The sequence below is a fragment of the Nicotiana tabacum genome, chromosome 5 (genome assembly GCF_000715075.1).
Source record: "Nicotiana tabacum cultivar K326 chromosome 5, ASM71507v2, whole genome shotgun sequence".
Taxonomy (NCBI): Eukaryota; Viridiplantae; Streptophyta; class Magnoliopsida; order Solanales; family Solanaceae; genus Nicotiana; species Nicotiana tabacum.
In genome coordinates, this window is record NC_134084.1 from 67,811,554 (window position 1) to 67,883,642 (window position 72,089).

Sequence of the window (72,089 nt, forward strand, 5' to 3'; positions counted from 1 at the left end):
GTGCTGATCACGGACCTGGATGTGTAGAGGATCAACATACATTTTGTCAGGGTGGTGCAGCATTGATGCCAAGGTGGCCAAGGCATCCGCAACCTCATTGTGAACTCTCGGGATGTGTTTGAACTTTACCGATCGAAATTGCTTGCTCAGATCATGCAAGCATTGTCGGTATGGTATGAGCTTTAGATCTCGTGTTTCCCATTCACCCTGAATTTGATGTACCAAGAGGTCCGAGTCTCCCAAGACCAAGACGTCCCGGACATCCATGTCAGCGGCCAGGCGCAGACCCAGAATGCAAGCCTCATATTCGGCCATATTGTTGGTGCAATAGAAGCGTAGTTGAGCCGTAACAGGATAATGCCGTCCTGTTTCAGAAATGAGTATTGCTCCTATTCCAACCCCTTTTGCGTTCGCAGCTCCATCGAAGAAAAGCTTCCAACCCGGTTCCTCAGGTAATTCCAACTCATTCGTATGCATCACCTCTTCGTCAGGAAAATACGTTCTTAAGGGCTCGTATTTTTCATCAACGGGATTCTCTGCCAAATGGTCTGCCAGTGCCTGGGCTTTCATGGCCGTCCTTGTTACGTAGACGATATCAAATTCTGTGAGCAGAATTTGCCATTTTGCCAACCTTCCCGTGGGCATAGGTTTCTGAAAGATATACTTTAATGGGTCCAAACGGGATATGAGATAAGTAGTATATGAAGACAGGTAGTGCTTCAACTTCTGAGCTACCCAAGTTAGGGCGCAGCATGTTTTCTCGAGTTGAGTGTACTTGACCTCATGTACTGTGAATTTCTTGCTAAGATAGTAGATGGCCTGCTCCTTCCTTCCTATGTCATCATGTTGCCCCAGTACACAACCAAATGAATTTTCTAAAACCGTCAGGTAAAGGATTAGAGGTTTCCCGGGCTTAGGCGGGACCAATACGGGTGGATTAGACAGATACCCTTTGATTTAATCGGAAGCCTCCTGACACTCTGCCGTCCAACCTACCGCAGCATCCTTTTTCAGCAGCCGAAATATGGGTTCACAAGTTGCTGTGAGTTGAGCGATGAACCTGCTGATGTAATTGAGTCTACCCAGCAAACTCATTACCTCTGTTTTGTTCCTTGGCGGTGGCAAATCTCGGATGGATTCAATTTTGGATGGGTCTAACTCAATCCCCCGTCGACTGACGATGAATCCCAGCAACTTTCATGATGGGACCCCGAATGCGCATTTGGCCGGGTTAAGCTTGATATCATACCTCCGGAGTCTTTGGAAAAATCTCCTTAGGTCTGCTACATGGTCCTCCTGACGCCAAGATTTGATGATCACGTCGTCGACGTACACCTCAATCTCTTTGTGTATCATGTCATGAAACACAGCAGTCATTGCTCGCATGTACGTTGCCCCGGCGTTCTTTAACCCGAACGGCATTACCCGATAGCAGTAGGTTCCCCATGGCGTAATAAACGCTGTCTTCTCAGCATCCTCTTCGTCCATTAGGATTTGATGATAACCCGCATAGCAATCCACAAAGGATCCGATCTCGCGCCCAGCGCAATTATCGATCAGGATATGAATGTTGGGTAACGGGAAATTGTCCTTGGGACTTGCTTTGTTGAGGTTGCGGTAGTCGACGCACACCCTGATTTTTCCATCCTTCTTTGGGACTGGTACCACATTGGCCAGCCACTCGGGATATCGAGTGACCCGAATGACCTTCGATTGCAACTGCTTGATCACTTCTTCTTTGATTTTTACACTCATTTCTGTTTTAAATTTCCTTAGGTTTTGCTTGACCGGAGGGTATGCCGGGTCAGTGGGTAGTTTGTGAACCACTAAATTGGTGCTCAATCCAGGCATATCATCATATGACCATGCAAAAACATCTTTGAATTCCCTGAGAGTTTCGATCAATTCTGCTTTGACATTCGGCTCAATGTGGATGCTAATTTTGGTCTCTTGGATGTTATCAGCGTCTCCTAGGTTCACAGCCTCAGTGTCATTTAGGTTAGGCTTGGGTTTCTCTTCAAATTGGCACAGTTCTCGGTTTATTTCTTCGAAGGCTTCCCCTTCGTCACATTCGGATTCATTATCACAAACGACCTCTTGCATCATTGAGTCAGATTCAGATTGATTTATTAGACTAGGTCGAAGATCCGCTGTGCATGCCATGTCATTAGGACCAGTAAAAAGAGAACTGTTCAGAAAGAAAAAGAACAAAACAAGAAATTAAAACGGGACAAAAGAAAAGAACTTTATTAAATTTGCAGGATAAAAAGGGTTCACACTTTTACAAAACGAAAGTAAAATTGGGATTACACCCTTGAATAATCCGATCAAACAAACAAACAAACAAAACATTAATCAAAGCCTACTACCAAGACTCCCCTCGGACAGGAAGAGGAGTAACCGTCCAATTGTTGGTCTTGGCCTCAGGCCCCACAAATCGTATCTCTGCTCTGCTGGAACCTTCTCCAGCTTCCACCATACTGACATCCGCGAATAGCCTCTCAAAACTCTGATTCAGGTCTTCATTTATACCGATCAAAGGTCCTCGAATCTTTGGGATCGCTGACCCCTTGGCACTTGCTTTAACAATAGACCTTGAGAGGCGTGGCACTGGTTTAGGCAGAAACCAGACCCTCTTCTTCATTTTTCGCGCTTGCTTCCTGTCTGCTACGGTTGGTTTGAACCCCAACCCGAAAGTTTCCAGATTCTTAGGAAGGGAGACAGGTTGGACTATCCCTTGAAGTTCAATTCCCAGGCCTTTTCCCGGCACAAACCCATTACCCAGCATTTCTGATACCATCATGACTGTTGAGGCAGCCACCCTAGGGTACGGGATGATTTCTCCTTCAGAAATTTTGTTGGCCGACCCTGTATCGAGAATCTGGTAGACCCAGAGACCCTTGTCATCAGTGGTCTCTATGAAAGGCACAATGGTTCCGCCCATGGTGCATGTTGTATCCTCGTCGTGCAACACGACCTCTTGTCTTTCCCACTCGAACTTCACTGTCTGATGTAGGGTGGAAGGCACCGCTTTAGCTGCATGAATCCAAGGTCGTCCTAACAGCAAGTTGTAAGATACCGTGGCGTCCAACACCTGGAATTCCATGGTAAATAGGACCGGACCAATGGTTAATTCAAGTACAACATCCCCCACAGTGGCGGTTCCGTTTCCGTCAAACCCCCGGACACAGATGCTATTCTCCTGGATTCTTCCACGGTCAATCTTTAACTGGTCCAGGGTGGATAACGGACAAATATTGGCGCTTGAGCCGTTATCCACCAATACTCGAGTTACCACCGAGTCTTCACATTTGACAGCTAGGTATAGAGCTTTGTTATGCTCCGTACCTTCCACCGGCAGGTCATCATCTGAGAATGTTACCCTGTTCACCTCGAAAATCTTGTTGGCGATGGTTTCCAGGTGGTTTACAGAAATCTCACTGGGTACATGGGCCTCGTTCAATATCTTTAACAGGGCCCGACGATGTTCCTCGGAATGGAGGAGTAATGACAATAGTGAGATCTGGGCAGGTGTTTTTCTCAGCTGCTCAACCACAGAATAGTCTTGTACTTTCATCTTCCTCAGGAAGTCTTCAGCCTCTTCTTCTGACACTGGCTTCTTGGTTGCCACTGGGTTGGTTTTTCTTAACTCCACCGGAGCAAAACATCGACCTGATCGAGTCAGCCCTTGCGCTTCACAACTGACTTCTTCCACCTGTTTTCCTTGGTACGTCACCACTGCTTTTTCATATTTCCAGGGCACAGCCCTGTTGTCAAGCATTGGCAGTTGGACCACCGGCTTTATGGTCATCCGTTCTCCACATACCCCTTTCAACATGACTGCCGGTGTGGGCAGGATCCCTGGTATTACCAACTTGCTTGGCTCGGGTTTGCTTGCTATGACGGACGGGCTCTTCCCCCATATTACTACCGGTTTGACGCCTTCTCCCTGCGACTGTACATTTGTTCCTCCACTGGTTAAGACTTCTTTTGGGGCAGCTTGGATCATCATCATCACTGTTTGTGAGGGTTTTCTTAATTCTCCTCCCTCACACACCAACTCAATCATGTGAGTTTCGTGGTGCGCTGGCAGTGGGTTTTGGTTGATGTTAGGAGCCTCCGGTGTCTGGACCTCGATCTTATTGGTGTCAATAAGATCCTGTATGGCATGCCTTAACTTCCAGCACTTCTTGGTATCGTGCCCGAGCATCCCTGAACAGTATTCACAACTGATTGAACGATCCAAATTCTGAGGCGGGGGATTTGGTTCCGGAGTATGGACAGGACTAACCAAACCCAATTGCCGCAGCTTGTGGAACACAGCGGTGTAGGTTTCTCCCAGTTCGGTGAAGGTTCTTTGCTTCCGCAACCTGTCATTTCTGGCATCTGGATTTCCCCGGAAACCTGCCCCTGAAGGATTTCTATATGCCCTTGGTGGAGGGTAAGTGTTTTGTGGTGGTGCATATATGTTCTGGGGAGCCGGTGCGCGCCATTGTGGGCGAACCGGAGGCTGAGTGTATACCTGGGCTTGGTGTACGGAACAATGTGGTTCTCGAGGTGGATAGAAATTTTGTGGTGGGTTGTATGGGTAGTTTGACCTGTGAGTCCTGGGTTGGTTGTAGTGCGGCTTGCCCGCCCTGGACCAACTGCCTGTCTCGATCGTGGCAACCTCTTCTTTCTTTCTTCTTAGCACACCTCCCGTGCCGCTTTGAATAGCCTGGGTTGTGGCCTTAAGTGCCGAATAGTTTAAGATCTTGTCCGACCTCAAACCTTCTTCTATCATGACCCCTATTTTGACCACCTCGTTGAAAGATTTTCCAACCGTTGTCACCAAGTGACCAAAGTAGGTTGGATCCAATGTCTGCAAAAAATAGTCTACCATCTCTCCCTCTCTCATGGGAGGATCGACCCTAGCTACTTGTTCTCTCCAGCGGAACCCGAACTCGCGAAAACTTTCCCCGGGTTTCTTCCCAGTTCTCAATAACGTGAGACGGTCAGGGACTATCTCCAGATTGTATTGGAAATGACCTGCAAAAGCCTGCGCCAGGTCATCCCACGTGTACCACCTGCTGAAATCCTGCCTGGTATACCATTCCAGTGCAGATCCGCTCAGACTTTGGCCGAAATAAGCTATCAAAAGCTCATCCTTGCCTCCTGCCCCTCTTATTTTGCTACAGAATCCCCGCAAATGTGCCATGGGATCACCGTGCCCTTCATATAAATCAAACTTGGGCATCTTGAACCCAGCCGGGAGTTGGACATCTGGGAAAGGGCACAGATCTTTGTATGCCACGCTGACTTGATTGCCCAGCCCGTGTAAGTTCCTGAAGGATTGCTCCAGGCTTTTGAACTTTCTCAACACTTCATCCTGTTCAGGGGCCTTAACCGGCTTCTCAACCTCTGCCGGTACCTCCAGATGGGGATTGTAAGCCTGTGGTTCGGGTGCATGGAATGTAGGCTCAGGGGGATAGTATTGTGTATCGTGAGCCTGAAACAATGGCTCACTGGTCGTTCGATGCAAAGGGGCTGATGCAGGTCCCACAAAAATGGGAATATTGGGTGTTGGGAGAGGTTGATGGGGTGGTGGAGCTTGGGAATCATGAGGGCTTCTTTCTTGATGATAGAGGGGATTTGGGCGGCTTGTGGAAGGGCCAGAGTGAGGGTACTCCGGCATGTGTCCCAGTGTCTCAGGGCTCTTTTGTGTTTTGGCCAGGGCTAGCTGCATTGCATGCATCTCTAGTCCCATCCTTTCAATCTTTTCCATTGCCTCTTTTAGCAACTGGCTCATCGGCCTTTCTTCCTCATTACTATTCTCTGAAGTAGTCATGCTTGTTGCTACCGGTCCTTTGGATCTGGTTTGGTATGAATGTGTTGCCAGAATTCTTTAACAACTAATTGTCTGGTATCAGACAACAACAAACTTTGTTAGTGTTAGAGCTTAACAGATTTGATCGTAACACATAGAGGATGCAATGCACCTAGGCAGTTAACCGTTTCTACATGCTTTGCTTCAAACCACATGCGTCATCCCGGCTTGTTCATTCGTCTCTTTTAAAGTATTTTGCGAAACTCTGCGTTTTATTTTATTTACATTTTCTTTTCTTTATTTATTAAAAGCGGTCGAATCTTATGGGGATTGCCTACGTATCACGTCCCCGCGTGAATCAGACCAGGCGTAGTTCTGCCTCAAAGTAAAGAAACACACAATTCTTGTGAAATCATTAAATTCATTCTCAAAATTTTGCTAATACAAATTACATCAAGCGAGGAATAGCAATAGTACAGACTCCACAGTTCTTAACCCGTTTTGACTAAAAGAAAGGAAAACAGCATATGGAAAAGCGACAAAGCCAAATAAACAGGACTCAACCAAAGATTAATTTTCCAACTTAGGGACCCGCGAGGCATCATTCGGCCTTTCAGCGGCCCTTGGTGTGAGGTCCCTCTGCAGGTTTTTCAACTCATTCATGATTCGGTGGACGCAACCCATGATGGAAACGAGGAGGGTCTTTCGAGGCTTTTGCTCGCATGCCAGGCATCTCATGTAGATGTAATGCCCAATCTTGTCGATCTTTCCCCGGATGTTGTCCCTTTCTGCGAACAAATGCCTTATTTGTTGGTTCTTCAACCCCAGTGTTTACGCATTGTTGGCAAGCTGATCCTGGAACATCTCCATTTGCCTTTCCATTCTGGTCATTGCATCGTAGCATTGCCTTCTGTCGGCTTGGGCATCTCGTGTTTGCTTGAGGATCCTTTCTCGAAGAGAGGCGTTCGTTTCCCTTAATGTCCCGATGCTCAGTTCATACTCCCTTATGACTCGTTGCAGGCGCTGCCTCCGAGCCATCGCACCCTTTGCCCACTTGGTTCGCAATTTTGCTGTGCTGGCCCTGGCTTTTTCCAAATCTTCCTGGCATTCCGCAACCTGATCCTTTAACCCTGCTATCAATCTTTTATCCGCCCGGCTTCTCAGCTGGCTATTAGCCTCTTTTTTCATTCTCCGGATCTGAGCTTTGAGGATCTCGCCTTCTCTGATTAACTTGTTCTTTTCTCCCTTGTGGGCAGCAGACTGTAATTGGCACTCAAACCTCATATCCTGCATTTGTTGCTTCAGTTTGCCTGCTTTGACAAGATATTCCTACTCTTTGGCCAACCAGCCCACTGTTCTTGTGAAGATTTGGCAAATTCTTGCAGGTAAGGTCTTTTGGTCGGTCTTCCAGGTGATGTCTCCCCTTTGTACCAGGCCTGATACCCGGGCGAAACTTCCCCTTTTGCCCGATTCATTACACAAGTATTTGCTTCTAAGTATTGACATTGGCTCCAAATTTGACGAACCCTTGCTTCAGGAAACTGGCCGTCGGGACTGATCTCGATTACCTGGATGCTCAGATCCTCGTCTTTCGGCACTATCTGATACCTCCCAAGTTGCCTTAAAACCCGATGCGGCGCGTATGGTTGAATGCTCTTAAGTCCCATTAAGAGAAAATGGGGCCTGGCTGCTGGCATGTATATGACTTCGTCGATCGGTAACCATCCTAGCGCCCACTGTATTTGACTGGCGTTGAGGGTATGGAAATATGAGGTCCATGCTGTGACTCCTTCTGGTAGGTAGGTTTCATTAACTCTGGTATAGAACTCCTCTATGCAGGTCTTTCCAGCGGATCCATGGCTCAGAAACTGGGCTCGGTGACATAGGTGTTCGGTCATCCACATTTGCAACAACAAATTGCAACCCTCGAAAAAGCTTCCTCCGGCTTTGCAAGAAGTGAGTGCCCGGAATATATCAGATACTATCATGGGCGCCAACGTACTATCACTCTGTGTGAGCAACGTACTGACGACCCCTGCTATCTTTATGTCAATATTCCCGTCTTTTCTTGGGAATACTAGTAGTCCTAAGAAAGTTATCATGAAAGCAATCCGTCTATGTTCTTCCCACTTTTGGCGATTACCTTTGCTGCACAACTGGTTTTCTGGCTTGTCGAATCCTCCTATGTGACCATATCTTTGATATATGAAACTCATGCTGCAAAAACCTTTTGCCAAGTCAGGGTTATGGATTGTTCTGACTACCTTTAAGGAGTCCAGGAACCGGTGTATTGCTACAGCTCTTGGAGCAATCAGATATGTGTCTCAAAGGAGTCTCAGCGCTGCCGATATACCCTGCTATTTCTTCTAAAGTTGGGGTAAGTTCAAAATCTGAGAAACGGAAGACATTGTGCGCAGGATCCCAGTGGGGGACTAGTGCCCTTATGATATCTCCTCGTGGCCTGATATCCAACAAACTCGTGAGGCCTTTCAGATACTTCTTGGTTTCGTCATGCCCTTCTTTGCCCAAATCATTCCACCAGAGCCGCAATTGGAGGGGAACTTTACTCATGATTAAAAAGGGTTCATTCGGCATCGTGCTCATTCTGCACATTTATTAATAAGATTTTAACAAACGACACTTATCCTGATAAAAACAAAATATATGCGATTTTTTGTGAATTTTGAATTTTCGTATATATATATAAAAAAAACTTTCTAAAGAAGTTAATAACGGAAAATATTTTGGATTTTTGTTTCGAAAACTGGGAGCCTCAAAGGACTTTTCTAGACCTTTAGCAAGACAAATACTTTTGCCACAAATAAAGATATATATACATTTTGAAGTAAAGAAAAACTTTTGAATTTTTCACTTATATATATATACATATATTTGCAACAAATAATAAAAGTTAAGACAAAATAAGACTCTTTTATTATTTTCATTAAAAAAAACCATTTTAAGAATAGGGTTTTTTTTTTTTCAATTTTTTATAACAATAAACAATCAATTCCTAACCGTTATTTCCCTTTTTTTTTTCACAATATTCCAAATATTCAAACACCGGTCAGCATGCGGGCATGAGACAAATAAATGCACGGAAAACAATAGGATGCACCAGAATGGTCTTTTCATATCAGGTTGCTAGTCCTAGACGGACCCAACCCCTGTGTTGAGTCCCCTAAGTCATATGCAACGTGATGCAAATAAGCGTTCCTACTAGGGATCCGGCATGAAGTCACGTTATTCTATGTTCAAAACCTGGGTTGGTGTTCTAGACAGTGTACCCGAGCGGACAACTCGAGTTGAGGAAGGAGCTCCTTTCCGGGAACCAAAAGGCCAGCCGGCTTAGAAACTTTCCGAGCCTCTTTTATTTAGGGTATGACACTAACAGAATAAGGAGTCTCAACCAGTGAGCACATCCCCGGAGGTAAGAAGAGAAAGGTTTCGGCACAGTTTATATACAGTTCAAATAATATCAAAGCGGTAACAGCAGCATTTAGCACACTAGGATCAAAACATGTAATAATCAGATAATAAATAAAGCCGAATAATAACAATTATTCTAAGCTCGAATTCTTAACCCTGAACCAGTAGTTCTGGGTCTAATCCCCAGCGAAGTCGCCAGAGCTGTCACACCTCCTTTTAACGCGCCCGGGGCGCAGGGGAGTTTTTTTTCCAATTTAAAGGACAATCGAAACGGGATTTATTTTTTTATTTCAGAGTCGCCACTTGGGAGATTTAGGGTGTCCCAAGTCACCAATTTTAATCCCGAATCGAGGAAAAGAATGACTCTGTATTATAGTCTGCGTACCAGAAATCCGGATAAGGAATTCTGTTAACCCGGGAGAAGGTGTTAGGCATTCCCGAGTTCCGTGGTTCTAGCACGGTCGCTCAACTGTTATATTCGGCTTGATTATCTGATTTTATACAAGTGTGAACTTATGTGCAAAATTTAACTTTTAACCGCTTTTATCATTCACTGTTATTTTTGTAGGACTTGCAACGTTGTGAAAATGTATCTCGAACCGCGTTACAATCAATGTACACGTGGTCGTCGACACCCTTTGACTCCGTTGAGATTTGGATTTGGGTCACATCAATGTGCACCCGAGTTTAAGGAAATTAAGTTATTAAAGGCGTGCCTAAAGCGACTAGCGTATTTATTTTGGGTAAGACCATGGAATTTTACTAAACGGTCCATCCCGAAGTCCAAATAATTTTTAAAGCAAATATTTACTGAGGGCCCCGCAATTTGTATTTTTATTTGGCGAGGCTCATCTCATTCTATTTTTTTAAAATGAATTTGCAACGTCATGGACACGCATCTCGAACCACGTCACAATCAATGTACCCGTGATTAGAAACACATTTCGATTCCGTTGGGATTTGGATTTGGGTCACATCAATGTGCACCCGAGTTTACGATAGTAAGATTTATTAAGGCGCGTCCTAAAGAGTCTAGCGTATTGTTATTTTAGGAAGGTTGTGAGATTTGCTAATCAACCCGTCCTGGAAGCTAAATGCTTTACTAATATACATTTAACAAGGGCCCCGCATCTGCGTTTTGTTTATTTTTATCGAGGCTCATCTCGTTGTTATTTTTTTTAAGGATATCCTATAGCAACTACGTTTCTTGTCGTGTTTGTCTCTATCTATTGAAAGCAGTAAATAGCCTTAGTTGATTATAAAACCGGATTTAAAGTGCTTTTGCAGAATAATAAAACGTGACTGCACTTATGGACAACTAGCCGCAAATTATGGGCCCAAACCTAGCTCATGCGAGATGGCCAGACTCGGACCCTGTTTTTCCGATACAGGCCTAACTGATTTTTCGATTTGGGCTCGGCCTTTCTGAGGTTGAGGCCTAGAACTGATTCTTTGTTCTTTATCAATTTATATGTGACAAACTAGCAAAAGGGGAAAGAACTTTAATTCATGTGGGTAGTTTACCTATTTTGGCCTACATTATAGAATGTACTACACCATCAGACTAAGTCTAAAATACAATCTATTACCCTGGGAATGTTTTTCACCTAACAGCATACATACATGACTATCATTCATTAACCTACATTGATATACTGAGCATGTAGGCTACTTCTATCATACAAACGAAAATGTAACTATTTTATGACATTTAATGTAACAGTTCATGTATACATAAAAACAATCTGCAGGTCCTCTCTTTTGCATTCATGCTCAAACTCTCAGTTACATTGGTGGTATCAATTGTGTACCTGGTAAGGAAAGGAAAGGAAGAAGGAGAATGATCAGCTGAGTAGTGTGCAGTAATCACAGCATCAACAGATACACAGCAACAGCACAGCAACAAACCAACAACCAAGATTGTTTTCCACAGTCCACGAACAACCAACAATGATTCCCAGAATAAATGAAACCAGCAAATAGTCGAGTGCCAAACCAATAATTCCAGACGAAGAGTAATGAACACCAGAAGTAAAAGAAGTTCGATGCAGCAAATAACAACAGTTCAGCAACCAACAAACAGCTCAGTCAGTGCAGCTGACAGAACTTGGCCAAGGCAGCTTGACCAATATGAATTCTTATTCAACTTTCAGATGGTGTTTGGTTATAATCTATTTGGAAATTAACTTATGTTTTTCAGCTTTCTTTAAACTCAGTAAACCTTCTTTCAGACTAAAAGTTTCAGCTTTTAGACTAAAAATTCCAGCCTTTTGTTTTCTCTTTTTTTGAAGACTAAAAGTCCAGCCCCCTTTAAATTCTCAAATGGCCTATTTATAAGCCAAATGAACCAGTGCAGCTGAGCTGCCCTCGTGCTGCAACTTGCAGCCTGCCCATACTCTTTAAAGCCCATGCCTAAGCATCTTTTGGTGCCAGCCCCTTTATTCCCCACGCCTGGTTTTTGTTTAATCCAGAATTATGGGCCCATTTTATTTATTCATTTTAAACCCATACTCTTGTGTCTTGTCCCCCCATTGGCATTAGTTTAATCCTAATTTAGTACCCCATTTGTCATCTTATTTAAACTAATTATTTCTGCTCCTTTTAACACCCCAGAATACCCCTGTCAACCTTGATTATTACTGCCCCTGCCTATTGCAGCATCAGGGCATTTTTTGAACTGATGAAAGTTCGAACTCAAGACTGCCTGGGCTGAACCTTTTCAGTCAGTTTTACAGTGCAAACAAACCATTTCAAACAATGCTGGGGCATACAGTCAGTGACAAAGCTCAATTAGTCATGCGACATTATTAGCTCATTCGATTTATTAGTTATAGAAAGCTAATCGACGATATTTATCGAGTCGACTATACTAATTATAACAGGTAATAATCAATCGCTCACATAACAATATGTTTAGGGACCTAAAGGGCATCAGACAATTTTTGTTCAATTACTGGGGCCTATATGAGTTAACTTATCTGACGATTAAACTAATCGACGATCATGTTTATCACAGAGTACATTCAGAATACACACATAGAAAATCAACCGACCAAAGAAAAAGGTCTTTAAAGAGATGAAAGAAATCCGAATGAAAAATAACAAAAATAACAAACAAACCCAACGAAACATGCTGACCACTTAATTAAAACTAACACAAAAGAAAGGAAAACGTACCGAAAATGTTTAAATCAAACAGACCCAAATCTGATTCATCTTCGAACTTTTGAGGCCGAACAAACTTTAATCAGGGTGTTCTCACATGAGAACACCTTGATTAAGGTCTATTAGACCTCAAACCCATGTCCAAACCGGCCGGATTCCCCAGGTGCATGTGTTCTAAAGTCTGGATTTCCAGATCTGATTTTTAGGGAGTTGTGGGTAGATTCGGACCAAACCAAGCTTGGTTTAGTCACGAGGAAGGTCAGGGGAGTGTCTGGTATGAAGATGGGGTGGTTTGGCATAGATCCGGGTTCGACTCAAATCTTCAAATGAAGATTCGAGACGAACGAAAGTGATTTGAGGCTCGTGGTTAGTGGATTCGTGTTCAGGACAGTGAGGTGGTCCTAGGGTGTTCAGGAGGCGGTCATCGGCGTTCATGCCGCCGGCTTTAATGGCGAGGGATACTGGGGCGGCTGCTAGGGTTCGAGGATGAGAAGGGGTTGTGTTTGGGACGAGGGTGTACAGTGGGGAAGGTGGGGTTTGGTTTGGGGGGCGTGGGGTGTAATGGAGAGCTTATATATGTATTGAGGGTTTAGATCCTGGCCGTTGGATCAAGTGAGATCTATGGCCAGGATCCATCCACTCAGGAAAGACGGTGTCGTTTGGGCGTGATGGTGGGTGAGACCGGGTAAAGGGCATGGATCGGGTCATGTTGACGGGTTTAGAGGAGGGCCTGGATCCGTTGGATCAATGGGGTTGGACGGCTTAGATCATCTTGCCTGAAACGACGTCGTTGAGGCGAGTTGAACAGCCTGATCTGGACCGTTCGTTTGAATCAGATCAACGGCTTTGGTAGGGACGCCGATACGGCGTCGTTTGAGTCCGTGTTTGGGCAGGCTCGTCTTGGACTGGATCAGTACTTTGGTTTTGGGCCTTGTTTCGGGGCCCAAATCAGATTTTCCTTTTCCCTTCTCTTTTTTTTTTCAAATTAAACAAAAATTCCTAAAACAATGTAAAAATTAAAATAAACCTACACACATATTGAGTGATACCCACAACGATAAACACACATAAATGAAAAAATAAAATAAAAATAAAAATGGTTAGCTCACAGCTGAGAACGAACGATGCATACATACACATTTTTTGAATTTTCTTTTAACGACAGGTATTTTTGTATTTTTGTTTGATAATGCCTAGATGCAAAACGGACAGACCCATAAATGAGTAACAACACATGTCACGGAAAACTCGAAAAATTGTACCGCGAAATCATTTGTCACTATTTTTATTTTCTTTTGGAGCGATTGCTCGTAAAGCAAAAATCACGTGCTTACAGGGGAAACTCCCCTTAGGATTTGATATTGTTGATATATGAAATGTCTTGTACGTGAGGTGACGAGTGCATACTTGTGCTAATTGTTGAAAATCCTATTTTCATTAAGTAACTATAACTGTGTTTCCTTCCCTGTTTATACTACTTGCAATTTAAGCCTACTGTTAGCTTAGGAAAGCATGTCTAATTGACTGAATTACCTTACTTACTCAAACTGCTTTAATTGAATTATGTGCAGCATGCTAGGTTAGAAATACCTGTTTTACCTTGGTATGAAATTTATATTGAATTGAATATTCTTCGTGTTGCTGCTGTGTGTTTACTTTGGGACTATGGGACGGTATCCCGGGAGATCTCCCTGCATGTTTACTTTGGGACTATGGATTTGTATTCCATTAGATCCCCCTGCACATTTATATTGGAACTACGGGACTGAACCCGGTAGATTCCTCCAGTACTGAGTATTTATATTTGGGACTACGGATCGATATTCTGGTAGATCCCCCCGCACTATGAGTTGGACTATGGGATGACACCCGGGAGATCCACTAGATATTTACATTTGAGGACTACAGAACGGTATCCTTGGAGATCCCTGGTTGCTATTTCATTCTGGAGTTATATTCTCTCTGTATTTCATCTCTCTGTTGTAGTTGTTGTTATTTTTATTATCCTGTGTTACTTCATACTATTAGCACTTAATTATATTGTCGTATTCTATACTGTTTTACCTTGTTTTTCATCTAAAATCAGTTGGGCCCTGACCTTCCTCATCACTACCCGACCGAGGTTAGGCTTGGAACTTACTAAGTACCGATGTGGTGTACTCATGCCCTTCATGTGCATGTTTTTTTATGTGCAGATCTAGGTTCTACGGCTCAGCTCTATCATACTTGAGACGAGCCGATTCTTCGGAAACTTTGAGGCATATCTGTCACGTCCCAGACCAAGGAGTCCCTCTCCATTCTCTCTAGTAGTTATAACCCTTCTGTATTTACTTTGATCTAGACATCCTGGAGTTAGAGCACTATGTAGTATTCATAGCTTGTGATTTCATGAGATTCTGGGTTTTGGAAAGTTGTTCTGTTTTTGAGATCTTGTATTAGTATATGCCGAGCGGCATCTTAATGCTTCTATATTTGCTTATCTTCAATTTTTATTAGTTTTTCCGCATTTGTTTTCTCTTTCCGCAATTGTTAGGCTTACCTAGTCGTAGAGACTAGGCACCATCACGACAGTTCACAGAGGGCAAACTTGGGTCGTGACAAGTTGGTATCATAGCTCTAGGTTCTCTTGTATAGATTGAGGATAACAAGAGATCCTTGGGATATCAAGAGATTCCCGGCATATATATTGAGGATAATGAGAGATCCTTGGTTATCATCCTTGTTGTGAGTGGTATTTCCTTGTGTTTTGTCTTTATCTCTGTTTCAGTTATTGTATTCTTTATTATCCTGTATTAAATTCTTACTATATATTATCAATTGTACTACTTATCTTATTCTGTTATCTCTATATTTATTTAATCTCAGTAGGGCCCTAACCTTCCTCGTCACTACCCAACCGAGGTTAGGCTTGACACTTACTGAGTACCGTTGTGGTGTACTCATGCCCTTTCTGCGCATGTTTTTCATGTGCAGAACTAGGTACTTCGACTCAGAATTACCATCATTGAGGCGAGGTGACCCTTCGGAGACTTTGAGGTGTATTTGCCTCATCCGCAGACCGAGAAGTCTCTCTCCATTCTCTCTTGTAGTTACAACCCTTCTGTATTTACTTTGTTTTAGATTATTCTGGAGTTAGAGCACTATGTAGTATCCTTAGCTTGTGATTCATGGGTTTTCGGGTTTTGGGAATATGTATCAGTTTTGAGATTTAAATGTTGTGTATGCCGAGCGGCACTTTTAAACGTTGTTTTATTACTCTACTTCTGTTTTAAACTGTTTTCTTCCGCAAATTGGTTTGTTCCTTCGCATTATTAGGCTTACCTAGTTGTAGGGACTAGGTGCCGTCACAATGGTTCACAGAGGGCAAACCGGGGTCGTGATGAAGCCAGTTTATTAGAGTCTAGCGGATCGGTACGGAGACGTTTGTACTTATCTACGAGAGGCTATGTAACTGTTTGGAAAATTCTACTTCATTTGATTTCCTTGTCGTGCGAGATTTTTAATATCACAATTCTAAACTTCTGTCTTCTATTCTCTCATAGATGGTGAGGACACATCCTCCCATAGCTTGTTTTGAATGTGGTGACATACGCCATATGGTGAGGGATTGCCCCAGACTTAGGAAGGGTGCACCTCCATAGACTTCTCAGCCACAGCGCGCCCCGCAGAGTTCTCGAGCTATGATCACAGTACCAGTTGCTACCCCACCTACTCAGCCAGCTAGAAGTGGAGGTCGGGGAGGTAGAGGTCGCCCTAGAGGGGGAGGCTAGGCCAGATATTATGCCCTTCCTGCTCGTACCGAGGCTGTCACCTCTGATTCTATCATCACAAGTATTGTCCTAGTTTGTCATAGAGACGCATCGGTTTTATTCGATCCAGACTCCACCTATTCTTATGTGTCTTCTTATTTTTCCCCGCATTTAGGTGTATCTCGGGATTCTTTGAGTTCCCCTATTTATGTTTCTACTCTTGTGGGAGATTCTCTTATTGTGGACTGCGTTTATCGGTCATGTTTGGTTGCTCTTAGTGGTTTTGAGACCAGAGCCGATTTATTATTGCTCGTCATGGTAGATTTGATGTTATCATGGGCATGGATTGGTTGTCTCCCCATTATGCTATTCTTGATTGTCACGCCAAAACTGTGACGCTGGCTATGCCAGGTGTACCATGAGTAGAGTGGAGGGGTACCTTAGATCATTTTTCCAGTAGAGTTATTTCATTCCTTAAGGCTCAGCGTATGGTTAAGAAGGGGTGTGACGCGTATCTAGCTTATGTGAGAGATGTCAGTATTGATACCCCTATAGTTGACTCAGTCCCAGTAGTATGGGATTTCTCTGATATGCTTCCAGCTGATCTTCTGGGTATGCCACCCAACAGAGATATTGATTTTGGCATTGATCTGTTACCGGGCACTCGACCCATTTCTATTCCTCCGTATCATATGGCCCCTCCTGAATTGAATGAGTTGAAGGATCAGTTATAGGAATTGCTTGATAAGGGTTTTATTTGGCCCGGTGTATCACCTTGGAGTGCTCCTATCTTGTTTGTGAAGAAAAAGGATGGTTCTATACGTATGTGCATTGATTACCGCCAGTTGAACAAGGTTACAATAAAGAACCGCAATCCTTTGCCTTGTATTAATGACTTGTTTGACCAGCTTCAGGGTGCACGAGTGTTTTCTAAGATTGACTTTTGTTCAAGTTACCATCAGTTGAAGATTTGGGAGCCAGATATCCCGAAGACTGCTTTCAGGACTCGGTATGGTCATTACGAGTTCCTTGTTATGTCATTTGGGCTGACCAATGTCCCAGCAACCTTTATGCATTTGATGCATAGTGTGTTCCAGCGATATCTTGACTCATTCGTCATTGTCTTTATTGATGATATTCTGGTGTATTCCCAAAGTCGGGAAGATCATGAGCAGCACCTGAGGACAGTGCTTCAGACTTTGCGGGAAAAGAAGTTATATGCGAAGTTCTCGAAATGTGAGTTTTGATTAGATTCTGTGGCATTCTTGGGCCAAGTGGTGAGGGTATTGAGGTGGATTGGAAGAAAGTGAAAGCAGTGCAGAGTTGGCCCAGACCATCCTCAACTACAGAGATCTGCAGTTTCCTTGGCTTGGCGGGTTATTACTGTCGATTTATTGAGGGGTTTTCATCTATTGCAGCACTTATGACCAGGCTGACCCAGAAGGGTGCTCCGTTCCACTGGACGGAAGAGTGTGAGGAAAGCTTCCAGAAGATCACGAGAGCTTTGATTACAGCCCTAGTTTTGATATTGCCTACCGGTTCCGGGTCTTATAATGTCCACTGTGATGCCTCGAGGATTGGCTTTGGAGCGTATTAATACAAGATGGTAGGGTGATTGCCTACGCATCCAGACAGTTGAAGGTACATGAGAAGAATTATCCTGTCCATGATCTCGAGTTAGCTGCTATTGTTCACGCCTTGAAGATCTGGCGTCATTATTTGTATGGTGTGCCTTGTGAGATTTATACTGATCACCGGAGTTTGTAGCATTTGTTCAAGTAGAAAGACCTTAATTTGTGCCAGAGGAGGTGGTTAGAGCTACTGAAGGACTATGATATCACTATCTTGTATCACCCGGGCAAGGCCAATGTGGTGGCCGATGCTTTGAGTCGCCGGACAGAGAATTTGGGGAGTTTAGCTTATTTACTAGCAGCGAAAAGGCCCATGGCGATGGCTGTTCAGGCCCTAGCTAGCCAGTTTGTGAGATTGGATCTTTTGAAGCCCAGTCGGGTTCTAGCTTGTGTGGTCTCTCGGTATTCCTTATTTGATCGTATCAGGGAGCGTCAGTATGATGACCCTCATTTGCTCGTCCTCAAGGACAAGGTTCTGCACAGTAATGCCAGAGATGTGACTATTGGTGATGACGGGGTATTGAGGATGTAGGGTCGGGTATGTGTACCCAGTGTTGATGGGCTTGGGAGTTGATTCTAGAGGAGGTCCATAGTTCGCGGTATTCCATTCATCCAGGTGCCGCGAATATGTACCAAGATTTGAGACAGCACTATTGGTGGAGGCAGATGAAGAAGGATATAGTTGGGTTTGTAGCTTAGTGTCTCAACTGTCAGCAGGTAAAGTATGAGCACCAGAGACCGGGTGGGTTGCTTCAGCAGATAGAGATTCTGGAGTGGAAGTGGAAGAGGATCATCATGGACTTCGTAGTTGGACTTCCATGGACTTTGAGGATGTTCGATGCCATTTGGGTGATCGTGGATCGGCTGACCAAGTCCGCACACTTCATTCCTATGTGCACTACCTATTCTTTGGAGTGGTTGGCGGAGATTTATATTTGGGAGATTGTTCGTCTGCATGGTATTCCAGTTTCAATCATTTCAGATAGAGGTACTCAGTTCACATCATGGTTCTGGAGGGCCATACACCATGAGTTGGGTACTCGGGTGGAGTTGAGGACAGTATTTCACTCCTAGACGGACAGGCAGTCCGAGCGCATTATTCAAATTTATATGCTTCGTGCGTGTGCGAGGGAGTTTGGAGGTTCTTGGGATCAGTTTTTTCCATTGGCCGAGTTTTCCTACAATAACAGTTATGAGTCCAGCATTCAGATGGCACCGTACGAGGCTTTATATGGTAAGCGGTGTAGATCCCCGATGGGTTGGTTTGAGCCGGGTGAGGCTAGATTATTGGGCACAGACTTGGTTCAGGATGCTTTGGAGAAGTTAAGGTGATTCAGGATAGACTTCGTACAGCCCAGTCCAGACAGAAGAGTTATTCGTACCGGAAGGTTCATGATGTTTCCTATATGGTTGGAGAGCAGGCCTTGTTTCGGGTTTCGCCTATGAAGGGTGTTATGAGGTTTGGGAAGAAAGGGAAGTTGAGTTCGAGGTTTATTGGTCCTTTTGAGATATTGAGACGTGTGGGGGAGCTTGCTTATGAGCTTGCCTTACCTCCCATCTTGGCAGGAGTTCATCCGATATTTCATGTTTTGATGCTCCGAAAGTATCACAACGACCCGTCACGCGTATTGGATTTTAGCTCAGTCCAGTTGGGCAATGATCTATCTTATGTTGAGGAGTGAGTGGCAATATTGGATAGGCAGGTTCGGAAGCTGAGGTCAAAGAACATTGCATCAGTGAAGGTTCAGTGGCGGGGTTAGCCGGTCGAGGAGGCGACCTAGGAGACCAAGCAGGATATGCGTAGCAGTTACCCTTATCTTTTCACTACTTTAGATATGTATCTATGCTCGTTCGAGGACGAACGAATGTTTCAAGAGGGGGAGGACGTAATGACCTGGCGGTCGTTTTAAGAATTTACGCCTTGATCCCCTATTAATTGCTTTCCCCGTGTTTATTTCTGCTATTGTGAGTTACCGGGAGAATTCGTTTGGAGTTTCGGAGTGTTTTGGGACAATTAGTCCCTGAATGAGAGCTTAAGCTTTAGAATTTAGACCGTAGTCAAAGCAGTATGAAGACAACCTTGAAATGGAAATTTGTTGGTTCCGTTAGCTCCGTTGGGTGATTTCGGGTGTAAGGGCGTGTTCGGATTATGTTTTGGAGGTCTGTAGCTTATTTAGTCTTAAAATGCCGAAAGTTGAATTTTTAAAGTTTTCGGTTCGATAGTGAGATTTTAATCTAGGGGTTGGAATGGAATTTTGAGAGTTGGAGTAGCTCTGTAGTGTTGAATGTGACGTGTGTGCAAAATTTCAGGTCATTCGGACGAGGTTTGATAGACTTTTTGATCGAAAGCGGAATTTGGAAGTTTTGGGAATCTTTAGGCTTGGATTGGAGAGCGATTTGTTGTTTTAGCGTTGTTTGATATGTTTCAAGGTTGGAATAAGTTTGTATGATGTTTTAGGACTGTTTGGCATGTTTGGTTGAGGTCCCGGGGGCCTCGGGTGAGTTTCAGGTGCTTATCGGAAGTTGAATTGGACTTAGGAGAAATATGAAGTTGGCTGAACCTGTCATAATTGCACCTGCGTATATTGGACCGCATGTGCGATACTGTAGAAGCGGTAGGAGGACCTCATGTGCGGTCTGAGGCATATTTGGGCTTAGGTCGCAGATGCAGCCCATGCACCGCAAAAGCGCCATCGCATCTGCGTAAAGGGGGTTGCAGGTGCGAAACTCTTGGTTTAATGAAAAGTCGCAGGTGCGACATGGTCTCTACAGAAGCGGGACCGTAGGTGCGGTCCCAAAGCCGCAGATGCGGTTCCACTGGTCAAAAAAAGGGCAGAAACGAGAGTTTAGTTTCAAAACCATAGAAATTGATTTGGGAGCTCGGATTGGCGATTTTAGGAGAGATTATCACCTGGGTGTTTTGGGTAAGTAATTCTTACTTGGTTTTGATTAATTTCTACGAATCTATGCTTAAATTCATCCTTTAAATTTGAATTTGGGGTGAAAACTTGGAGAAAAATTGAAAAAGTTCTTATGCCTAATTTTGGAGTTCTGATCAAGATTTTGTTGTCGGATTGGAGTATTTTCTGTATATATGAACTCGTGAGAGTGTGAGGATTCCAAATTTGTAAATTTTACCCGATTCCGAGACGTTGGCTCGGGGTGCTTTTTGGGCGATTTTCCTAATTTCGCGTATTAGCTTCGAATTAATTAGTTGAATTAGTTACTTGAAGTTATATTTATATTATGCAATTATTTTAAATGGATTTGGGCCATTTGGAGTCGGATACTCATGGCAAGAACGTGGTATTAAGTTGATTGAGCGAGTTCGAGGTAAGTGGTTTGCCTAACCTTGGGGGGGGGACTCCCCTTAGGATTTGGTATTGTTGATATATGAAATGCTTTGTACGTGAGGTGACGAGTGCGTACTTGTGCTAATTGTTGAAAATATTATTTTCATTAAGTAACTATAACTGTGTTTCCTTCCCTGTTTATACTACTTACAATTTAAGCCTACTGTTAGCTTAGGGAAGCATGTCTAATTGACTTAATCGTCTTACTTGCTCAAACTGCTTTAATTGAATTCTGTGCAACATGCTAGGTTAGAAATACCTATTTTACCTTGCTATAAAGTTTAGATTGAATTGAATATTCTTCGTGTTGTTGCTGTGTGTTTACTTTGGGAATACGGGACGGTATCCCGGGAGATCCCCCTACATGTTTACTTTGGGACTACGGATTTGTATTCCGTTAGATCCCCCTGCACATTTATATTGGAACTACGGGACTGCACCCAGTAGATTCTCCCAGTACTGAGTATTTACATTTGAGACTACGGATCGGTATTCCGGTAGATCCCCGCGCACTATGAGTTGGACTAAGGGATGACACCAGGGAGATCCACTGGATATTTACATTTGGGGACTACAGGACGGTATCCTTGAAGATCCCCGGTTGCTATTTCTGTCACTACAAAAAAAAACTGGATTTAGCTACGAACGTCGTCGCTAATCTGTCGCTAAAATGCTCGTTGCTAGAAGAATCTTTTGATAATCCGTCGCTAATCCGTCGCTAAATGAGATTAGCGACGGATTTTTCTGTTTAGCTACAGATTTTGTCTGTCGCTAAACCCTGGTTTTTTTAGTAGTGTTGTAGAGTTATATTCTCTCTGTGTTTTCTCTCTCTATTGTAGTTGTTGTTATTCTTATTATCATGTGTTACTTCATACTGTTAGTACTTAATTATATTGTTGTATTCTATACTGTTTTACCTTGTTTTTCATCTAAAATCAGTAGGGCCCTAACCTTCCTCGTCACTACCCGACCGAGGTTAGGCTTGGCACTTACTGAGTACCGATGTGGTGTACTCATGCCCTTCCTGCGCATGTTTTTCATGTGCAGATCCAGGTTCTTCGGGTCAACCTATTATCCTTGAGGCGAGGCGATTCTTCAGAGACTTTGAGGTATATCTGCCGCGTCCGCAGACCAAGGAGTCCCTCTCCATTCTGTCTAGTAGTTATAACCCTTCTATATTTACTTTGATCTAGACATTCTGGAGTTAGAGCACTATGTAGTATTCATAGCTTGTGATTTCATGAGATTCCGGGTTTTGGAAAGTTGTTCAGTTTTTGAGATCTTATATTAGTATATGCCGAGCGGCATCTTAAACGCTTCTATATTTGTTTATCTTCAATTTTTATTAGTTTTTCCGAATTTGTTTTCTCTTTCCGCAATTGTTTGGCGTACCTAGTCGTAGAGACTAGGTGCCATCATGACAGTTCACGGAGGGCGAACTTGGGTCGTGACAGGTGACAAATGGATACAAGTTTAAGTGGCCCGGATGCCATTTTTCCTATAATTTATATACAACTATAATACAACTTTAATGCGTATTTTTCTTTTTCTTCGAGTTACAATCTGAAATCCATCAAAAATCAACTTTAAATCATCACAAAACATTGTTTGCAACAACACACCATCTAAACGAATAATACTTTTAAAAAATCCAAATTCAAATCTAAAGCTTCAAGTATTTTGATGGCTATCAATGACCGGCATAGCAGATGTTGGTGGACAATGACCGACCGATGAGTTTTTCTTTCAGTGATGTTTCTAGGCCGAATGTTCGGAAAACTGAAATTAAAGATTTGACTGTTAAGGTTGACTTCCGGACCAAATCGATTGAAACCAAAGAGTTTTGGATATTGGGATGTTAATAGGGCGGGGAAGGACAACTCTTGACCCGCTAAGATTTTAACCCGCCCATTCCTGCCACGTTTAGCATTTTTAATAAAATTTGTCCCGCCCCGCCCCATTTAGTTTTCTTTCATTTTTTCCTTTATTTCATTTTGCAGTATGTTAATTGTTTTTTACCTTTTCACTTTTATTGAAACATTTAAAATTGGCATGTATTAGTAACCATTCTGGCACATATCCAATATATATAATCAATTAACAGTAACTTTTGTTTTCATATTCATGGTTTTTGCGATAGTTATTTCTGAATGTCGTTTATCAACTACATTTACACAAAAAAATAACTTCATCTGCTTGTTCGTTTCTCATAAGAAATAACAAATTATTTTGGGAACTAGAAGTGTCTATATGCCTCTGCTTCAATGTGCTTTCAGAAATATGCATATCATTATTGTCAGCTCGTTTCGCTCTTTTCTTATAGTTTAACATTTGTATATAGCTAGCATAAGAAGACTGTTATCTCTTTCTAATGGTGGCAAGGCCTTTGCTTTAAAGCTCTTTTCTTAAAAAGGGCTTTTTGTATTGGGCCTCAGGCTACCCAATTGCTCTCTATTGGAACTAAGAGCTCACCTGCAACCTGCCTTGCCCCATTGAAATTTTAAAAAAAAATTAAGTTTTGTCCTATCCCACCCCGCCACGCCCTATTTATCTTATCCCCTGCCCTGCGCTATTAAGTGTTTACCCTGCCCTGCCTCGCCCCGCCCTGCCTCAATTGACATTCCTATTTAGATAGTGGCCTGTATAAGGAGACTGAGGCGTCGATCCAAATCAGCATTAACAAACAGAAGAGGAGATCTTCGACTTCTTTGATAGATTCCTGAAAATATGTGAGGTAGAGAGTGCGGCTTATGGTACGGTTTGGATCGATTTTTTCCTAAAAATAAATCAAATCAAGTAAGTTGATTTTTTAAATATTGAAACCAAACCAATTAAGTTGGGTTTTATTTTGTTAGTTTTTTTTGTTTTTTTCGTTTATTTGTTTTTTTATCTTAAATATGAGACATACTCAAACACATATTCTAGCGACTACATTTTCAACATAACACTATCAAACCAGTTGCTTTTTGAGAAATCTATCATTTACCAAGATATATTGATGATGATTGAATCAAACAATAATGAATATTTTAAGTATTCAATTAAAAATCAATTATTTTTAACATGAATTAAATTCTTGTACTTAACAAAAGAAAATTAACAATTAAACTAGAATGTAAAAGCAACGAATTAGATTATTATAATACCAAAGAACTAGACTAAAAATACAAACGACTAATATGTACCATATAATTTTAAAAACTTTATATAAAAATATACATACATATAGGTGTAATGATAAATTTAAATAGCTATTTCTATAGTCGGTTTGGTTCGATTTTTTTGGCTATTTTTTGATTAAAACCAAAACCAAACCAAACCAAACCAAATTTTATCGGTTTCTTAACTTCAAACCAAAATTAAGGGAGAATGACACAGTTACCCACAAAAATAGAACTATTTACCCTTGTCTACCCATTTATTTTTCTATCCATAAACTAATTACATTTACTACCCATAGTAATTTTTGTGGGAATTTTTTCTTTATTCTCCAATTTTTTTTTATTTCTATGCTTCTTTTCTTTCTTTCTTTTTTCTTTTCTCCTTTTCTTTTTTCTTGTTTTCTTCTTATTTTTTCCTTTTTCCTTTTCTAATTTCATTTAACTTTTTTTTTTATATATTTTTTTCTCTTCGTAATCTAATTTCATTTACTGTTTTCAATATTTTATATTTTTCTTTTTTTATACTATTACTAACGAAAAATCAAATTGTGTACTAATTAAATGTAGCTAATATAACCAAAAAAATATAAACTAACATATGTTATCAATATAATATATAGATATACCAATGGGGTATACAATTGTACGCAGAGAGTTAAAAAAATTTAATTCAATTATTAAACTGAAATAATATCAATTGTCAATAAAAATTTTAGAAGGGTCTAATTGTAAGAGTATACCGTTACATTATTAAGGGTCTAATTCAATTTATTTATTTTTTGCATTTTCAATTTACCCCTCATGCTGAGTAAAAGCTTAAAGCAAATTAAAAAGGAAAAAGCAAGTGAATTTACGGGTAATAAGTATACTATTATAGTATATTGTACACTATTACAACATATTGTTATAGTATATTGCATATTATTGCAGTATACTATAACAATATATTGTACACTATAATAGTATATTGTTACAGTATAACTATATACTCCTATAGTATATTGTATATTGTAGCGGTATACTGTTAGATAACTGTGTTCTTCTTCGATTATTACAATATACCATTGCAGTATATTGTAAACTATAATAGTATACTGTTGCAGTATAGCTATATACTCCTACAGCATATTGTATACCATAGCGGTATACTATTGGGTAACTGTGTTCTTCTTCGATTTTCAGCTGAAAATTTCGATCTTAATCACTTTAAATCAACTCCAAATGCAATCAAATTTCAGTATGAACTTCCAGGAGGTACTATAAGCAACATTTAACAGCACCCACTTTGAATCAAACAAGAAATCTTCAAAAATAAAATTGGGCTTCAAGCCCAACAGCGGTGGGTATTCAAATACACATAAAAATTTAGATCTGGGAAGCTTACTCGAAGATACTATAAGCAATATTTTATAGCACCACATCAAATCAAACAATAAATCTTCAAAATAAAATTTCAAATTCTGGAGCTTCAAACTCAACAATGGTGGGTCTTCATACTCACATAAAAATTATAAGAAGAGGATGTAGAGCAATAGCTTGGGTTGACCCTCTTAATGAAGATTTTTTTATAAATTTTAAGTCTGGATTTTGCTTCACAGTGTGGTTGTTATGAATAGAGGATTATGGTATTTTTTTTTTGCTTCATTGAGATTTGCGCACAGGACCTAAATATTCTCAAATTCTTCCTCTGAAGGTTTCTCCGTAGGTAACGTTAAATTTTGTCGGGTAAATAGTCTTGGTTGCATAGATAGGAAAAGTAAATAGTTTAGATTTGGGTATTTAAGGGTAAATAGTTTAGGTTTAATGAGTATAAAGTGAGATTTTCTCAAAAATTAAACCAAACCTAAAAAGTATCAATTTTTTTGATTGATTTGATTTGATTTTTCGGATTTTTATGAACGCCCCCAGTAGCGATTCTAAAATGCCTGGGAAGAAGCACTAATCACGATAGTAATTAGGGCATTATTCAGTTGTCAGGACTTTTAAAACGAAATATATAGAAATTGTAAAAAAAATAAAAAAAACTCAGTTGCCTTTGATAAACTAGTTACGATTAGCACGGGCAACAACCATAGTCAAAGTTAGGGGCGTACGTGAGGCGGTTTGGTTCGATTTTTTATTAAACCAAAATCAAATCATTTATATCGGTTTACTAAATTTAAAATCAAATCAAACCAACATATACTCGGTTTTTCGGTTTCGGTTTTTATCGGTTTCCTCGGTTTTTCGGTTTATTTTCGGTTTCTTCGATTTTTCAATTTTCCTTTTTAGTAATATTATGCTTGAAAAAGAGATCAAGCAATCACCAATTGTCCGCATAATTACTATTCATTAAAATAATTTACGAGGAATAGCAACTGCCCATATGAATCATAATTCCAAGACCTTCCATAATAGAAAATGACAACAAACATGTGATAAACCAAAAGCTACTAAGTCTACAACCCAACTTACGTCCCACAAAAAATATTAAGTTAATTAAAGTTGGCCAAGAAAAAAGTTAGAAAGAAGCAGCAAGCAGCCAAGCACCGTGAATGTTTTGAACTAATCAATACTCAAAGGGTCACCTGAACATTCTAGAAAAAAAAAACAATTACATGTTAAACAATATAAAGATAGAATCAAATTCATAATTAGTTTAATAATCTAAAGGGATAAAATAACATAATTAGTTTAATATAATACTTTAGCTTACCAAAGGAGCTTCCTGCTTTGCAATTCTTGTTAAGAAGCTCCAGTGAAGTAGATGGAAGAGTTTTCACTATTTGGGGTTCTTTGACTTTGGAGTTAGAAGATGGGAAAGATACGGAAGAATGAAGATAAAGAATGACCTAATTTATTGTCTTTTTGCCTTATTGGGTTTTAGTTTGGGCTTCAAATTTGGGTTGTGTAGATAGAATCTACTAAGTGGATAGTAAATTTACAATTCCACAAATAAATAATAGAGAAATTTTCATAAAGCACTATCTTTTGGTAGTAATTAGTCATCTATAGATATCATTTGCTATATTACGGATTATAGATACCTTTTGTGTGGTTATAAGATGTATTTGATGTATTTAAGCTATTGTATTCATGAATACAGTAGCAAAAATAGGCGTAAATCTGGGAAGTCCAGCTAATTAGTTGTTGTATTCGAGTGTATTCGACTATATTCATGGAGTGAAACATGGGATTACAGCTAGACAGATTATTGTATTCAACTGTATTCGACTGTATTCACGGCGTGAAATAAGGGATTACACTATTTTTAAAACGGAAAGTGAATCAATTAACATAATAGACTCCTAATATAACTCAAAAACTCAATTATAACACACAAACTTTGTATTTTTAGTTATAAAGAAGATTCTCAACCAAAAAATACCCAAAAACATAGCAATCTTCAGAGAAATTATATAATACATTTGAATACATAAATTATATTAATTAAAAAAAATATGAATACATTCATGGCATATAGCGAGATAGTGAATATAATGAAATACATATAATACAGCGGGATACATTGAAATACAATAAAAAAAAAGACAGTGAATACAATGAAATACATGAAATACAACGAGATACATTGAATTACAATGAAAAAAAAGACAATGAATACAGTGAAATATATGAAAATACATCGTGATACATCGAAAATACATTGAAATATATTAACAAAAAATCAAGTTGCTCAGCCCCAAACTCCGTCGTCTTTGTTCAAAAACAAACCTTAATTTCCGGCGAATCCGTCGTCGAGCAATGAAATAATCCACCTAGTATCCGGTCTATTAAATCGTCTTCCACTTCGATTGAGGCCTCGTCATCGATTACCATTGAGAAATCCGTGCTTATTGTTTTCTTGATCTAACGTCAAGCAAAGGGATATTCAATCGCTTGAATTATATGGTACCGTCCACTGAACTGACGAGTTCATAAGGAACTAATGCAACTGAGAATTGCATGTTTTCAAGGTCGTGTTCTTCTTCGTGCTCAACAGTTAGACCGGTCAAATTGGAATGTGAAAGATCTGAAACTATGTGCCCACCGTAGCTGCATAAAAGGCGGACCTTGGTAGTGGAAGTGGGAAAAGGTGGCAGGTCCAAGTAGGGAATCCGTGGTGGTAGACGGCGGAGGTGGGTCAATTTAGGCGTTAATGGTGGCGGGGGATCTGGTATGTTAGGGAACAAAGCGTGAGAGAGGAAGTATGGGATTTTATTTACACTGAGAAATTTTAATGGGACGGGGGAAGAGAATGAGATGTATCAAAGTAGAGAGAGAAAGAAAATAGTGTAACTGATTAGTATATTTAGTTGCTTAGGGCTAGGAGGTAACCAAAATTAAATATTTTGCTATAAACCTTAAAAGGTATCTATAGAATATATTTTTTTTAAATGGTATTTATTTAAAATTAATAAGGTATTAACGTTTTCTATAGGAGGTAAAAATTCCTATATTAAAAGCTCATAAAGGTCCATTTAAAACTATAAAATAGTTAAGAAAATACTTACAAATTAGATTTTAATTATTATTTTTATGTATAAATTTTTAAATATATATATGTACTATGTCGGTTTGGTTTAGATTCGGTTTGACTTTTTTTTGTTAATACCAAACCAAACCAAGAGTGATCGGTTTTTTATTTTCCAACACCAAACCAACCAAACCAAACCACAAGTCGATTTTTTTCTTCGGTTTGACTTGGTTCGTCGGTTCGGTTTGGCTTGACGGTTTGGCCTGTACACCCCTAGTCAAAGTTGTAAAGTTTTCTTTTCCTCCTCTACGTATTAATGAAGTATATATATATATATATATAATACATTTATTAGCTAAATATATAGTTCGGTGGGTGACTATTTAAATTAATTCTTTTGAATGGCTTAAATGCTCATTAAATTCAAGCAAAGTTTAAAGAATTTGCTTTTTTCATGTTCTAGACAAAAGCTGAACTTTCTTAAAATTTTAATTGACTCAAACTTCAAAATAATATTTATTTATATTTTCAAATGTTGTAGCTTTACGAATGAAAGCTCGTTATAATATAATCAAACCTTATCATAAACTTTATAATATAATCAAACCTTATCATAAACTTTGTCATTATATATAATATTTTGCTTTGGAGCTATTCTTATAAAGTTTTAGAGTTGAAAATTTTGATCTAAGATCAAACTATATATTTTTACCTTTTTTTTTCAACATAAAGTTGATAAATGGTTTTTTATATTTTGTTTAGGTAAGGTTGTCGGTTTGTAGTACTTTGACATTAGTTTTTTGTTTCTTTTTTATGCCTTTCTTTTATAACTAAACTTTCATGGATCCTTTTATTTTTTAAATAAAATAAATTTATGTTGTATTTTACCATCTCATTCTCTGTTAATCCCGTTTGTTTTTGTATTTGACAGCGCTAATCAGCAAAGCAAAGTTGTAACCAAATTTATGTTTTTGTTTTTTTTTTGTTGGACAGATTTTGGTCATTTGATGTGGTTTCATGACTTTGATTTTTTCTTTATATCATGAAAGCTTATGAGAATCAGGTTTTTTTTGGATAACTATTATCTTGCCATAATCTTTCTTTAGTGTTCTTCAATTTCTATGGCTTTATATATCTTTTGTTTTGGCGTTTTATTTGTTTGCATGATTTTGGTTATTTTTCATGCCTTGAAATATTATTTTAGTTGTGAAACCTTTTAAAATCGATATTTTCCTTGAAGAACTGGTATCATGTCGGGAATTTCAGTATTTCAGTTGTTTAGTTAGCCTTATTTTGGTTATTTGATTTTGTTCATGCGTAATATGTTTGTCTCTGCCATGAATCTTAGTGGTAGACTGGCTTTCCGAATCTGTTTATGATGAAGAATTCACCTTGTTGATATTGATGATACAGTCATCTCACTGTTGCTTCTAATACATGAGAAAATAACAAAATATAACATACATATAAAAAAGCGCCTTTGTAGAAACTGGCCCACCAATCGAGGAAAAGCGGCTCAAATTCCAACAAATAGCTTCTCGGACAAGTCCGTCATTGACTTTACTGTACCTTTTATCCCTTGTGGTCTGCTCTCTGCTGCTGTTACTACGCATAAAAAAAAAAATCCGTCGTACTAAGCTCCCGTTATATTTTTGTATCTCATATATCTAACACTAATTGTACGACTAACTTTTTTGTTTCACAATTTTATGAGCCCAAATTTTTATGGATCCATAACTATAAGATTGGGTCGGCAAATTTGTAATACAAAAATAAACCCTCCTGTAACTAGCGTCTATTGTACCCATTCTTACCTACAAGTTTGTGTATCTATAGGTTGGTGTACCTAACCTCTAATCTACCAAACCCAGAATCCCATTATAAGGGAAACCAGAGAAAAAGACAAAGGCAAGAATAAGTTAAACATGGCTGCTTCATTGGAAGATGTTCCTTCAGAAAGCCTTCTGTCTGAAGTTCTCCGCCGTTTGAGATGTTCTTCCAAGCCTGACAAACGCCTCATTCTCATTGGTATTTTTTTTTAAATTTGATGTGTTTTGCCTTTAAAATTCTTATGAACACATTATGGGTTCAAAACTTAATAAGAGAATTTAGTGTCTCTTTTTCACATACCTGTTATCATATCATATATATTCGTAAGTTTGTCTCTGTTACCCTTGTCTGGTTCTTCCTGTGGTTGACGGCTTTTATGGACAAGTCTTGATTTTTATGGGATCTGCTCTTTTTGTCTCCTGTTACTTCTTCTCAATGTTTAATGCAGAGTATGTGATGTAGTATCCTATATGTAGTCTCTCTTGTTTGGTTCTTGCTGTGTTTTTATTTTTATAGGATCTGGGGTAAAACATTTACATTAGCAATTTAGCATCAGAATTCTGAATCCCTAGTTACTCCCTGTTCATGACAATATTTGGCTGGATACCAAGTTGTGATTTTTAATTTGAGTTATACATCATGTCAGTATTTGCTGGTACTTGAAAAAAATTTATTTAAGTATTAACGTTAAAAGTTAATTTGATAGAGAAAATCAGAGGCGCAGATGAAGCAGCTGCTTTGTTCTTTTTTTTTTGGTGGGTGGGGGTGGGGGTGGGGGGGGGGTGCAAAATTTCCCAACAGTTGTAGTTACATATAGGGCCGCAATCCAAATCGAAATTTGAATTGTTTAGATTTTTTATTTGGATTTTCGGATTATGGATTGGATTTTAGATTTAATTTTTAAAATTTTTGGTTTTTGGATTGGATATTGAATTTGGTACTTAAGATTTTTGGATAATCGAAAATCCGAAATTTTTATATTTTATATTTAGTCCATTATCCATATACCAATAGAATCAAGTCCAATATCCTAACCATGAGACATAATCTCATATATTCAATACTAATTATTAAGTTACTATGAGAATACTTTCTATCTAGACATGATTTTACTATTGCTACTTCTTATCAACCTTAGTAATGTCTTTGTTGTATTTTTTTGATGATGATTTTATTACTTGAATACTTATTTGAATGACTTCGGTGAAAATGAAGAACTTTTTAGGCAATTTAACATGAATATCTCATTTGGATGTTCATTATCGTAGAAAGAAGAAACGTTAAGCTCAAAATCGAAAATCCAAAATATCCATACCGATTAATCCGAATTCAAACTTAAAATATCCAATCCAATCCAAACTTTAAAAATCCATAATATTCATTTTTACTATCCTACACTCGTTTGGCCTTCTCTAGAATTCTCGTGTTAATGTGTGAGTAACTATTTTATAAACTATTCATAAAATAAAAGTGCAGAAATACAATTGTGACCTCTTTTGTTTGTTCTCAATTTTTTTCCATTGCATCAAGAATATTGAAGCAACAAAAATATATGTAGTTATATCTATTTGTTGAATCATGTTTGGTTGTACTATATTTTTATTATTATGCATTTGAAATATTTAATAAATAAATTATTAATAATTTTACATCTCCAAAAGCCAGAAAAATAAACTTCAAATATATATATATATATATATATATATATATAAAATTTGTTCTATAACAAAAAGCTTAGGGCCCCTTATTGAAGTTTGGCTTTGGGCCACATATATCAGTGAAAATAGCATGGGCTAGCCAGTTACTGGTAGTTAAAAAATAGCCATCGTTTGCAAAGTCATTGAAAAATATCCATCATTTTGCTTCAACACGGAAAGTTCTAGCATAATATACTAGGGATTGGTGCACCTATGTATGAACTTCCAGCATATTATGCTGGAACTCCACCACATGGAAAGTTCCAGCATAATATACTGGAGATTGGAGCACATGTGTATGAACTTCCAGCATATTATGTTCGAACTCCAGTATATTATACTGAAACTCTAGTATATTATGCTGGAAGTTCACATGTAAAAAAATTCTAACTCCAGTATATTATGCTGGAATATTTTCTGGATTTTGAATAGTATTTTTGTTCAGATTTATCTTTACATGAAAATTGGCTAAATTTCGATTACTTTTGAAACCGTAGCTATTTTTCAATTAACACTTGTAAATCTGGCTATTTTTTAATTTCACCCTATATATCATTGAGCTGCCCCCGGAGAAAATATCACATTAAAGTTTAGATTTTAAATAGTTTAATGAATTCAAGGACGCAACCTAATTTGGGAATGAGGGGTACTTGCTTGATGGAAGCTTTAAACTGTATTTACTGCGTGTGCCAGAGTATTCAAGTTGAATGGTTTTGGTATCATGCTAATTCTCAAGCAATCGACGGGGTGGTGAGGCTCGACTCACAAGTCATCCCCAAGAGAGAGAGTTTCAAGTACCTAGGGTCTATTATCCAGGGTGATGGGGAGATCGACGGGGATGTCACGCACTGCATTGTGGTGGGGTGGATGAAATGGCGGTTAGCATCTGGAGTCCTGTGTGACAAGAGGATACCATTGAAACTCAAAGGTAAGTTCTACAGAGCGGTGGTTAGGCCGGCTATGTTATATGGGGCTGAGTGTTGGCCAGTTAAGAATTCACATATCCAGAAGATGAATGTAGCCGAGATGGGGATGTTGAGATGGATGTGCGGGCATACTAAACTGGATAAGATAAGGAATGAAGTTATTAGGGAGAAGGTGGGCGTTGCTCCTGTGGACGACAAGATGCGGGAAGCGAGGCTTAGGTGGTTTGGACACGTGCGGAGTAGAACCATAGATTCCCCGGTTAGGAGGTGCGAACGGTTGGCTTTGGCAGGTACGAGAAGAGGTAGAGGGCGTCCTAAGAAGAATTGGGGAGAGGTGATCAGGCAAGACATGACGCGACTCGAGATTTCCGAGGACATGGCTCTTGATATGAAAGCGTGGAGGTCGAGCATTAGGGTTGTAGGCTAGGTGTAGTTCATAGTTTTTCCCTCTTTGTACTGGGTAGTCTGATAGAGTTATGCCTAGGTCTGCTAGCGGTATATGTTATGTTCACATATTTTGTTATTTTGCATATGATTTTATTATTGCACTCCCTTTCACCTATTTGGTCTATTTTAAGATATTATTATCACTTCTCTTGCTTTTTTGTTGTTACCTATCTCTCCTTTCGTGTCTTTTTGAAATTAATATATCTCCTGTTGAGCCGAGGGTCTCCCGGAAACAGCCTCTCTACCCTTCCGGGGTAGGGGTAAAGTCTGCGTACATCCTATCCTCCCCAGACCCCACTAGTGGGATTTTACTGGGTATGTTGTTGTTGTTGCTAATTCTCAAGCAAGCTTGTAGGAGAATGGACAATGAATGAAGCTGCAACTTTTTAACTTGACTAAAAGCCTGTAGAGGTAAGAGGATAATAAAAGCTGTCATTTTTTCCTTTCTTGTTTTGGTATCTTGTTTTCTGCAGCGAACACCACTAGTTACCTAGCATAGGATAGAACGGATATTCACAGCTTGCATTGATATCCAATGGCAGGAAATTTCTGTAGTTAAAAAGTTAACTTCAATCTTCTAGAGCAATTGCTTTTTCTTCTTCTTTTGGCTTTTATTGACACAAATGTGAATTTATATTAGATGCTGCTAATGTCATGAAATGCAAGTTAAAAAAAATGTTGTCTTTTCCACTTGTATGGAATTCAACAATCTTGTGCCGTATGTTTGATAATGTGTATCTCACGTAGTATAGCATTCACCTGGCTTCTTTTTCACTGCTACGTAATCGTCATAACATGTACTACTTTTGCGAAACAGTATGCTAAAATTAAATGATGTTATAGATTATAGTGGTTAGTGACGTTCAAATTTGGTGTTAACAATGAGAAACTAATGGCAGGTCCACCTGGATCCGGAAAGGGTACACAATCTCCTATCATTAAGGATGAATTTTGTTTGTGCCATTTGGCCACGGGTGATATGCTCAGAGCTGCTGTTGTTGCTAAAACTCCACTTGGAATTAAGGCCAAAGAAGCTATGGACAACGTAAGTAACAGTTGGTTTTTTGCAAAACAACTTTCTAATGTTATTTTGAGTGCTTGCCTTTTTGTTTGTGAATAATGTTATTTTTAAGATTTTTACAGGGTCAACTTGTGTCGGATGACTTAGTTGTTGGCATAATTGATGAAGCAATGAAGAAAGCTTCATGTCAAAAGGGCTTCATTCTTGATGGTTTCCCAAGGACAGTGGCTCAAGCAGAAAAGGTTGGCGAAAACTATGTAAATTTTGCATGTTGACTTCATCTTATTTGTGTTCTTATTTTTAAATTTGATGGGATACAGCTAGATGAGATGCTTCAGAAGCAGGGGACCAAGATTGATAAGGTGCTCAATTTTGCAATTGATGATGCAATCTTGGAAGAGCGGATCACGGGCCGATGGATCCATCCTTCAAGTGGTAGATCTTACCACACCAAATTCCAACCTCCAAAAGTTCCTGGTGTCGATGATGTAAGTTTGCTAAATTGCAAATTTTTCTACAGTATTTTCTATGTGAATGGAAAAATATGGTTGCTATGTGTTTAGTGGCTGCATTTACTCGGGTGGATTTAGGCCATTTTTACCGTGCACGTGAACCCATAGTCTTTCCGTCAAACTAGGTAGTTTGTGTATATATTTTGTAAAATTGATCTAATATTATCTATTGGCTCCCATGCTCCAAAAATGTTGAATGGTGCACCTGGTTGAATGCTGAGTTATTTATCCACGGGAACATGGGCCTATTCCCACTTGGTACTTCTTTTTTCTCGTTTTTTCAGTGGTGCACCTATGTTCTAGAAATCCTAGATCAGCCTTTGCATTTTCCTTCTCGCTTTATATGCCATTGCTGAAAACGAATTATACTGGTTGGTAGGTGTTACCTGGCCCCTCTGTCTTTGCTAAACTATGAAACAAATTTCTGGGAGATCAGCTTGCTAAACCAGCAACAGTGACGATTAAAACCATACTACCATAGCTGTATTGTTTCCTTCTCTAGCTTCCAAATCCAAAGATAATATTTAGGGAGCTCAGCTACGTTCTTATGGCTTTTTCTGAGTTCGTTTACTTGTTAAAAATTTCTTACTTAAGGAACCTTAAACTTGTTCAGTAATTAGCTGAAGGGAGTGTAGTCTCTGACCCTTAAATTTTTCGAACGACGTACCTGGCAAGATGATTTAGTTTTGGCTTTTATAAAAATATTCTTGGTCTTATGTCTTCATGTCTAACATTAACCATTTCCCTGTTAAATGCTGGAGAGAGAACTCAAATCCTTCAGTTATGTTGCATTGGTTCAGATAAGTTATATAGACAAATTATATACAGCTGATTTCCTTTCTCAATGTATGTGGATATTCTAACAATGGGACTTTTTCTTAAATTGGATAATAACCATTAAAATTAATCTTAAATTGTAAAATTTGAACCAGCATCCCTTTTTCTTCAGTATTTCCTCAGAAGAAACTGTATGCATTCAAGTTCATGCTGTAGTTAAAGATGATCAATGATATTAGTTCTTCCAAAATATCATTAAGCGATTTAATGATGTATCTTCTGCGTACAGATCACTGGAGAGCCTTTAATTCAACGGAAAGATGATACTGCTGAGGTTCTCAAATCAAGGCTAGGTGCATTTCACCGTCAAACTGAACCGGTACGTTCTTACAGTTCATTTGGTCCTCTCATAATAAATTATCCCAGGTTGAATGGTGCCGTAACAATGTCATTTTTATCTTTTTTTTTATAACCGAGAAATCTGCTATTTCCAACCTTACAAGTGTCATTCTAACTCTATGAGACAATTAGAATCTTCAAACGAGGGGCTGATTAATAGCGTCCAGTGCCAATATTCTCTCTCCGCTTTTCATGCATAATTTGTATTCTAAAAGTCAAGATTTCTTACAGAGATTTGAATTGTTGTTTTTGATGTATTAATTAATTTCAAAAGAAGGATTCACTTTAGGGGTTGCTATATTGTTGACACACTACTATCCCGTGATGAGCCTTCCATTTGACAAAATTTAGTTCATATCATGTGAGTCAATCATCACATATTAGATAGTAAACTAATAAGATCAAAGAGTACAATTGATCTTAGCGGGAGGTTACGGGTTCGAGCCATGGAAACAGTTTCTTGCAGAAATGCAGGGTAAGACTGCGTACAATAGACCATTGTGGTCTGGCCCTTCTCCGGATCCCGCGCATAGCGGGAACTTAGTGCATCGGGTTGCCTTAAGTACAATTGATCTTAGCCAAAAAGGCTGAGAAAGAGATATGTTTGACACACTATTCCAAAACTTGTACCTTTTATCATTTGAAATTGCTAGAGTTGCAGTAGTCTCTTTCTGGTGTGAAGTAGTAGAGATGATTATTAAAAGAGGTATACTATCAGTCATTTGAATTTTGATTCACGAGTAACTATTAGGATAATTAGGAAACTGCGTTTCTATAACTTCAAGTCACTAGAGCAGTTATTTTGGTACTTTTCTCTAGACAAAAAAACAACTATAGTATCTAGGTAATTTTCTCTAGACAAACAATTAATTCGGATTTCCTCAACCTCGACTATATGATGGCTATCCTGAAAAAGATGTCTGTTTGGATTTTAGTATCTCAGAGTCCGCTTAAAGCCTCCAGAAGCAAAGATATTAGTAGGTACTACATGACAGTGAAATAGTGGACTAAGGGGTCGTTTTGTTTGAAGACAAGTATATGCTGGAATTAGTTATCCTGGTATTATTTCTTATCGACTGTTTGGTATGTTGTATTAATCATGGAATTATCAATTTTACTGCTTTATCCAGGGATAACTTATTCTGGAATTGTTATTCCACCCTCTGACAGGTATAAGTTATTTCGGTACTATTTTTAATCCTGGGATAACCAATCAAAGAATAATACGGTGTTAAATTTTTATCTGAGGATTATTTTTGCTTATCCATTATTGCCAAACAACCCCTAACAATATAGCGTTTACCAAATAGCAATAGATGCACAACAATATCTGTATAGTGCTAGTACATGCTCTTGCTAACTTCAGCTTTTGTTATATGAGCATTTACCGATCACCATTTTGCGAGTCAATCAAGAAAAGTTGTTAAATATATCTGCTTTATGCATACGAAAGAAGATGAAAAGTTTATTTTCTTTTTTTAATTGTTAAATTGTTTGATATGCAGGTAATCAATTATTATTCCAAGAAGGGTGTTGTTGCAAGTCTTCATGCTGAAAAAACACCAAAAGAAGTTACTTCTGAGGTTAAAAATGTCCTATCTTCTTGAAAAGAAGAGTCTTTCAGAACAAAATTGGGACATTTACACATTACACATGTTTTCCTTTTAATCTGACGTATTAAAAAAAAAAAAAAAAAAAAGACACTTCTGATTTTGTTTTCTTATCCGGCTTCTTGCTCAAGTTCCCTGAGGAATCATTGTTTTGTATTCAGGATACAGATTTTGCTAATAAAATTTGGAATAATTCATTGATTATTCTGCCTTTGCGATGTAACTGAGATCTATATCCGAGAATTGTTGCATAAGTTTAGTATTAACTTGTAATTTATTTTAAGATCATAAGTTTAACTTAAACAAAGATTTTAGAGTAAAAGGACAACATGGATCATATGAGATCCGGATTTCCTTCTTCAGTGAAACTTCAAATAATTTATTTTCATCGTGCTTTCTTGAAGCTATTTTGAGGAAATCCTTTTGTTAATATTTTGCCATTTTAGAACATGTTTTAGAGTTGTTAAAGGAACAACCCAGTGGCGTGAATCCCAATTTATTCTTTTTTTTGAACTACCATGCCAAGATAATCTTTCCTTACACTGTCACACATATCTGAAAGATGAGTTCAGCGTAATCAACATCAGTAACCTATATTTTATTTATCAAACCTACTATTTAATCGATAACCGATGACAATGCACCGATAACCCCTTATATTTAAATTCCTGATAACCCCCTACATTTTTAATTCTTTCTCCGATATATTTGAGACATTTATTCATTTTGTATATCATTGATACTGAGAAGTAAGGGTATTCAAGCCGAACTGGAAAATTGCACCAAACCAATTAAAAATATGATTAAGTTGGTTTCATTTAGTTTGATATTGAGTAAAAAATCTCGAACCAAACGGACATATAAATATATAATTTTTATATATACTCTTAAGACTTTATACAATAAATTTTTAGAAAATATCTAGAAATATTTGTTATCCTATCATGAAATGTAATATTTAATAGAATTATAAAGTGTATCTATTGTTATTTACCTTAAATAATGGTTTGTATTAGGGGTGTTCAAACCGAACCGGAAAACCGCACCAAACCGAAAAATCAAACCAAACCGATTAAAAAACCCAACTAGGTTTGGTTTGACTTGGTTTGGTATTGAGTAAAAAAACTCGAACCAAACCGACATATAAATATATAAATTTTATTTATATTTTTAAGACTTATAGTGATTTTTCTTTAGAAAATATAGAAATATTTGGGATCCTCTCATGTATTAACTAGGGGTGTACAAACCGAATCGGAAAATCGCACCAAACTGAAAAGTCAAACCAAACCGATTATTTAACCCGACTAGGTTTGGTTTGATTTGGTTTGGTATTGAGTAAAAAAATCCGAACCAAACCGACATATAAATATATAATTTTTATATACACTTTTAAAATTTTACATAGAATTTTCTTTAAAAAATATCTAGAAATATTTGGGATTATCATGCGGGATATAATATTTAATAGTATAAGAAGAGCTCCATATTTATTAACCTTAAATAATGGTTGTATGATCACTTTCTCATCAAGTGTTATTGAAATGCGTCAATCTCTTTGTTCTTCCATATTCATAGCATATGTTAAGATCTACTAAATTGTTATATCTTTTTCGAATGTGAAGTGATAATCATTATTTAGGTATCATATTAATTTTTATGTTTAATTATTAAATTCGGTTAACCTTGAAAGTGTACATCAATGAAACATTATTGTCAGACGACTATAAAAATAACTATTATGTGTTACTAAGAAAATTCTCTCATTAGAATATATTAATAGATAATATGTTTGTTAATTTTTTATATTTTTACTAAACATATATTACTTATAAAAAAATTAACAAAGTAAGATTGAAATAATATTTAAGTAATAAAAAATCCGAAAAACCCAAAAATCCGACAAAATCGAACCAATCCAAACCGATATAATTGGTTTGGTTTGATTTTGATAAAAATCGAACCAACCCGGTCCATGTACACCCCTAGTTTGTATCATTACCATCTTATCAAGTGTTACTGAAATGCGTCAATCTCTTTATTTTTCATATTCATAAGCCAAGATCTATTAAAATTTTATATCTTTTTTGAATTTGAAACGATATTTTATCGATAATTTTAAAATTAATTAGAATATATCATTATTTAGGTTTCATATTGATTTTTGTGTTTAATTATTAAATTCAATTAACCTTAAAAGTGTACATCAATAATAAATTATTATTAGATGACGAAGAAAATAATTATTATGTGTTACTAAAAAAATTGTCCTATAAAAATATTTTAATAGATTATAAGTTTGTCAGTTTTTTTAATTTTTACTAAATATATATTCATTTATCAAGATTTTATTTATAACTTTAACAAGGTGAGATTGAAATAATATTAATGTAATAAAAGAATCCGAAAAACTCAAAAAAACCAACAAAATCGAATCAATCTAAACCGATATAATTAGTTTGGTCTGATTTTGTTGAAACTCGAAGTAATTCAGGTTATGAACACCCTAACTGAACATATGATTTTCACAAGGTAGGGGTAAGGTCTACGTACACAATACCCTCACCAGACCCTCATGTGAAATTACAGTGAGTATGTTGTAATTAAGTTTTTTATCCCTTTTGTTAACCTATCTATATTATATTAAAAGGAGAGTAGTATGCATTGTGGTTAAGCCAAGTGGCAAGCTAAAATGAAGCGACTTAGCAATTATAAGACAATATTAATTATTAGAAATGATAAATGGAAAGTAATTAAGAAAAGTAGTTTAATGAATCTTACATAATCTAAATATATCTTAGACAAATATAATCTCTCTCTCTTTATATATATATTGATTCACTCACAGATTTTCTTCTAAATTAGCTAGAAATATAGAGGTAAAAAATTAATTAAAAAACTATAATTGGAAAAATAAAAAATATAGAAAACGTAAATTGAGATAACCTATGACTATTTATACTTTGAAGTAAGTTAAAATATAAAATAAAACTAAAATTTACTTATGATATTAAAGATTTATTGGCTTCAAAAATTAAAATATTCAAGCAGTAAAATAAGATCTTACATAAAGTATACAATTATTTATAAGATAAGAAAAAACTTAAATATTTATATCTTCTATATATATTATATTAAAAGGAAGGTAGTGAGGCATGACATTAATCCAAGGGGCATATTTAGAAAATGTCACTTAACATTTTTAAAACATACTCTAAATAGATTTTTAGACAAATTTAATAAGGATTAAAACAACTTAGATTTGATCAAATTTAATTTATGGTAGAAATCTTCTATATTATATTAAAAAGAGAGTAGTATGCATTATGGTTAATCCAAGTGGCAAGCTAAAATGAAGCCACTTGGAAATTATAAGACAATATTAATTATTAAAAATTATAAATGGAAAGTAATTAAGAGAAGTAGTTTAATGAATCTTATACATAATCTAAATATATCTTAGACAAATATAATCTCTCTCTCTCTCTCTCTCTCTCTCTATATATATATATATATATATATATATATATATATATATATATATTGATTCACTCATAGATTTTCTTCTAAATTAGCTAGAAATATGGAGGTAAAAAATTAATTAAAAAACTATAATTAGAAAAAAAATAGAAAAACGTAAATTGAGATAACCTATAACTATTTATACTTTGAAGTAAGTTGAAATATAAAATAAAACTAAAATTTACTTATGATATTAAAGATTTATTGACTTCAAAAATTAAAATATTCAAGCAGTATAATAAGATCTTACATAAAGTATACAATTATTTATAAGATAAGAAAAAAACTTAAATATTTATATCTTCTATATATATATATTATATTAAAAGGAAAGTAGCGATGCATGCCATTAAGCCAAGGGGCATATTCAAAAAATATCACTTAACATTTTTAAGACATAATCTAAATAGATTTTTAGACAAATTTAATAAGGATTAAAACAACTTAGATTTGATCAAATTTAATTTATGCTAGAAATCAATTAAAATTGACTCACATTCTTATAGTAAATAAATTTTGATAGCTTTCCAAATATAATTATTCACTAACCACTTGATTAGAAATTGACTCAAAGTGGCAAGCTAAAATGAAGCCATTTGGCAATTTTAGGACAATATTAATAATTAGAAATTATAAATGGAAGCATACTTAATGGAAGTAGTATATATATATATATATATATATATATATATATATATATATATATATATATATATATATATATATATATATATATATATATATATATATATATATATATATATATATATATATATATATATATATATATATATATATATATTGTATCTATATATTGATCTACTCATAGATTTTCTTCTATATTAGCTAGAAATATGGAGATAAAAAATTAATTAAAAAAACTATAATAGGAAAATATAAAAAAATATAGAGATACGTAAATTGAGATAACCTATGACTATTTATATTTTGAAGTAAGTTAAAATATAAAATAAAAATAAAATTTACTTAAGATATTAACGATTTATTGAGTTTAAAAATTTAATAAATTCAAACAACAAAATAAGTTCTAATAAAAAGTATACAAATTATTTATAAGGTAAGAAAAAAAATTAAAGAATCAGTAAAAAATATTTTAATAACAAGAATAATAAAGTCATATTAATATTGATAAATCAGGCAAATAAATATTTTATACGTAAATATAGCTACAACATTTAGATATACTGTGTTCAAACAATTAAGAAAATATATTTTTATGATTAATATTTGAATTGAGTGCAGTTGTTTAAGTTTGAAAGCATAACATAATTTTTTGAAAATGCGATCCAATTTAGAAAATAGAATGATAAAAATATTTAAATTTGAGATGAGAAAGTTGTAAGCACGTGATTTTTGCCCTATATGAGAATTACTCCCAGAAAATTCAAAATAAAATGATTTTCTTTGGTGTGCAATTTTGAGAAATTTTGTGACATTTTTTGATAATTATTTGTATTTGTCTGTGCATGTTTATTTGTTAAATTATTAAAAATACACAAATATGTCGCATTTTGCATGTAGGATTTAATTATACAATTGTTAGTAATTAAATTTGTTTTACAAAAAATAAAAATTACAAAAAATAGGCATCGTTTGCATTTTTAGCATTTAATGTCCAAATATACAATTTTATGCTTAATTATTACTTAATTATGCGTTAATTGTTATTGGAAGTTAATTTGCGCTTTTATAACTTAATTTAGTCTTAATAATAAGTTAAGTATTTTTTATAATTTAGTTTTAGAAAAAATAAAAGAAGAAAAGAGAGCAAAAAATATAAAGAAAGTCGGAATTGAGCCTCTTCTTCGATTTCAAGCCACAGGCCCAAAAAATGGCCCAACCTTCCCTATGACCCAGTCCATAACCCAACACCCCTATTATCTTACAAGCAACACAAAACAAAACAAAAAGAAGAACAAGAAAACCCTAAAAAATACTTAAACCATCCGCCCCCCCCCCCCTTATTCTCCTTCTTCTTCCTCAAGCTCCCCTCCCTAGCATCAATGGCTGCCCCTCCATCCTCAACACCCAAACCACCACCTTACGACCAGCAGTCCACCATCGTCATCCTCCTGCTCCAACGACCACCCACTTCACCTTCTTGTAAAGATGCTAACTTTGTGTTGAGATCTTCCAAGAACCCATCGTCTTCTTCATCCTCGTCGTCGTGCATAACGCAGCGTTGTAGCTGCTGCTTCACCTTCTTCTTCGTCTTCGTCACCTCCCCACCTCAAAGCTCCTCATCAACACACACATACACAGCCGCGTCAACCCACTCACATGAGCACACCCTCCCCCGCCATGCTGCTGTTGCTCGTAACCCATGGCTGCCTAGTCGTGGCAGCTGTTTCTGTTTCCTCCATCGTGCTGCTGCTACCGTTGCTGGTTCGCCGGAGCTGGGTCGCCGTTGCTGCTGCCGGCGCTGCTGCTTCACGTTCCTGCTTCGGCTCTTGCATCGTCTTCTTCGTTATGTCAAAGTTTCGTTGGTTTCATTTAGAGTTCGTTCGATGTTCGTCGTTGGTCATTTACGGTTAGTTGTTCTAAGTTTTATTTTTGTCCATATTTTTGTTTGATATTTTTCGGATCCAAAATCGTTAAATGATTCGATTCTTGTTTTGTTTGTTCGTCGTTGAAATAATTTTCTAGTTTGTTCATGTGTTTTGTTAATTTAATTTTCAGATTTAAATGAGAAATTAATTAGTTATTTTTCATGTTAATTTTATTCATTTTTGTAAAAAAGGAATTGTTAGTTTAATGTTTGTTAGATTCAAATTGAAGTTTAAATTAATTGTTTCTTCAATTTGTTTCATGTGTTTTATGTATTTTCAGAAATTGTTAACATTGTTTAAATCGTGAATCCGTCATGTTTTGTTGTTTAAAAATAGATTTAATTCATGTTCATCTTTGTTTGAAGTTCGTTTTTAATTTAGTAATTTAATGTGAAGTTAATGTTTTGCTTCTTAATTTTGGATCATATATCTTTGTTATAATTTTGGTTGGATTTAATTGACTATTTGAAGATTAGTAATTTGAATATGTTTATTTGTTTTGTTTAAGTTTAATTCGAAGTTTGAACAAAGTTTGTTTGTTATTGTTATTGAATATTTTCATTCATGTTCATACTTTGTTTGGTTGATCTTGAATCCGAAATTTGTATAGTTTGATTTCTTGTTTATCATTTATGATTATTTCTTGAATTTGTCTCATAATCTTGTTTAAGTTTAATATAGGAATTGTTTGTTGTAATGTTGTTAAAGTTGATTTTAAGTTCAATATTATTGAATTTAGAAATCTGAATATACTTGTTTGTTGTTGTTGTTGTTAAATCTGAAAATAGGTTTGTTTGTTGCTAAAATATTGTTCAATCAAATTTTAGTTGTTCTTTGTTGTTCAATTTGTGTTCATATGATTTGTTGTTGAAATCATGTTCATGTGATTTATTGTTGAAATGTTGAAGAATTCATGTTCATGAGATTTGTTGTTTGAATTCGTGTAGAAATTGGTCATATTGGCTATATTTTGGTTGAGTTTGATTAATTGATTTGTTATAGCTGATGGGGTAGTGTAGTAATTGCAATAAGGTCGGAGGGGTAGTTTAGGAATTGTATATTTTTGTAATTTTTTATGTGAAGCATGGGGGACAAATTGTAATGGGATGGGTTGTGATATAGTTGTTTAATATAAAGGGGGGACAAGACAAAAGTTATTGGGGAGGAATCTTGTATTTGTTTAGTGAATCATGAGGGACAAAAGATAATGGGGTGGTGATGATATATTTATTTAATGTAATGGGGATGAGTGAGAAGATAATGAGTTTGGTAGAGAAAATGGGTTGATTTTAATTGATTAAAAGATTTATGGGATGGGATATATATAGAAGTCTTGAATCAGATTTTAAGAGGACGAGATAGAGAGAAAAAAGAATAGAGGAGAAAAATTTGAAGAGAGAGGAAATTCCGAAAAAATACTAAGACTTTAGAAAAATAAAAAGAAAAACATTCTGGAAATTCAAAAGAAGAAGAATATACACCTGATATACAATCCAAATATTCCGATATACGGATTGAGAAATTAAGGGTTAAACACTAATTAGTCTTTCAAAAATCTGAAAAGATTCCATTTGCTTCTGTCCGTTGATTATTGTTTGTTTTTGGATTTTTGTCTTGATTTTAAAATCTGTCACTAAGTTTCTCGTTGCTGGTTGTTGCTGGTTGCTGGGGTTGCTGTTGTTGTATGCTACTGAATTTCTGCTGATCTCTCTTTTCTTTTGCTTCCAATATCAGGTACACAACTGACACGCTGATTATTGTAAATTGAAACAGGAAGTATGAATACGAAAAAATGAAGAGTTGAAGTTCTAAATTTATTTTAATTATATTCTGAATTTTATTTGTATGTATAAATTATTTAGTTTACAAAATCAGAATCATGTAGCTATTTAATATATATAGTGGAACATCTGACGATAACTTAACGGATGAACTATCTATATATATTGCCTAAAAATAAATAAATGGTATAGTAACTCCGTCTAAGTTAAAAATCAAACGAATAGACCATTTCGGAACTTGTAAGAATATTGTTTAGTTAAATAATATTGGTTAATTCCAGCATGTAATTGGTTTAGGATTAAAATTAGATTGCTAAGTTTTTTTTTTTTTAATTTGACAAATTGAGAACATGCCTAGTATAATGTAACTAGGTAGTAATACGTGAATAAGACGGCTTAGGTTTAGTTTTATGCCATACACGTTGGGTCTGGGGCCGCATTGGCAACGGACTGCCCTGCTTACATCATTTTCAGAATTTATGAATCATATCCGAAACTCAACTATAACAACTCAAGCATGTAAATAAATTAAGACTTTTTCTCTTTCATTTTTGTAGAGACAATTTTAATAGAAAAATGTAGGCACTTTAGGATTATTCTGTTAAAATAAATGAGCCTCGCCAAATAAAACAATGCAAACTGCGGGGCCCTCAATAACTGATCACAATAAAATACTTAGAATTTGGGATGGACTGTTTAGTGAATTTCATTGCCTTCCCCGAAGACAATAAACGCGTTAGACGCTTTAGGCGCGATTTAATTAAATTACATTCTAAACTCGGGTGCGCATTTATGTGACCCAAATTCAAATCTCAACGGAGTCGGAATATATTAACAACCATGGGTGCATTGACTGTGACGTGGTTCGAGATGCATTTTCACGACGTTGCAATTCTATAAAAATAATAATAATAATAATAAAAGCGGTTTTTAAACTTAATGAAAGCACATAAGTAATAACATGTATTAAATCAGATATCTAGTCATTATAACAATTTAAGCGACCGTGCTAGAACCACGGGATTCGAGGGTGCCTAACACCTTCCCTCGGGTCAACAGAATTCCTTACTTAGAATTTCTGGTTCGCAGACTTCATTTGGAAAAGTCTAAAATTTCCTCGATTTGGGATTCAAGATAAACCGGTGACTTGGGACACCAAAAACCAAACCTTTCCCAAGTGGCGACTCTGAATTAAATAAATAATCCCATTTCGAATATTGTCACTTAAATTGGAAAAACTCCCTCGCGCATTTACCCTTCGGGGCGGGGGCGCAAAAAGGAGGTGTGACAGCTCTGGCGACTCTGCTGGGGATAGAACCCAGAACCACTGGTTCAGGGTTCAAGAATTCGAGCTTAGAATAATTGTTATATTTGGCTTTATTATCTGATATTTATTACATGTTTTGGCATAACGTGCTAAATGTTGTCTTTTACCGCTTTGATATTATCTGAACTGTATATAAACTGTGCCGAAACCCTTCTCTTCTTACCTCCGGGGAGAAGCTCGCTGGTCGAGACTCCCCATTCTGTTAGTGTCAATACCTGAAATAAGAAAGAGGCCGGACAAGTTACAAAGCCGAACAATCTCGCGGGTCCCCGGTACGTAGCCCCCTCCTCAACTCAAGTTGTCCGCTCGGGTACACAGTCTAGAACATATACCGAGGTTATAAACCTAGTATAACGAAACCTCATGCCGGATCCCTAGTAGGAACGCTTATTTGCATCATGTTGCATTTGACGTAGGGGACTCAACACAGGGATTGGGTCCGTCTAGGACAGGCAACCTGAAATGAAAAGACCATCCTGCTGCATCCCGTTTGTTGGCGCATTTATTTGTTTCAGATCTGCGTGCTGACCGGTTTCTAAAAAAAAATTCAAAAAAAAGAAAGAGAAAAATAGCAGCGTAGGGAAATAATTACTTATTTTGAAAGGATAAAACCAATGTCCAAGTAGTGTCAAAACCTCACTAGAATTTTCTAAAAAAAAAAAAAATGAAAACAAAATTTGTCTTTTAGTTTGATTTATATATATATATATATATAAAAAAACATAAAAAAAAAATTTCCGTAATTACTTTCAAAATTCGAAAACGGGTATTTATTTAAAAGTAAAAAAAGGGGGAAAATTCAAAACTCAAAACAATATTTTGTTCCATTTTAACAGATTTTCGAAATTTCAAAAAAAGAAGGTGAAAAGAAGTTTAAAATTCATAAATATTTCCTTAAAAAATAAAACAAAATATAAAAACAAAATATAAAAAAAATCCAGAAAAATACCTTTTCTCCTTTCCTTTAAAAGATTTTAGTCAGAAGGGGTTTAGTTTATTTTTTCTCTACGCCTGATCGAACCGAACTATGCGGGTCTGATTCTCACCGTATGTGAGATAAGTAGGCAAACCTCATCGGTTCCGACCCCAATTTTAAAAAAAAAAATCCAAAAATATTTTCCTTTAGTTCCTTCTTTATAAATCTTTCCTTAGAAAATGCAAAAAAAAAAGAAATAAAAAATAATATAGAAGTTTTCTTTAAACTCAAATAAAAAAAATATAGTTTCCTTATTTCTGAAGTCTTTCGTACGAAAAAATGAAATAAGAATTAAAAATCGGCAACAAAAATCCAAAAATACTCTTTTCTTTTTTAGTCTTTCTTTTGTAAATGTCCATAAAAAAAAATTTGAAAAATTGAATTCCAAAAATATTTTCGCTTTTCTTTAGAAGTGCTTTTGTAAATAAATAAAAACTCAGAAATTCCAAATCATTTTCTTAAAAGTCCCTCTTTCAAAAATTTAAGAGGCAACATCATAAATCAAAAAAAAAATATTCTTTCTTCCGTAGAAAAAGGTGAAACAAATGAAAAAATCAACCAAACACATTTTCTTTTTTTTTTCTTTTTAAAAAAAAAATAAAATAAAATCCCAAAGTTCAAGTCAAAAGCAAATAAATTTTTAGAAGTCTTTCTTTAAAAAATAAAACAAAAATAAAAAAAATATTTTCTTTCTTCTTTTAAAGCATTTCTTTCAAAAATTCCAAAAAAAAGGGGTTAGTGTAGTTACTCCATTTTCTATTCCCGAACTACGCAAGATCTGATTCACGCGGCATCGTGATACGTAGGCAATCCTCATCGGATACGGTCACATTTTTAACTGCAAATAAAAATAAAAAAAACAAAGAAAGAAAAATGGTGATAAATAAAAGAAAAGCCTAAGGAGAAGCCGGAATGACACATGTCTTTGTTGCAAGCATGTAGAAACTCCCCTGACTGTATAGGTGCATCACACCCCAATGTGAGATTACCTGTCTGTTATTTGTTTTAAACTAACCGTCATGTTTGCTGATAAGTTCAGGTTCCTAGAAAAGTGGTTTGGTTTTGTGGTAATCTGGCCTCTCATACGTACTTCACGAGATCAAAAGGAAACGTTCAGCCACCCGTCGCTAAATCAAGAGGAATTGCTCATACATATTTCACAAGGTCGAAGGGAAGTGTCGAAATGTCTTCAGAAATTCCTCTGCCAACGATTCCTATTTTGGAGGAAAGTTCAATCTCAACCATCCCAACTTATGAGTCAGCAACTGTCGAGGAAAATAGGATTCTGCGTCTCCGCATGATGGAAATGTGGGACACCTGGGCCAATGGAAAAGAGCCACCAAGTGCGATCCCTGGATTCCCTGAGCTTTTTCCTAGGGCAAGTGGGACCTCCAACATCCCCACAAGTTATCCAAATACCCCACTGGGATTTCCTACCATCTCAACCTACTTTACTGGAACACCTTCTGAGTCTCGCCCCCAGGTGTTAGCTGCCGGAGCGGTTTCAAAGATATTCACTGCTCCACCTTGTTCATCCACGGCACAACCTGTTTTACCCAGGCCTAACTTCGATTCATCATCCTTCACATTTCAAGCACCACCTCTTCCATTGGAAGCTAGTCAGTTCACTACCAACGCTTACCCTCAGCCATCTCGGTACGAGTTTATCACAGGACAGGAGAAAGCCGAGAAAACGCCTGAACAAGAGGAAATGACCAGAAAGATGAGGAGTATGGAACAAAGTCTCAAAAGCATACAAGACTTGAGCGGACAGAAAAGTGTATCCTATGCCGATTTATGCATGTTCCCTCATGTGCACCTGCCATTGGGATTCAAAACCCCAAAATTCGAGAAGTACGATGGGCATGGTGATCCTATTGCTCATCTCAAAAGATATTGCAATCAGCTGCGGGGAGCCGGTGGAAAGGAATAACTACTCATGGCCTATTTCGGAGAAAGTCTGGTTGGCATCGCATCTGAGTGGTACATGGACCAAGATATGTCTCGCTGGTACATCTGGGATGATCTTGCTAGAGATTTCGTCAGGCAATTCCAGTACAACGTCGATATTGCTCCAGATAGGAACTCTCTGACAAATCTAAAGAAGAAACCCTTAGAAAATTCCAGAGAATATGCAGTTAAGTGGCGCGAACAAGCTTCAAGAGTGAAACCTCCAATGGACGAGATAGAAATGGTCACTGTCTTCCTGTAAGCCCAAGAGCCCGATTACTTTCAGAACATGATGTCGGCCATGGGAAAACCTTTTGCAGAGGCCATCAAAATTGGTGACATGGTAGAACACGGTTTGAAAACAGGTAGGATTTTAAGTCAGGCATCCATTAGAGCAACCTCCCAAGCCATCCAAGGTGGATCCGGAGGAATGGCAAAGAATAGGACAAAAGAAGAAACAACCATGGCAGCATCATGGGGAAGAAGATACCGAGCCCCTAGACCTGTGTTCTCTGAAATAACCCCTCAACACTACTATCCTCATTCTGATATGGTCTATGCTCCACCACTTTATGCGGTTATGAATGCTCAACCTTTCAGCCAACCGCAACCACAGGCTAACAGAAATCAAGCTCCACCTCCTAGAAGTCAGCCTCCTTACCGAAACCGCTACAATCCTCGGCCTTCCCAAAATAACTTCCGTCTTCGGGAACCACCCAGGAGACCCAACTATACACCAATCGGTGAACCCTACTCCACCCTATTCCCTAAGCTTGTCCACATGAATTTGTTGCAGCCCATACCACCAAACGGGCAAAACCCGGAATCACCATCATATCAGCAGGGTGTCAGGTGTGCATACCATTCAGGGGTAGAAGGGCACGATACAAACAACTGTTGGACATTGAAACAAGCGGTAGAGAATTTGTTAGAGCAAGGGAAAATTGTGTTGAAAGACGAGGATGTCCCCAATGTGACCAATAATCCGCTGCCCGCCCACAACAACGGGCCGATAATTGGGATGATTTGTGAAGACAAGGAATTTGATCTGGCGTTTAAGGCCATAATTGCTATTGCTAAAACAGAAAGGAAGCCCAAGGAAACCTTGAAGCAAGAGAAAGGGGAAAAGAAGAGTAAAATCACCAAGACTGAACCGGAAAAGAAAATTAATGTATCCAAGCAGGCCTATGTGGTATGGGGGACAATCAAACCACCTCGGCTGAATGAGCCAGTGGTTATTGGACGCATACCACAGAAGCCAAAGTACAGTAAAGAGGAAGATGATAAGGTGTTCACGCTCGAAGAGAGTGAGGGAACATGTGAGGCGATGAGGAATAAGTTATGTGAAACACACATGCTCCAGCCATGAGAGGGCACTAGCACCGCTGAGGTATCGTACATGAGACCAAGCGCCAAGCTTCAAAACTGGAAGGCTACGCCATTCCTGATCAAACGGAAGTCCTAATGGACCTGTCCTGCCACTTTCTCTACATCACGAGCTACCCCAGAGTGTGACTCAGATGTTTTCTTTAGATTCCTGTTTTTAATTTCCTGAATGTCAACTTTTTTTTTCTTTTCCCCAAAATTCCAAGAAATGAAATCATGTTTCATCGCTCGCTCTCTTTTTCAAGAGATCTGCTATATTTTCTTTTTTGTTCTCTTAAATTCTGATGATGCAGCTTTAAATAACATGACATGCTTGCGGACTTCATGCCCAGATCCCGAGAACTCCGTCAGACTTCAAATAATGAGTCAAAATTTGAAATATAAATAATTTGAGAAAATAGGGACAACTAAAGAAAATTGGTTCATGGTTTGGAAAATGTCTGTCACTAAAGCAGAGTTTGAGGACAATAAATGGGTTTAGACCCGTACGGAATGTTAACCTTAATGACTGTGGTTTGTCACGAGCAATTGTACCGATAAAGAAGGGTCCATACGTCATTGGAAAATATTGCCAAGAGGAGCATTTGTATCTAGGCGACGTCGAAAGAAATGACGCCGACCCCGCTTTGAAAGCAGATGCAGTACTATGCCTAAATCGCTCCGGCGATGTCTTCGCACAGTTTGAAAAGACGAAGGCTTTCATTCTCTCTACCCAAACACTATCAACCCTTTGCAAACCTATTTGAGCCGGTTACTCTTCTTTGATTACCCTCTTTGGAACCTGAAAGTATTATTAAAAATAAAATGAAAGAAAAAGAGAAATTGAAATGAAAAAGACAAATAAAAAAGGGGAGAAGAAAGAATTAAAAAAATAATAATAAGAAAATATATATAAAAAAAAGAAAAGAAAAAAGAAAAGAAAAGAAAAGAAAAGATACAATGAAAATGAGAAAAGGAAAAGGAAGTGAAAAACAAAATAAAGCAGAAAAACAAAAAGAAATTCCAAAAAAAACAAAAGTGGCCTGAACTACGTCTGACTTGATTCCGAAAGGATACGTAGGCAACCTCTCCCTGGGGTTCAGTCACACAAAAATAAAAAACCAAGAAGTCCCCCAAAAGTGAAACTGGGGCAGAAGTTATAATGGTTCGGCAATGATCCCGCCCAAAAGGTTCCAAAGTTGTAGTTCAATCCCGATTCTTTTCACCCCAAACCTTGTACAACTCCTTCTGATCAATCGGCAAAGACAGGAAAGTGGAAAACATCATTGTTAGAATCTGATAGAAATCAAATCGAGAAGAATAAAGTGAGAAAGTCTTATCGGTGAAAACCTTCGGGCACCATGAGGCGATGAGAGTAGAGAAATAAAAAATGAGAGAAGTCGATTAGCGAAAACCCGCAAAGGGCGTGGTCGACCGGAAAAAGGATACTTCATCACTGAAAGTCCTGGAAAGGTTCTCCGGTTTAGAAACCCAGATCAATAGGTTCATGAGAAGCTGGAGTTTGATACGGATCGGACATCCAGTCCAAAAGGCATGTCATGTCAGTTTGAAGCCAGCATGCACTCTAGATAAGTCCTTTTCCCCCGAAAGGGACGCTTCTCTTTAAACTCATATGTTTTCCTTTTGCATAGTTTTCTTTGAATCCCTTTCGATCTAACTCTGATTCCATAACAATTACAAAGAAAAGGTGGCAGGACCGGTTTCACAGGGCCCCGCCTGGCAAGAGTCAAAGAAAATGCGCGGCCTCAGTGGTGCGTCAGTCCCATCCCGACTGACCATGGTAGTTGATTTGCTTCCAAAGTAAAGACTTCGAAAGAAAAGAAAAGCCTACAAAGGCAAAATAAAGTTGGAAAGGTTAAGTCCCACGCGGTTAGCCACTGCATTTTAGGTTTGAGGATCAAAATCCCTGACACAAAATCGACAAATCCCCACAGAATCTCCCTTTGTAAAAATCCCAGTCTCCCTTGTAAAAATCCCCCAAAGAGTCTGCCCAGCAAATCCCCAACAAGTCTGCCATGTACAAATCCCCACAGAGTCTCCCCAATAAAAAATCCCCACTGAGTTGGCCTCGTAAAGAATCCCCAAGCAGAATGGGATGAAAGAACCAAAGCCTTACACGAACAAATCATCACAAATCCGGAAATGCGAGTCTGATCAGTTTAAAACGGGTCGCCTGTGAATCCAATCAATGGCAAAGTTTCTCAACAGGAATTAGTCCAAGACCAAGCAATTGGAACGATCAAGGCCACCGAATCAACCACCGTTTTCAAACTGACAATTTTTCTTTGCTTAGGAAAATTGAGACAGGTGCAATCCAAAGCAACCATGCAAGAAGCAGGTTAGCCCAAAAGAAATGAAGCGCGCGAGCGTCGAAACAGCTTTGCAGCAGGAAAACGACCAAAAGTAAGTTTCCCCGGAATTCTTTCATGCATTTTTTAAATAAAAAAATAAAATATAAAAAAATATAAAAAAATATAAAAATAAAAATAAAAATAAAAAAATAAAGACAAGAAAGGAAAATGAAAATCCCCAGAAGAAAAACAAATCATGGTAACATAGAACATCATTCCTCAACTATCCCGGTATAAACCACGGATCTCCCTGGCATCACCCAAGGAGCTTTTTCTATCCAAATTCCCGGCATAACCCGAGGACTCTTACCTTTTCGCGGCATAACCCGATGAATCTTCCCGGCATAACCCGTGGACCTTTTCCGACATAACCCGATGAATCTTTTCGGCATAACCCGATGAATTTTTCTGGCATAACCCGATGAATCTCTTGGCATAACCCGATAAATCTTCCCGGCATAACCCGATGAATCTTCTCGGCATGATCCGATGAATCTTCCCGGCATGACCCGATGAATCTTCCCGTCATAACCCGTGGACCTTTTCCGGCATAACCCGATGAATTTTTTCGGCATAACCCGATGAATTTTTTCCGGCATAATCCGATGAATCTACCGGCATAACCCGATAAATCTTCCCAGCATAACCCGATGAATCTTCCCGGCATGATCCGATGAATCTTCCCGGCATAACCCGATGAATCTTTCCGGCATGACCCGATGAATCTTCCCGGCATGATCCGATGACTTCCCCGGCATAACCCGAGGACTCTTACCTTTTCCCGGCATAACCTGATAAATCTTCCCGGCATAACCCGTGGACCTTTTTCGGCATAACCCGATGACTTCCCCGGCATAACCCAATGAATCTTCCCGGCATAACCCGATGAATCTTCCCGGCATGATTCGATGACTTCCCCGGCATAACCCGATGACTCTTACCTTTTCCCGGCATAACCCGATGAATCTTCTCGGCATAACCCGTGGACCTTTTTCGGCATAACCCGATGACTTCCCCGGCATAACCCAATGAATCTTCCCGGCATGACCCGATGACTCTTCCCAGCATAACCCGTGGACCTTTTCTGGCATAACCCGATAAATCTTCCCGGCATAACTCGATGAATCTTCCCGGCATGATCCGATGAATCTTTCCGGTATAACCCGATGAATCTTTCCGGCATAACCCGATGACTTCCCCGGCATAACCCGACGAATCTTCCGGCATAACCCGATGAATATTCCCGGCATGACCCGATGAATCTTTCCGACATAACCCAATGACCTACCGGCATAACCCGAGAACTCTTTCCCTTTTTCCGGCATAACCCGAATCTTTCCGACATAACCCGAACAGTGTCCAGCATAACCTGGCAATCCTCCCAATTTAGGGCTCTGATCCTTAGGTTGAGCAAGTTTCTATTTAGTCAGCATTAGGGCTCCAATCCCTGAACTGAGTGTTTTTATTTAGCCAGCATTAGGGCTCCAATCCCTGAACTGAGCGTTTTTTCTGTTAGCCGACATTAGGGCTCCAATCCCTGAGTTGAGCAACCTTCCTTTAGCCAACATTAGGGCTCCAATCCTTGAGTTGTGCACTTTTACCTTTTGCGACACTAGGGCTCCAATCCCTGAGTTGCGCTTTGTAGACTAGGGTTTTTTCCAATCTTCTCATCAGTGCTGTAAATTTTCATGACAATTAACTCACGAAATTTTCCTAGAGAAACTGGCGCAGAAAATTTCGTTCGTTTGTTTTGTTGTCTCAGCAGGTCTGACCCTGAGGTGCATGGATCGAGACGACCTACGGGATGAGTCTCAATCCAGAATAAAGAAAAGAAGAAAAGAACAAAAGAAAAAAAGATGTTCCCACATATTGGAACAAACAAAGGGCAGGTCGCTCAAAAAATTGGATCAAATTCCCGAGCTCCGCCAATCCCGTTTCATTCAATACTGCAGAAATAAACAAGCGCCTACAACTCGCAAGCATCAAGATTTGGATCGAAGTCTACAAGTAGAATCAGCTAAGACCCAAGATCAAGTTGCAAAAGAATTATAGATAGGAATATTGTAACTAGCGGTTGACAGGCATAAGTAGTTAGTTCAGTTTCAATTTCCTTTGGTTGTAATAAGGAGGTCATTAAAGTAGCAACAACAACAGCAGTAACAACAAGCATTGTAATCCCATGGTAGTCCCCGCTACCAAAATTTCCCGAACTACATTGACCTGATTCCTGTTTAGCCCAGGATATGTAGGAAACCTCTGAAGCAAAGGTTCAGTCAAATACTTTTCAAAAATGCTTCACACGGAGTACTCGGATGGGCAAAAATCGCTCACTTTATCTTTGCACAAAAACCCTTCATGTCTTCGGGCAAAGAGGGCAGCTGTAAGCACGTGATTTTTGCCCTATATGAGAATTACTCCCAAAAAATTCAAAATAAAATGATTTTCTTTGGTGTGCAATTTTGAGAATTTTTGTGACATTTTTTGATAATTATTTGTATTTGTCTGTGCATGTTTATTTGTTAAATTATTAAAAATACAAAAATATGTCGCATTTTGCATGTAGGATTTAATTATACAATTGTTAGTAATTAAATTTGTTTTACAAAAAATAAAAATTACAAAAAATAGGCATCGTTTGCATTTTTAGCATTTAATGTCCAAATATACAATTTTATGCTTAATTATTACTTAATTATGCGTTATATGTTATTGAAAGTTAATTTGCGCTTTTATAACTTAATTTAGTCTTAATAATAAGTTAAGTATTTTTTATAATTTAGTTTTAGAAAAAATAAAAGAAGAAAAGAGAGCAAAAAATATAAAGAAAGTCGGAATTGGGCCTCTTCTTCGATTTCAAGCCACAGGCCCAAAAAATGGCCCAACCTTCCCTATGACCCAGTCCATTTCGAACTGGGTTGACCCAGTCCATAACCCAACACCCCTATTATCTTACAAGCAACACAAAACAAAAAAATAAGAAGAAGAAAACCCTAAAACAATACCTAACCATCCGCCCCCCCCCCTTTATTCTCCTTCTTCTTCCTCAAGCTCCCATCCCTAGCATCAATGGCTGCCCCTCCATCCTCAACACCCAAACCACCACCTTACGACCAGCAGTCCACCATCGTCATCCTCCTGCTCCAACGACCACCCACTTCACCTTCTTGTAAAGATGCTAACTTTGTGTTGAGATCTTCCAAGAACCCATCGTCTTCTTCATCCTCGTCGTCGTGCATAACGCAGCGTTGTAGCTGCTGCTTCACCTTATTCTTCGTCCTCGTCACCTCCCCACCTCCAAGCTCCTCATCAACACACACATACACAGCCGCGTCAACACGCTCACACGAGCACACCCTCCCCCGCCATGATGCTGCTGCTCGTAACCCATGGCTCCCTAGTCGTGGCAGCTATTTCTGTTTCCTCCATCGTGCTGCTGCTACCGCTGCTGGTTCGCCGGAGCTGGGTCACCGTTGCTGCTGCCGACGCTGCTGCTTCACGTTCCTGCTTCGGCTCTTGCTTCGTCTTCTTCGTTATGTCAAAGTTTCGTTGGTTTCATTTAGAGTTCGTTCGATGTTCGTCGTTGGTCATTTACGGTTAGTTGTTCTAAGTTTTATTTTTTTTCCATATTTTTGTTTGATATTTTTCGGATCCAAAATCGTTAAATGATTCGATTCTTGTTTTGTTTGTTCGTCGTTGAAATAATTTTCTAGTTTGTTCATGTGTTTTGTTAATTTTATTTGCAGATTTAAATGAGAAATTAATTAGTTATTTTTCATGTTTATTTCATGTTAATTTTATTCATTTTTAAAAAAAGAATTGTTAGTTTAATGTTTGTTAGATTCAAATTGAAGTTTAAATTAATTGTTTCTTCAATTTGTTTCATGTGTTTTATGTATTTTCAGAAATTGTTAACATTGTTTAAATCATGTGAATCCGTCATGTTTTGTTGTTTAAAAATAGATTTAATTCATGTTCATCTTTGTTTGAAGTTCATTTTTAATTTAGTAATTTAATGTGAAGTTAATGTTTTGCTTCTTAATTTTGGATCATATATCTTTGTTATAATTTTGGTTGGATTTAATTGACTATTTGAAGATTAGTAATTTGAATATGTTTATTTGTTTTGTTTAAGTTTAATTCGAAGTTTGAACAAAGTTTGTTTGTTATTGTTATTGAATATTTTCATTCATGTTCATACTTTGTTTGGTTGATCTTGAATCCGAATTTGTATAGTTTGATTTCTTGTTTATCATTTATGATTATTTCTTGAATTTGTCTCATAATCTTGTTTAAGTTTAATATAGGAATTGTTTGTTGTAATGTTGTTAAAGTTGATTTTAAGTTCAATATTATTGAATTTAGAAATCTGAATATACTTGTTTGTTGTTGTTGTTGTTAAATCTGAAAATAGGTTTGTTTGTTGCTAAAATATTGTTCAATCAAATTTTAGTTGTTCTTTGTTGTTCAATTTGTGTTCATATGATTTGTTGTTGAAATCATGTTCATGTGATTTATTGTTGAAATGTTGAAGAATTCATGTTCATGAGATTTGTTGTTTGAATTCGTGTAGAAATTGGTCATATTGGCTATATTTTGGTTGAGTTTGATTAATTGATTTGTTATAGCTGATGGGGTAGTTTAGTAATTGCAATAAGGTTGGAGGGGTAGTTTAGGAATTGTACATTTTTGTAATTTTTTATGTGAAGCATGGGGGACAAATTGTAATGGGATGGGTTGTGATATAGTTGTTTAATATAAAGGGGGGACAAGACAAAAGTTATTGGGGAGGAATCTTGTATTTGTTTAGTGAATCATGAGGGACAAAAGATAATGGGGTGGTGATGATATATTTATTTAATGTAATGGGGATGAGTGAGAAGATAATGAGTTTGGTAGAGAAAATGGGTTAATTTTAATTGATTAAAAGATTTATGGGATGGGATATATATAGAAGTCTTGAATCAAATTTTAAGAGGACAGACAGAGATAGAGAGAAAAAAGAATAGAGGAGAAAAATTTGAAGAGAGAGGAAATTCCGAAAAAATACTAAGACTTTAGAAAAATAAAAAGAAAAACATTCTAGAAATTCAAAAGAAGAAGAATATACACCTGATATACAATCCAAAAATTCCGATATACGGATTGAGAAATTAAGGGTTAAACACTAATTAGTCTTTCAAAAATCTGAAAAGATTCCATTTGCTTCTGTCCGTTGATTGTTGTTTGATTTTGGATTTTTGTCTTGATTTTAAAATCTGTCACTAAGTTTCTCGTTGCTGGTTGTTACTGGTTGTTGGGGTTGCTGTTGTTGTATGCTACTGAATTTCTGTTGATCTCCCTTTTCTTTTGCTTCCAATATCAGGTACACAACTGACACGCTGATTATTGTAAACTGAAACAGGAAGTATGAATACGAAAAAATGAAGAGTTGAAGTTCTAAATTTATTTTAATTATATTCTGAATTTTATTTGTATGTATAAATTATTTAGTTTATAAAATCAGAATCATGTAGCTATTTAATATATATAGTGGAACATCTGACGATAACTTAACGGATGAACTATCTATATATATTGCCTAAAAATAAATAAATGTTATAGTAACTCCGTCTAAGTTAAAAATCAGACGAATAGACCATTTCGGAACTTGTAAGAATATTGTTTAGTTAAATAATATTGGTTAATTCCAGCATGTAATTGGTTTAGGATTAAAATTAGATTGCTAAGTTTTTTTTTAATTTGACAAACTGAGAACATGCCTAGTATAATGTAACTAGGTAGTAATACGTGAATAAGACGGCCCAGGTTTAGTTTTATGCCATACACGTTGGGCCTGGGCCCGCATTGGCAACGGACTGCCATGCTTACATCATTTTCAGAATTTATGAATCATATCCGAAACTCAACTATAACAACTCAAGCATGTAAATAAATTAAGACCTTTTCTCTTTCATTTTTGTAGAGACAATTTTAATAGAAAAATGTAGGCACTTTAGGATTATCCTGTTAAAATAAATGAGCCTCGCCAAATAAAATAATGCAAACTGCGGGGCCCTCAATAACTGATCACAATAAAATACTTAGAATTTGGGATGGACTGTTTAGTGAATTTCACTGCCTTCCCCGAAGACAATAAACGCGTTAGACGCTTTAGGCGCGATTTAATTAAATTACATTCTAAACTCGGGTGCGCATTTATGTGACCCAAATTCAAATCTCAACGGAGTCGGAATGTATTAACAACCATGAGTGCATTGACTGTGACGTGGTTCGAGATGCATTTTCACGACGTTGCAATTCTATAAAAATAATAATAATAAAAGCGGTTTTTAAACTTAATGAAAGCACATAAGTAATAACATGTATTAAATCAGATATCTAGTCATTATAACAATTTAAGCGACCGTGCTAGAACCACGGGATTCGAGGGTGCCTAACACCTTCCCTCGGGTCAACAGAATTCCTTACTTAGAATTTCTGGTTCGCAGACTTCATTTGGAAAAGTCTAAAATTTCCTCGATTTGGGATTCAAGATAAACCGGTGACTTGGGACACCAAAAACCAAACCTTTCCCAAGTGGCGACTCTGAATTAAATAAATAATCCCATTTCGAATATTGTCACTTAAATTGGAAAAACTCCCTCGCGCATTTACCCTTCGGGGCGGGCGTGCAAAAAGGAGGTGTGACAGCTCTGGCGACTCCGCTAAAGGTTCTGGGTAAAATCCCCAGCAGAGTCGCCAGAGTTGTCACACCTCCTTTTTGCGCGCCCGCCCCGAAGGGTAAATGCGCGAGGGAGTTTTTCCAATTTAAGTGACAATATTCGAAATGGGATTATTTATTTAATTCAGAGTCGCCACTTGGGAAATGTTTGGTTTTTGGTGTCCCAAGTCACCGGTTTATCTTGAATCCCAAATCGAGGAAATTTTAGACTTTTCCAAATGAAGTCTGCGAACCAAAAATTCTAAGTAAGGAATTCTGTTGACCCGAGGGAAGGTGTTAGGTACCCTCGAATCCCGTGGTTCTAGCACGGTCGCTTAAATTGTTATAATGACTAGTGGCCTGAACTACGTCTGACTTGATTCCGAAAGGATACGTAGGCAACCTCTCCCTGGGGTTCAGTCACACCAAAATAAAAATCCAAGAAGTCCCCCAAAAGTGAAACTGGGGCAGAAGTTATAATGGTTCGGCAATGATCCCTCCCAAAAGGTTCCAAAGTTGTAGTTCAATCCCAATTCTTTTCACCCCAAACCTTGTCCAAGTCCTTCTGATCAATCGGCAAAGACAGGAAAGTGGAAAACATCATTGTTAGAATCTGATAGAAATCAAATCAAGAAGAATAAAGTGAGAAAGTCTTATCGGTGAAAACCTTCGGGCACCATGAGGCGATGAGAGTAGAGAAATAAAAAATGAGAGAGGTCGATTAGCGAAAACCCGCAAAGGGCGTGGTCGACCGGAAAAAGGATACTTCATCACTGAAAGTCCTGGAAAGGTTCTCCGATTTAGAAATCCAGATAAATAGGTTCATGAGAAGCTGGAGTTTGATACGGATCGGAAATCCAGTCCAAAAGGCATGTCATGTCAGTTTGAAGCCAGCATGCACTCTAGATAAGTCCTTTTCCCCCGAAAGGGACGCTTCTCTTTAAACTCATATGCTTTCCTTTTGCATAGTTTTCTTTGAATCCCTTTCGATCTAACTCTGATTCCGTAACAATTACAAAGAAAAGGTGGCAGGATCGGTTTCACAGGGCCCCGCCTGGCAAGAGTCAAAGAAAATGCGCGGCCTCAGTGGTGCGTCAGTCCCATCCCGACTGACCATGGTAGTTGATTTGCTTCCAAAGTAAAGACTTCGAAAGAAAAGAAAAGCCTACAAAGGCAAAATAAAGTTGGAAAGGTTAAGTCCCACGCGGTTAGCCACTGCATTTTAGGTTTGAGGATCAAAATCCCTGACACAAAATCGACAAATCCCCACAGAATCTCCCTTTGTAAAAATCCCAGTCTCCCTTGTAAAAATCCCCCAAAGAGTCTGCCCAGCAAATCCCCAACAAGTCTGCCTTGTACAAATCCCCACAGAGTCTTCCCAATAAAAAATCCCCACTGAGTTGGCCTCGTAAATAATCCCCAAGCAGAATGGGATGAAAGAACCAAAGCCTTACACGAACAAATCATCACAAATCCGGAAATGCGAGTCTGATCAGTTTAAAACGGGTCGCCTGTGAATCCAATCAATGGCAAAGTTTCTCAACAGGAATTAGTCCAAGACCAAGCAATTGGAATGATCAAGGCCACCGAATCAACCACCGTTTTCAAACTAACAATTTTTCTTTGCTTAGGAAAATTGAGACAGGTGCAATCCAAAGCAACCATGCAAGAAGCAGGTTAGCCCAAAAGAAATGAAGTGCGCGAGCGTCGAAACAACTTTGCAGCAGGAAAACGACCAAAAGTAAGTTTCCCCGGAATTCTTTCATGCATTTTTTAAATAAAAAATAAAAAAAAAATATAAAAAAATAAAAAATAAAAATAAAAATAAAAATAAAGACAAGAAAGGAAAATGAAAATCCCCAGAAGAAAAACAAATCATGGTAACATAGAACATCATTCCTCAACTATCCCGGTATAAACCACGGATCTCCCTGGCATCACCCAAGGAGCTTTTTCTATCCAAATCCCCGGCATAACCCGAGGACTTTTACCTTTTCGCGGCATAACCCGATGAATCTTCCCAGCATAACCCGTGGACCTTTTCCGACATAACCCGATGAATCTTTTCGGCATAACCCGATGAATTTTTCCGGTATAACCCGATGAATCTCCCGGCATAACCCGATAAATCTTCCCGGCATAACCCGATGAATCTTCCCGGCATGATCCGATGAATCTTCACCCGATGAATCTTCCCGGCATAACCCGTGGACCTTTTCCGGCATAACCCGATGAATCTTTTCGGCATAACCCGATGAATTTTTTCCGCCATAATCCGATGAATCTACCAGCATAACCCGATAAATCTTCCCGGCATAACCCGATGAATCTTCCCGGCATGATCCGATGAATCTTCCCGGCATGACCCGATGAATCTTCCCAGCATGACCCGATGAATCTTCCCGGCATGATCCGATAACTTCCCCGGCATAACCCGAGGACTCTTACCTTTTCCCGGCATAACCCGATGAATCTTCCCGGCATAACCCGTGGACCTTTTTCGGCATAACCCGATGACTTCCCCGGCATAACCCAATGAATCTTCCCGGCATAACCCGATGAATCTTCCAGGCATGATCCGATGACTTCCCCGGCATAACCCGAGGACTCTTACCTTTTCCCGGCATAACCCGATGAATCTTCCCGGCATAACCCGTGGACCTTTTTCGGCATAACCCGATGACTTCCCCGGCATAACCCAATGAATCTTCCCGGCATGATCCGATGACTCTTTCCGGCATAACCCGTGGACCTTTTCCGGCATAACCCAATAAATTTTCCCGGCATAACCCGATGAATCTTCCCGGCAGATCCGATGAATCTTTCCGGTATAACCCGATGAATCTTTCCGGCATAACCCGATGACTTCCCCGGCATAACCCGACAAATCTTCCGGCATAACCCGATGAATATTCCCGGCATGACCTGATGAATCTTTCCGACATAACCCAATGACCTACCGGCATAACCCGAGAACTTTTTCCCTTTTTCCGGCATAACCCGACGAATCTTTCCGACATAACCCGAACAGTGTCCAGCATAATCTGGCAATCCTCCCAATTTAGGGCTCTGATCCTTAAGTTGAGCAAGTTTCTATTTAGTCAGCATTAGGGTTCCAATCCCTGAACTGAGCGTTTTTATTTAGCCAGCATTAGGGCTCCAATCCCTGAACTGAGCATTTTTTCTGTTAGCCGACATTAGGGCTCCAATCCCTGAGTTGAGCAACCTTCCTTTAGCCAACATTAGGGCTCCAATCCTTGAGTTGTGCACTTTTACCTTTTGCGACACTAGGGCTCCAATCCCTGAGTTGCGCTTTGTAGACTAGGGTTTTTTCCAATCTTCTCATCAGTGCTGTAAATTTTCATGACAATTAACTCACGAAATTTTCCTAGAGAAACTGGGGCAGAAAATTTCGTTCGTTTATTTTGTTGTCTCAGCAGGTCTGACCCTGAGGTGCATGGATCGAGACGACCTACGGGATGAGTCTCAATCCAGAATAAAGAAAAGAAGAAAAGAACAAAAGAAAAAAAAAAGATGTTCCCACATATTGGAACAAACAAAGGGCAGGTCGCTCAAAAAATTGGATCAAATTCCCGAGCACCGCCAATCCCGTTTCATTCAATACTGCAGAAGTAAACAAGCGCCTACAACTTGCAAGCATCAAGATTTGGATCGAAGTCTACAAGCAGAATCAGCTAAGACCCAATATCAAGTTGCAAAAGAATTATAGATAGGAATATTGTAACTAGCGGTTGACAGGCATAAATAGTTAGTTCAGTTTCAATTTCCTTTGGTTGTAATAAGGAGGTCATTAAAGTAGCAACAGCAACAGCAGTAACAACAAGCATTGTAATCCCATGGTAGTCCCCGCTACCAAAATTTCCCGAACTACATTGACCTGATTCCTGTTTAGCCCAGGATATGTAGGAAACCTCTGAAGCAAAGGTTCGGTCAAATCCTTTTCAAAAAATGTTTCACACGGAGTACTCAGATGGGCAAAAATCGCTCACTTTATCTTTGCACAAAAACCCTTCATGTCTTCGGGCAAAGAGGGGCAGCTGTAAGCACGTGATTTTTGCCCTATATGAGAATTACTCCCAAAAAATTCAAAATAAAATGATTTTCTTTGGTGTGCAATTTTGAGAATTTTTGTGACATTTTTTGATAATTATTTGTATTTGTCTGTGCATGTTTATTTGTTAAATTATTAAAAATACAAAAATATGTCGCATTTTGCATGTAGGATTTAATTATACAATTGCTAGTAATTAAATTTGTTTTACAAAAAATAAAAATTACAAAAAATAGGCATCGTTTGCATTTTTAGCATTTAATGTCCAAATATACAATTTTATGCTTAATTATTACTTAATTATGCGTTAATTGTTATTGAAAGTTAATTTGCGCTTTTATAACTTAATTTAGTCTTAATAATAAGTTAAGTATTTTTTATAATTTAGTTTTAGAAAAAATAAAAGAAGAAAAGAGAGCAAAAAATATAAAGAAAGTCGGAATTGGGCCTCTTCTTCGATTTCAAGCCACAGGCCCAAAAAATGGCCCAACCTTCCCTATGACCCAGTCCATTTCGAACTGGGTCGACCCAGTCCATAACCCAACACCCCTATTATCTTACAAGCAACACAAAACAAAAAAAAAAGTAAGAAAACCCTAAAAATGCCTAAAGCATCCGCCCCCCTCCTTATTCTCCTTCTTCTTCCTCAAGCTCCCCTCCCTAGCATCAATGGCTGCCCCTCCATCCTCAACACCCAAACCACCACCTTACGACCAGCAGTCCACCATCGTCATCCTCCTGCTCCAACGACCACCCGCTTCACCTTCTTGTAAAGATGCTAACTTTGTGTTAAGATCTTCCAAGAACCCATCGTCTTCTTCATCCTCGTCGTCATGCATAACGCAGCGTTGTAGCTGCTGCTTCACCTTCTTCTTCATCTTCGTCACCTCCCCACCTCCAAGCTCCTCATCAACACACACATACACAACCGCGTCAACACACTCACACGAGCACACCCTCCCCCGCCATGCTGTTGCTGCTCATAACCCATGGCTACCTAGTCGTGGCAGCTGTTTCTGTTTCCTCCATTGTGCTGCTGCTACCGCTACTGGTTCGTCGGAGCTGGGTCGCCGTTACTGTTGCCGGCGCTGCTGCTTCACGTTCCTGCTTCGGCTCTTGCTTCGTCTTCTTCGTTATGTCAAAGTTTCGTTGGTTTCATTTAGAGTTCGTTCGATGTTCGTCGTTGGTCATTTACGGTTAGTTGTTCTAAGTTTTATTTTTGTTTGATAATTTTCGGATCCAAAATCGTTAAATGATTCGATTCTTGTTTTGTTTGTTCGTCGTTGAAATAATTTTCTAGTTTGTTCATGTGTTTTGTTAATTTAATTTTCAGATTTAAATGAGAAATTAATTAGTTATTTTTCATGTTTATTTCATGTTAATTTTATTCATTTTTGTAAAAAAGGAATTGTTAGTTTAATGTTTGTTAGATTCAAATTGAAGTTTAAATTAATTGTTTCTTCAATTTGTTTCATGTGTTTTATGTATTTTCAGAAATTGTTAACATTGTTTAAATCATGTGAATCCGTCATGTTTTGTTGTTTAAAAATAGATTTAATTGATGTTCATCTTTGTTTGAAGTTCATTTTTAATTTAGTAATTTAATGTGAAGTTAATGTTTTGCTTCTTAATTTTGGATCATATATCTTTGTTATAATTTTGGTTGGATTTAATTGACTATTTGAAGATTAGTAATTTGAATATGTTTATTTGTTTTGTTTAAGATTAATTCGAAGTTTGAACAAAGTTTGTTTGTTATTGTTACTGAATATTTTCATTCATGTTCATACTTTGTTTGGTTGATCTTGAATCCGAAATTTGTATAGTTTGATTTCTTGTTTATCATTTATGATTATTTCTTGAACTTGTCTCATAATTTTATTTAAGTTTAATATAGGAATTGTTTGTTGTAATGTTGTTAGAGTTGATTTTAAGTTCAATATTATTGAATTTTGAAATCTGAATATACTTGTTTGTTGTTGTTGTTGTTAAATCTGAAAATAGGTTTGTTTGTTGCTAAAATATTGTTCAATCAAATTTTAGTTGTTCTTTGTTGTTCAATTTGTGTTCATATGATTTGTTGTTGAAATCATGTTCATGTGATTTATTGTTGAAATGTTGAAGAATTCATGTTCATGAGATTTGTTGTTTGAATTCGTGTAGAAATTGGTCATATTGGCTATATTTTGGTTGAGTTTGATTAATTGATTTGTTATTGCTGATGGGGTAGTTTAGTAATTGCAATAAGGTCGGAGGGGTAGTTTAGGAATTGTATATTTTTGTAATTTTTTATGTGAAGCATGGGGGATGTCACGCCTCCTTTTTCCGCCCCCGCGGGGGTATGTAGGGAGTTTTTCCAATTAAAGGACAATCGAAACGATATTTGTTTATTTATTTCAGAGTCGCCACTTGGGAGATTTAAGGTGTCCCAAGTCACCAATTTTAATCCCGAATCGAGGAAAAGAATGACTCTGTTTAACAGTCTGCGCACCAGAAATCCGGATAAGGAATTCTGTTAACCCGGGAGAAGGTGTTAGGCATTCCCGAGTTCCGTGGTTCTAGCACGGTCGCTCAACTGTTATATTCGGCTTGATTATCTGATTTTTATACAAATATGAACTTATGTGTAAGTTTTATCTTTTTACCGCTTTTATCATTATTTATTTTTATTTTTACAAGAATGTGAACATTGTTTAAAACATGTCTTTGGATTACGTCACATGAAATGCACTCGCAATCCGGAACACATTTTATTCAATGTTTTGGGATTTGGATTTGGGTCGTATGAAATACGCACCCGAGTTTAAGAAGATAATATTATTAAATACGCGCCTAAAGCGACTAGCGTATCATTATTTTGGGTAGGGCCGAGAAATTTGCTAAACGACTCCTCCCGAATTCTAAGCAATTAAATGTACATTTATTGAGGGCCCCGCAATCTATACATTTTATTAATCGAGGCTCATCTCATTTATTTTTAAAAGACAATCCTAAAATGCCTACATTATTTTCTATTAAATCTGTCTCTACAAAATAAAATAAAATAAAAAGTCTTAATTTATTTACATGCTGAAATTAACCAATAATATTTACTCTAAACAATATTTCTACCAAGTTCCTACTAGATGGCCTATTCGTTTGATTTTTTGACTCGACGAAGTTACTACACCATTTATTTATTTAGGCAATATATGCAGATAGTTCAACTGTTAAGCTATCGTCGAGTGTTCCACTATGTGTATTAAATAGCTACATGATTTTGATTTTTTGCAAACTAAATAATTTGTACATACAAATAAAAATCAGAATATAATTAAAGCTAATTCAGAATTTCAACTCTTCATTTTTCGTATTCATGCTTCATATTCGGATTACAATAACCAGCTTTTCAGTTGTGTACCTGATATTGGAAGCAAAAGAAAATGAAGATGAGAATCAGCAGCAGTAATAACAGTACAACACAGCAGCAACAATCCAACAACAGTAACAACCCAGGAACAAAGTTTGCAAACCGGTGGAGTATTAATCCCAAAACAAAGCTTCAAGCTTTGATGACACAACAACAATTAATGCTAATTTCAAACAATGAAAGAAAGCAGAAGATTTTTTTTAGTTTTTTTTATTTGAAAGTTTAAATATTTTTTCGGAATTTTCTCTCTCTTAAATGTTCAACCCTTTTTTTCTCTCTCTTATTCTCTTTCTGTCAAATTTTTTTCCTCTCTGTCTTTATTTTTCTCATATCTCTCTGTCCTCCTCTCTTGATTTCAAGACTTCTATATATATCTCATCCCATAAATCTTTTAATCAATTAAAATCAACCCATTATCTTCCCACTCATCCCCATTATCTTCCCACTCATCCCCATTACATTAAATAAACATATCACACCACCCCATTATATTTTGTCCCCCATACCTAACATAAACAAATACAAGATTCCCCCACACTAAAATTTGTCTTGTCCCCCCTTTATATTAAATAACTATATCACAACCCACCCCATTTCATTTTGTCCCCCATGCTTCACATAAAAAATTACAAAATGTACAATTCCTAAACTACCCCTCTGACCTTATTGCAATTACTATTTTAACCCTGAACGTACTACAAATTACCAAACTACCCCATCAGCTATAACAATCAATTAATCAAACTTAACCAAAATATAGACAATATGATCAATTTCTAATAATGTTCAAACAACAATATGAACACGGATGAACATCATAACAACAATATCACATGAACACAAATTGAACAACAAAGAACAACTAAAATTTGATTGAACAATATTTTTAGCAACAACAAGCCTATTTTCGGATTCAACAACAACAACAATCAAACAGGTATATTTAGATTTCTAAATTCAATAATATTGAACTTAAAATTAACTCTAACAACATTACAACCAACAATTCCTATATTAAACTTTATGAGACAAATTCAAGAAATAATCATAAATGGTAAACAAAAAATCAAGCTATATAAATTTCGGATTCAAGAACAATCAAACAAAGTATGAACATGAATGAATCTATTTTTTTTTAAAACAACAAACATGAAGGATTAAATGACTCAAAAAACATTAATAATTTCTGGAAAATATATAACAACATGAAGCAAATTGAAGAAATAATCAATTAAATTTCAATTTGAATCTAACAAACATCAAACTAACAAATTCTTACCTAAACAATAAAACAAATATGAAATAACCATGAAAAACCACTAATTAACTTTCCATTTGAAATCTGAAAATTAACTCAATCAAAACACATGAACAAACTAAAAATTAATTCAACGATGAACAACGAACAAAACAAGAATCAAATATTTAACGATTTTAACTTTGAGAAATATAAAAACAAAATATGGACAAAAATAAAACTCAAAAACAACTAACCGGAGATGAATCAACGACGAACTCGATCGTAAACAAATCTGTCCGGGTTTCGACTCAAATAAAAAATAAACCTTTGAACTTTGACGAGACGAAGAAGATGAAGGAGCATGAACGATGGGGAGCAGTTGGAGAAGGAGATTGAAGCAGCTGTCGCGACGATGATGCCATGGACGATGATTAACTCACCAAAAACGTGAGCAACAGCAGCAGATCGTCGAGGATATGGAGGATGCAGCAGCAGCAGTCTTGAAGTGAGGAAGAAGAAGCAGCAACGTTAATGCCGGAGAAAGACGATGACGCAGCGGCGAGGGGTGGTTTCTAACCCACTGCTTCGACGGGCAGCAGCGGACGAGGAAGCAGAAGCGACGCAGCAGGAGCTTCGACGAGCAGCAGCAACAGTCTTGAAGTGAGGAAGAAGAAGAAGAAGCAACGTTGGTTAAAGCTCGACGAAGAACGAAGGAGGAGGAGCAGCCATGGATGAGCTTTTTGAGCTCGACATGGAGAAGATGAAGATGCAACTGGGTCGTCCATGGTAAGGGTGAAGATGAAGCTATGAGGGGTTGTTTGGACGTGATAATGGAGGGTAAAGGTCAGCCATGGGAGGGGTGTTTGGATGCTTGGAGAAGAAGAAGAAGATAGGGAGGGGGGCGGATGGGTTAGTATAATTTTAGGGTTTTCTTCTTCTTTTTTGTTTTTGTTTTGTTTTTGTTTTGTAAAAAATGAAAGACAAAGGGGGTTTGGGTCTTTTGGGTTATGGACTGGGTCGACCCAGTTCAAAATGGACTGGGTCGTTTTGGAAGATTGGGTATTTTTTGGGCTTGTGGCTTGAATTTGAAGAAGAGGCCTAATTCCGATTTTTTGTATTTTTGTTTTCTTTTTTCTTATTTTATTTTTTCTAAAACTAAATTATAAAAATACTTAAACTATTATTAAGAACTAAATTAAGTTATAAAAGCGCAAATTAACTCCCAATAACAATTAACGCAGAATTAAGTAATAATTAAGCATAAAATTGTATATTTGGACATTAAATGCTAAAAATGCAAACGATGCCTATTTTTTGTGATTTTTATATTTTGTAAAACAAACTTAATTACTAAAAATTATAGAATTAAATCCTACATGCAAAATGTGACATATTTTTGTATTTTTTATTAATTTAGCAAATAAACATGCACAAACAAATACAAATAATTATTCAAAATATCCTAAAAATATCACAAAAATTGCACACCAAGAAATATTATTTTATTTTTGAATTTTTGGGAGTAATTATCATATAGGGCAAAAATCACGTGCTTACAACTGCCCCTCTTTGCCCGAAGACACGAAAGGTTTTCGTGCAAAGATAAAGCGAGCGATTTTTGCCCATCTGAGTACTCCGTTGAAGCATTTTTTTTTTTTGAAAAAGATTTGACCGAACCTTTGCTTCAAAGGTTTCCTACATATCCTGGGCTAAACAAGAATCAGGTCAATGTAGTTCGGGAAATTTTGGTAGTTGGGACTACCGTTGGACTGCAATGTTACTGTTGTTGCATGCTATTACTACTGCTTACCGATTTCCTTGTTACACCGTGCTTAAAAGAAAACAAGAAGCTAGGCTAGACTACAATTTTTTCTTGTTGCCTTGGTTTCTTGTCTGCTTGCATTTTTTTCCGGTGTTTTTCTTCTTTTTGACACATGCACTTGAGTTTGTGCTGGGACCTTTTGTTGCAACCTTCTGCTTCCCGGTGCCGGGGAATTTTATTGTTTCCTGCTGGGGATTCCTATTGTAACCCTCTGTTTTATTGTCCTCTGACTCGATCTTGAAATGTATGCCTCTGTTCTATGGGCGGGCTCCCAACTTCAATATTTGAAAATTAAAGACTTGAAATGTATGCCTCTGTTATCTGGGCGGGCTCCCAACTTCAATGCTTGAAATGTAAAGACTGAAATGTATGCCTCTGTTATCTGGGCGGGCTCCCAACTTCGACGCTTGAAATATAAAGACTGAAATGTATGCCTCTGTTATCTGGGCGGGCTCCCAACTTCAACGCTTGAAATATAAAGACTGAAATGTATGCCTCTGTTATTTGGGCGGGCTCCCAACTTCAACGCTTGAAATATAAAGACTGAAATGTATGCCTCTGTTATCTGGGCGGGCTCCCAACTTCAACACTTGGAATAAAAAGACCGAAATGTATGCCTCTATTTTATGGGCGGGATCCCAACTTCAACACTTGAAATGAAAAGACTGAAATGTATGCCTCTGTTCTATGGGCGGGCTCCCAACTTCAACACTTGGAATAAAAAGACTGAAATGTATGCCTCTGTTCTATGGGCGGGCTCCCAACTTCAACACTTGGAATAAAAAGACTGAAATGTATGCCTCTGTTCTATGGGCGGGCGCCCAACTTCAACACTTGAAATGTAAAGACTGAAATGTATGCCTCTGTTCTATGGGCGGGCTCCCAACTTCAACGTTTGAAATGAAAAGACTGAAATGTATGCCTCTGTTATCTGGGCGGGCTCCCAACTTCAACGCTTGAAATATAAAGACTAAAATGTATGCCTCTGTTATCTGGGCGGGCTCCCAACTTCAA

The 72,089-nt window shown here is 37.5% G+C and overlaps 1 protein-coding gene across 2 annotated transcripts; it reads left to right on the forward strand.

Annotated features, from left to right (window-relative positions):
- Nucleotides 1-30,557: 30,557 nt before the first annotated feature.
- LOC107831281 (adenylate kinase 4) lies at nucleotides 30,558-38,192 on the forward strand. Of its 2 annotated transcripts, XM_016659039.2 has the most exons (7): nucleotides 30,558-30,778; nucleotides 34,550-34,695; nucleotides 34,794-34,913; nucleotides 34,992-35,159; nucleotides 36,250-36,339; nucleotides 37,490-37,529; nucleotides 37,865-38,192. In XM_016659039.2, the coding sequence occupies exons 1-6, from the start codon at nucleotides 30,676-30,678 to the stop codon at nucleotides 37,493-37,495; spliced, it is 633 nt and encodes a 210-aa protein (XP_016514525.1). In that variant the 5' UTR covers nucleotides 30,558-30,675; the 3' UTR covers nucleotides 37,496-37,529; nucleotides 37,865-38,192. The 2 variants fall into 2 exon arrangements, with proteins under 2 accessions (XP_016514525.1, XP_016514524.1); XM_016659038.2 differs by lacking the exon at nucleotides 37,490-37,529.
- Nucleotides 38,193-72,089: the final 33,897 nt, after the last annotated feature.

What these genes read in the sequence shown, in the direction of transcription:
- LOC107831281 (XM_016659038.2), top strand. Translation starts at nt 30,676, where the DNA reads ATGGCTGCTTCATTGGAAGATGTTCCTTCAGAAAGCCTTCTGTCTGAA. An exon ending in CAGTGGCTCAAGCAGAAAAG is followed by an intron (nt 34,914 to 34,991) that starts GTTGGCGAAAAC and finishes GATGGGATACAG; the next exon opens with CTAGATGAGATGCTTCAGAA. An exon ending in TTCACCGTCAAACTGAACCG is followed by an intron (nt 36,340 to 37,864) that starts GTACGTTCTTAC and finishes TTTGATATGCAG; the next exon opens with GTAATCAATTATTATTCCAA.